The sequence below is a fragment of the Aplidium turbinatum genome, chromosome 16, assembly GCF_918807975.1.
Source record: "Aplidium turbinatum chromosome 16, kaAplTurb1.1, whole genome shotgun sequence".
NCBI lineage: Eukaryota > Metazoa > Chordata > Ascidiacea > Aplousobranchia > Polyclinidae > Aplidium > Aplidium turbinatum.
Window position 1 is genome coordinate 18,919,307 of NC_137487.1, and position 72,089 is coordinate 18,991,395.

The 72,089-nt window shown below is 38.2% G+C and overlaps 1 protein-coding gene and 1 long non-coding RNA gene across 2 annotated transcripts; both read left to right on the forward strand.

Annotated features, from left to right (window-relative positions):
- Positions 1-27,829: 27,829 nt before the first annotated feature.
- On the forward strand, positions 27,830-31,560 carry LOC145785360 (uncharacterized). The gene is made up of 2 exons (XR_014291162.1): positions 27,830-27,951; positions 31,297-31,560. It is a non-coding gene; the product is annotated as an uncharacterized LOC145785360 (long non-coding RNA).
- Positions 31,561-32,966: 1,406 nt separating this feature from the next.
- On the forward strand, positions 32,967-58,114 carry LOC145785288 (uncharacterized). Its single transcript, XM_082596960.1, has 13 exons — positions 32,967-33,051; positions 34,351-34,505; positions 34,830-34,923; positions 35,848-36,025; positions 36,579-36,700; positions 43,646-43,936; positions 44,864-45,094; positions 45,803-46,003; positions 46,721-46,899; positions 48,073-48,187; positions 51,815-53,392; positions 56,282-56,403; positions 57,036-58,114. Exons 1-13 carry the CDS (start codon positions 32,967-32,969, stop codon positions 57,084-57,086), a joined length of 3,402 nt encoding a protein of 1,133 aa, XP_082453086.1. The 3' UTR covers positions 57,087-58,114.
- Positions 58,115-72,089: the final 13,975 nt, after the last annotated feature.

The following is a 72,089-nucleotide window of genomic DNA, read 5'->3' on the forward strand; positions in this document are numbered from 1 at the left end:
CGATGATAATTGTACCATCAACTCTCTTTGCAACAACACAATAGGCGGATTCAATTGCATTTGTAATGAAGGATTTCAAGAAAATGGAGTTTTCTGTTTTGATGTGGATGAATGTGCCACCAGCGATGATAATTGTACGAGCAACTCTACTTGCAACAACACAATAGGCAGTTTCAATTGCATTTGTAATGAAGGATTTCAAGAAAATGGATTTTTTTGTGTTGATATGGATGAATGTGCCACCAGCGATGATAATTGTACGAGCAACTCTACTTGCAACAACACAATAGGCAGTTTCAATTGCATTTGTAATGAAGGATTTCAAGAAAATGGAGTTCTCTGTGTTGATATTGATGAATGTGCCACCAGCGATGATAATTGTACGAGCAACTCTACTTGCAACAACACAATAGGCAGTTTCAATTGCATTTGTAATGAAGGATTTCAAAAAAATGGAGTTCTATGTGTTGATATTGATGAATGTGGCACCAGCGATGATAATTGTACGAGCAACTCTACTTGCAACAACACAATAGGCGGTTTCAATTGCATTTGTAATGAAGGATTTCAAAACAATGGAGTTCTCTGTGTTGATATAGATGAATGTGACACCAGCGAGGATATTTGCACGAGCAACTCCACTTGCAACAACACAATAGGCAATTTCAATTGCATTTGTAATGAAGGATTTCAAAACAATGGAGTTCTCTGTGTTGATATGGATGAATGTGCCATCAGCGAGGGCGTTTGCCCGAGCAATTCCACTTGCAACAATACAATAGGCAGTTTCAATTGCATTTGTAATGAAGGATTTCAAAACAATGGAGTTCTCTGTGTTGATATGGATGAATGTGCCACCAGCGAGGGCGTTTGCCCGAGCAATTCCACTTGCAACAATACAATAGGCAGTTTCAATTGCATTTGTATTGAAGGATTTCAAAACAATGGAGTTCTATGTGTTGATATGGATGAATGTGCCACCAGCGAGGATATTTGCACGAGCAATTCCACTTGCAACAACACAATAGGCAGTTTCAATTGCATTTGTAGTGAAGGATTTCATAACAATGGAGTTCTCTGTGTTGATATGGATGAATGTGCCACCAGCGAGGATATTTGCACCAGCAATTCCACTTGCAACAACACAATAGGCAGTTTCAATTGCATTTGTAATGAAGGATTTCAAAACAATGGAGTTCTCTGTGTTGATATGGATGAATGTGCCATCAGCGAGGGCGTTTGCCCGAGCAATTCCACTTGCAACAATACAATAGGCAGTTTCAATTGCATTTGTATTAAAGGATTTCAAAAAAATGGAGTTCTATGTGTTGATATGGATGAATGTGCCATCAGCGAGGGCGTTTGCGCGAGCAATTCCACTTGCAACAATACAATAGGCAGTTTCAATTGCATTTGTACTGAAGGATTTCACAAAAATGGAGTTCTATGTGTTGATATGGATGAATGTGCCACCAGCGAGGATATTTGCACGAGCAATTCCACTTGCAACAATACAATAGGCGGTTTCAATTGCATTTGTAATGAAGGATTTCAAAACAATGGAGTTCTCTGTGTTGATATGGATGAATGTGCCACCAGCGAGAGCGTTTGCCCGAGCAATTCCACTTGCAACAATACAATAGGCAGTTTCAATTGCATTTGTACTGAAGGATTTCAAAACAATGGAGTTCTCTGTGTTGACATGGATGAATGTGACACCAGTGCTGATAATTGCACGAGCAATTCCACTTGCAACAACACAATAGGAAGTTTCAATTGCATTTGTAATAAAGGATTTCAAAAAAATGGAATTCTATGTGTTGATATGGATGAATGTGCCACCAGCGAGGATATTTGCACGAGCAATTCCACTTGCAACAATACAATAGGCGGTTTCAATTGCATTTGTAATGAAGGATTTCAAAACAATGGAGTTCTCTGTATTGATATGGATGAATGTGGCACCAGCGAGGATATTTGCACGAGCAATTCCACTTGCAACAATACAATAGGCGGTTTCAATTGCATTTGTAATGAAGGATTTCAAAACAATGGAGTTCTCTGTGTTGATATGGATGAATGTGCCACCAGCGAGGATATTTGCATGAGCAATTCCACTTGCAACAATACAATAGGCAGTTTCAATTGCATTTGTAATGAAGGATTTCAAAACAATGGAGTTCTCTGTGTTGATATGGATGAATGTGCCATCAGCGAGGGCGTTTGCCCGAGCAATTCCACTTGCAACAATACAATAGGCAGTTTCAATTGCATTTGTGATAAAGGATTTCAACCAGATGGAACTTTATGTAAAGATATCGATGAGTGTGCTATGAACATCGCTAACTGCAGTAGCAATTCCACATGTTATAATACTATGGGGAGTTTTATATGTCGTCCAGCAGTGGTAGGTAAGTGGTTTGTACTTTTTCTGAACATTCTGCGTAATTGCCACTATGTCTTCGGTTTGTTACTGTAGAAAAAATTAGTCAATACAGGTTCACATGTAACTAATGAAAGCAGCGGCCAAGAACTTTGTGGCATAAAAGTAGTGGTGCCATACTGATGAGCCCAGCTTCATGGGCGAAGCACATTCTTGTTGCACCTGACTACGGAGAAACAGAAAATTGAAGTACGCTAGATTGAGTTTCGCTTTTAGCAGTATGTTTGTTGCTTATTCTTCAATGTAGATACTTCTTCTTTTCTACTTCTTCTTCTATACTTTAATACTACTAATACTTCTTACTCTTACTTCTTCTTTCATTGTCGTGCTTGATTCCAAGCGAAAAGTTGCCAAGATTTTCGTTCTTTTGCTGTGTCTATTAGGTGCATGTTGGTGTTGGTTTTATTGGTTTAAGTAGGTTAATCTTTATCTGCCTTGGGCACGTTTCCTTTCAATTTTGCCTGTGAGAGAGAGATGTTCTAAGCAGCTGTGTTCTGAAAGTTATGTGCTATGACGAGGAAATACCATCACAGCACATGACTAGTGAAGTGTGTTCCGAGAGCTAGTGCTATTCGCTATTACCACAGCGAACTCGCAGCATCAGGCTAAAACAGGTCGTTAATATCTACATAGTGAATTAAGCACAAAGTTATTAGCACGTCCCTAGACAATTAATTGAGTGTATCACAGGAAAAAAAAACTTTAAAACTACATGGTCTAGTCACATCTTCAGCTTCACAGCAGCAGAACAGTTCATGCCTTGACCAACTTTCGAATTAATTTCATCAATAAAACAGCTTCATTCGTATGTTGCTTTCCAGACAGCAAATCAGTTGCTTTTTTTGCTGTCTGAGTTTTAGCCTTTCTTGTAAACTGCGGTTTTGTTAATTGGAATGTTTTCTCTTCTGCACAAACTTCTTTCAGCGAGCAATCAAGATTATGAAGCAATGGGAGGCACTTGATTTAAAATACAACAGTGGTTTAAATTTACTCGATCTCGCGACTAATAACTTTTGTTCACACAACACTGCTCAACAACTTTTAGTAGACTTTGTGGGGCTTGGTGTTTGGCACTAAAATGGTTTCATTTCCATGTTTTATGTTAATCTTCGTTAGTGCTGAAGGCTTAGTATAATGAGAGAGAGAGAGAGATGTTTGTTTATTTGCCTTTCTGATACGAGTCGAGAAAAAGAAACACAATTACATACAAATCAAAATATAGCAATAGAAAGGTCTGGCAGCACCGAACAACCTTGCAGACATCATACATTGCAGCATTAGACATTACAAGTCATACATTAGCTAAATCAATAAACAGCATGATTGAACAGTAACTTCGAAATCGAAAAGAAAAATATGAGGTTTTGTAGGAAAATGAATCAAGACCAGCTAGGAAAACAAAAGCATAATAATGAATCATATCGGGTAATAACACAAAGTACACAAATACGAGGTTACATGTAGATAAAATAATTAAACTGAACAATTTTAACTATTTAATAAGAATTTAACAAGGTAATTTTATAAAGTTTTTTAAACAAAGCAAGGTGTTTGCTTTTCATACATTCATCCAATTCACTCTACAATTTAGTACCCCGATGTGCTAAAAGATTGTGTACCACGGATTTGTTTATTTGTGGAAGAAAATACTTCATTTTATTTAATTGTCGAGTGTTGAGCGAGTGAATATTATCAAGTTTTATAAAACGATCTTGCAATACAGGTGGTAGATTATTATTGGAAACTTTATGCATAAATTTGGAAATTTCGAGTTTGTAAATATCTTCACGTTGTAAAAACTCAAAGATTTGTATAAGTTAGTGACGTGACTGAATTTTGTACTTCTAGTGATTGCGCGAATAATATTATTGTGTCTGACGTCTACTTCCTTGATTAGCGTTTTACTTGCAGTACCCCATATAGTAATACCGTATTGAACACGACTATATACTAAACTATAATATAACATGAGCAATGTTTCTTCTGATACATAGTTACGAAGGCGATAATTGAATCTAAGCATCGTGGGATGAGAAGATAAGGTTCTCATCCCACCATGCTTAGATTCAAGTATGGGACTCACTTTACCTTTATAGAAGGTGGGACTTTCTCAAAGGTTAGAAATAAGGAAGCCATTGGCGCACGCAAGGGAAGATGTGGAAGTTAAAACCTCCCCTATTGAGCTTGAAAATTGAAATTGATTTTTATTATTGTTTTTGGCTTTATTTAATTGCGTCATCTGGTTTTTTCACCAACACAACGTATTACTAGTTATTATGAAATCGAGTTATGTATGTGTCATGTTACAGCAATTATAATCTTCAACGAAACTAAAAAGTGAAGAATTGAGTATAACTGGTATCAAAACTTCTCAGTTTTTCGCTTGATTTTGTTTAAGTTCAGTGAGGCTGCTTGAACAAAATAGGCTAGTGTGGACTCAGGTGATAACTACCTGCTTAAATAACCGGCCTATTTTTGTTGGCAACAGTTTCTTTCCACCATTTGATGGAACAGCTCCAAGCATGAGCAACTTTAATGTCACGTTGAAACGTTTTCAAAATAAAGTTTTGTCTTATTTTGACGGAAAATTCTTTTATCTTCATGATTTCGAGATTTCAGCAATTTGGTTTTGTTATGCGCTGAAAAAAAAACATGAAATACCCATGCATGAGAATTTTAGGCTTCTTCTTCTTCCTGTTTTACGTCTCATTTCCTAGAATCAGGGTAGGACGGGGACTGACAAGGCACATCCACAGTCTCCATTCATGTCAGGCACATCCTCAGCCTCAAGCTTAAAATAGAAAGCGTCAAGACAAAAATGCGTAGAATTGCGTAAAAAGTGTTTATTTTAAGATAAGCTGACTGCTTTCACTCATGGCTGTTTCAAACAAGAAAAGGTTTTTCATAAGTTGGTTCAGTTTGATAAATAAATATTAATTAATCACAGAATTTGTAGAGATGTTCATCCTTGAATCTCCCTTATTTTATCGCAAAGTAAAAGCACAGCACTGCAACGAGTATTTAAAATACCTTTTGCTACAAATGCAATCTTAACGTAAAATGCGAAACGTTTTCGTACTTCACAAGAAATTCTGGATGAACATTGGATTACATTCATGATTTGCATTGCATTGCCCACTCAACCAACAAATTTTTAACAAAACACGTATAGCAATGTTAGGGAAGCTTGCTCGACCATCTCGTAGCCCTCATTATCAGCAAAATTACAAGCTTACGTTCTCTGATCTGTCAGTCCTACATTCATTTTGCCGTGAAGTAAGCATTAGTAAAAATTTGATTCTATTTGAATAAGGCACCAATGATGCTCTACAGTTAGAGCGAAATGCATATGCCAATAGGGCTCTGCTAATTTTCCATGTATTTAGGTAATAAAGAATGATTAATTGATACCTGATGGAGAATCGCTGGCCTGCTGCTTCTTAGTCAGGAGATCCCCTAGCCTATCCTTAATGGAAATCAATATATGCATTAGTAAAAAGGGTCTCATGCAATTATTTGTCAAAACCACACCCATAAAAATTTTCTGCGTATACGCCACTGAAAGAAGCACCGCAGGCCAACAGACTTAACTTTCTAAACATCTTCAAGATTATCTCGTATCTTTTGATAGATATGTTTTCAGATGTGCCGGTCTATCCACCTTCACTCGCGTGGATCGTTGGTCCAATTTTTTTGCTGGTTGTCATTTTAGTTGCAATTGGAATTTTATGCATTCGATGGAGAAACCGACAAGTAAGATCATTCATGCGTATCGTCACCATTGCAAATGTTACTGGCAACTTAATAGGCTGGCTTAAAACCAAGGCCGTGAAATCTGCAATTTTTACATTGATTCAACTTCTGCATACGTTAAATCAATGTAAAAATGAAGAATTGTTGTCTGGGATTGTTTAAACAGTTTTCTTAAGTATCTTACGTTTTAAGTGGATCTAATCGTTCTAATCTATCATAGAGACAGAAAGATTTCATAATTAGGCTGTAATGTAAAAGTATGTAGGTCCAATCCAAATTTGGGCCAATAAACCGAAACTGGGCCCAAAATTGAGCCATTGATTTAGTATTTGCTTACTTTTTAACAACATTTCGATTTGATTTGACTGTGCTATTAAGTGCCGTACTTTATTAAATTACTGAAACTTTTTTTAAAAGGAGAGGCAAAACCCAATTCTTAACCCTAACCCAATGCCTCCCTGTGTACGTCACTCTAAGAATGAGATAGGAAATCTGGTGAACGGATACTGTTCAACCAAAACGCAGTTGGTAAATAAGTTTACTTATTTACCAACAAACGTTTACAAAACGCAGTTGGTAAATAAGTTCAAATCCCAGTCAAAAGGTATAAAAGAGAGAAACATCTAATTTTTTAAAGCTATAGTTAACCAATGATTATGTTTTGTTACTTTCACAAGGGGAATTATAATCTCGAAGAAGCTCGACTACGTTCCTTGACCACACCGAACAAGCCAGAAAATGTCATGGAAGAGGAATCTTTTTGTTCTCCAACCGCGGTAACAATTGACATACGTTTACCAGTGTTTGTTAGTGTTGAAACAGTAACATAATTATGTGGTCGGCTACTTTACAAAGTGGTAAGAGACTAAGAACGACGTTCGAAAGGGCGCTGGTTCGACACCGCTCAAGCGCATGCGGCTGTGTCTTTGGCAGGGCACTTAAAGGCATGCCTGAAGGTGGACACGAAGATTGGATTTCTCATCTTTTCGTCCACTTAATCTAAATCTTCAACTACGACAAACCACAATACACGATATTTCTTATCGTAGCCTATCAGCCACGATACCAGGCCCGTAGCCAGCCGGGGGCCAGGGGGGGCTCGCCCCCCTGAAAAAAATTTTGCCCCCCCTCTGGCAAAATTCCAACATTCTCGAGCAACAGCTACAATTGTAATGATTTTGCCCATCTTTCCCGTTGCAGAGCTCCAACCTAGGCCCAATTAACTACAATTGTTTTGTTTAGTTAACAGCTAAGATGATTAAACAATTTCGCCCCCCCCCCCCACCCCCTCCTTTGGCAACCTCAACATGTTCATTTCAACCAAGGCCAACACGTGTTAGGTTGGTAGAAAAATTGTCAGAAACTGTGCAAAATAAAAATGTTTTGAGAAAGAATGATAACCTAACAAAGAGGGAATGGTTTTCCAGCAGGCCTACAAACCGGTACAAATTAGGCTATTTGATATCAGCTGTCGCTATTCTCGGTACCATATTCTAAGGGTCAGTGATAACCAATTTGTGCACTGATAAACCAAATTTGTGCAGAGATAAATCGCAAAATGTGCAGTGGTAAAGCAAGTGGTTTTTGAAGACAACGCATACAAAATATAAACCGTAATCTTTTAAGCAGTGTTTATTTTTTCTCTTCAATTAGTGTAAATAAATTTTGTTTCTAGTTTTTTAATCTGTAAAGTGTTCAACCTTGCAGCAGATATTGCTACATTTGGATCTAGCACTGCCGTTTGTGAGTGTGGATTCTCAGTGTTCGTCGTCGTCGTCGTCGTCGTCGTCTGAGCTTCTGGGGCCGAGGGTCTATCCTTTTACCACCCCAGATTCACGATGTTCCCGGACTACACTGGAAGGCTGCTAGAGAGCAGCCAGTCTTTAGTTTCATCATCCATGACGCGCAGACCTTCCACTCCGTTAGGTGGCTTGAAGATGGTACAGTCATTGATGATGTGGTCTGCGGTCTGTTCCTCGGCACCACATTCACAGGAGGAGGAAGACTCAGTGTTAACAACGGTTGACGCTCCCACTAGACGGAGCATGTTACAACCAAAACAGGCAAACTTGGTGCTTATGGCCTTTGAACATTCTGTATCGAAATCTATCGATTTAGACTTGTTTGTGAGACGGTTTGCATCCAAACTACCGCGACTGCAATAGACTAGCTCACGGGTGTATAGGCGGAATGTAATCATATCTATCAAAATTCTCGGCACTAGCTTCTTCGAGCCAGTTAAAGTTTTTGCTCATAACCAGTGGCGTAGCCAAAGGGGGTGGTCTCTTTATGTCTCTAAAACAAAGTTTGCCTAACTTTAAACGAAACTGCAAAGAGCGAGTTTTGCCATTACCAAACATTCAAATATCTTAGCCTGGAATTAGCAACAAGAAAACATAGAGACTTGTAGCTTTATTTCCGAAAAATGCCGAAGAAAACATGATCTTATCCTTTTGCTATGCCACCGGAAAGCACCATTTTACAGGAATATTCATACCCACATTTTTGTTGAAAATACTCTCAGAATGCACCAAATTCAAAGTAATTTTTCAAAATTTTCTGGGGGAGGCCCCCCAGACCCTCCGCCGCTGGGTGTCGCGATAAGCGAAACTCGCCGTCAACCCCACCCCCTTTCAAAATTCCTGGCTACGCTACTGCTCATAACAAGTAGCCTAACGCTATTTATACAACAAGTCAACAATTGCTGTGTTATGTTGGTCATTGTAATATGGTTGCCGTGATTTAACTAGCGGATAAAATAAGAGACCAGTGTTGGGCTTAACACTAATCTGATATATTGCAATTTTTGTGGATACCGGTATTTAAGAGGTTAAAATGCCAAAATCATTTAAATTTTTTTGGCCCCCCTAACAAAAAGTTGGCCCCCCCTGGCTCTGCGGTCTGGCTACGGCCCTGCACGATACAACAAAAAAGTAACAGATAAGCTTACGATGTATGCAGTAGCGGATTCAAAATGGACACTTGATCACGTAGCCCCAAAATCGAGAAAAAATATGCAATTTTTCTCTTATTTTGCCAATATTGTTGGTTTGTTTTGCTTGCTCAATCCCATTTTATTACCATAACCGGCAGCATTGGGCACACAGTAGTTCGGCAGTGGATTTAAGAGATCAATTTCTAACGTGCCCGGCTGTGGAAAAATGCAACATTTTAAAGGGAGTACGTTGGTCACTCATGTAGTTAAGAATTAAATTGGATTATTTCAATAATGTTTAAAGAGGCATGAGGAGAAATCTTGTATGCTATGTATGCTGCCTTGTATGCTATGCGGAAGGAAAGGTCTGAACAGCGGACATCTCAGACGAATTTTCGAAAATTTACTGAGACCATACAACACTACAACAGTATAGGCTCTTAGTATAAACCGTCAAGGAGGAGGGTATTGAAATCCTCCTTTGGTCGTTAAAATAAAACGTTTAAAATGTAACATTTAAATTTTACAACAAACCTTGTACGGTACTCAAATTTTTAGCGAGATCCAGCAGTTTTCTTTGATGGATTTGGTCAAATACAAGGCGTGTGTGTCTGGATCAGAAAATTATCATTCGTCTTGAAAACGCACAAAAAGCGCTTAAAACAAAATCAAGTTTATCAAAACGTTTGGAAAAAAAATCCTTCCAGACGGCTAATCAACCCAGACAACAAAATACGTCATTTTTACATTGATTCTACGTTTGCAGACAATGTAAAAATGATGGATTATTGCTCTTTTGTTTGAACATTTTTCGCCACTCCTGGAGTCGAGGAGCTTTGCCTTTTACCACCCTTGGGCAGTGGCGGCGACGTGGTCTAGATGTTTGGGCAGGTATCGAGCAGCCATTGAATTGATTCGTCATCCAGTTTACGCAAACCACGCAAAACATTTGACGCATGGATTTTACTGTCTGGGGATCCAGGTGTTTAGTTTTCGGACATCAAGTTTTACCTTGACATTCAGTTTTTCAAAAAATTTGTTGAAACTCTAATGCACCACAACAATTTTTTAAAAATCCGTTACTGGTGGTCACAGCGGTAAACCATAATCTCTTCGTGGGAAAATTGTAACATAAAATTCCCGGATCCGTTCGTCTGCATGTAATGACCGAAAAAGAAACACTCTTTCGAAACGTCTATTCAAAAAGTGTATTCCTGTAAAATTAGCCCGCGGCTATCGAAATCGGGATGCAACACCGTACACCACTAAAATTGTCACTACAGAACAGATTACTTGGATAAAAGACGGAAAATTTGTCCAGCTGGTAAGCACCAAGCAAACAGTTAAATGTGCGATTAACTTCCAACAAACAATTTTACGAATGACTAGAATAATTTGCGATATCTCAAATGCACGTAGACAGTAACTGTGACGCAATAATGAAAGACAATTATGAAGTCATTCAAACAGGTTTTCAAGCGGCTAATGCAATATTTCATCAGGTCTTACGACCGATGGTGCAATATTTGGACATTTTCTAGCAATTTCCATGACGTAAGAGGCCAGCTAGGTTAAGTAGACCATAACGGTTTTTATATGACGTTTGATTTGGTGAAAATTGTCGGGAACAACTGGACTTCTGACAAATGCATCAAACGTAACTTTTGCTTGTTTTGTAACAATACTGAAGATCATACTGGACATTATGACGTCCATGCGGCTGAAGTGAGGGCTGGTACGAGAACTGATGAAGGTGTGAACCATGCAAACAATTCCAACGCCAACGAAGCTGATCGAACAAGAGCTACGAACGAGTACGTCAATACAGCGTTCCTGGCTGAAGACAAAATTGAAGCTGACAATGATGGTAGATCCAGTTTAGGTTACTCAAGCGCATCACCTAGCGAAGATAAGTCATGAACAAAACGAACTCTTTATACCAAAGCTTTATCATACGTCATGAAATGCTTTATCATACGTCATAAAATGCTTGAAAAGAAGTAACCCAGCGAAAATAGTCGATGACAGACATGTTTATGTGATATGAATTGCAAAATATCAAACTATTAACTATTGTCCTTATAAAAATTTTACTATCTTTTTTATTATCTAAAGTTGCCATGTCTCCTGGCATGCACAGAGAGCCTGTATGGCCGAATAGTGAGACTACTTAAAAGCAGCCAGTGTTTTAGTCGCATCAGCCTAAACACGCAGACCTTCTCTATTTAGTGGATTTAAGATGACGCTAAGCTTGGTTGAAAACACAATTCAAAGTTCGTTATGAATCGCTGCGAATGTCTCTCTTGCGCCATAATTGCTTTTTTGTTTGTTTTATTAATTGTGTCGCGTTTCATAGATGTGAAACAATTGGCTGCTCTATGACTGACAAATGTGGATTATCTTCAATATTTTAATCTATTTGACATTTCAATTGATTTTTATTTTACTTGGAATATGATTTTATGGTGATGAGTGGAGGTATCGTTTTGACCAGCTCTATCTGTGCTTACATCTTAGGGTTCGCCAACTTCAGGAATCTAGAAGTTTGTTTGTCAGGGCATGCTTTTTTGTGAATCGCAGTTCTAGAATCGCTGCTCTGAACATTTTCGCTTTCACAAATGGAAGATATAGAACAACAAATCCTTGTCTAGCTATAAATTTTGATTGTTACTTTGATTTAACGTTTGCTAAATTATAAGCAATGCGTTTAGATTTTTCAGCAATTTTTTTTTGTTACGCAAAACTAAACTACATTGATAAGTTTTCGTTTAAACTCTTTGTTACCTAACATAACCAGTGCCGGATTAACCAGTAGGCAAAGTAGGCACGTGCCTACAGGCCAGTCAAAAATCCAGGCCGTTTTAAAATCAGTAGAAATTTAGTCATTTTTTCAAAATAATCATTTTCTAAACTAATAAGTATTTATCTTAATAGCTCTGTTTTTCCAGATGAATTAAAGGTTGCAAAAATCGTTAAAAAAGACAAATTCAAACATGTTGCCACTTCCTTTTTATTGTTTTTAAAAATTCGGATTTCCGTTGGGTGACGCAACGAAGCAAACGTGGCGTTGTGTTAAGAAATTAGAAATAACTTGTAGTCACGAATTAAAGACGTTAAACGATCAACAATGTGTCAACAACGTCTTGGTACACTGGAAATTTTGTGTATTGAAAGCGATCTACTCCGTAAAATTGACCTCCAAAAACTAGTTAACGCGTTTTCAATCGCAAAAACCCGCAAAGTTGTTATTTAGTTGGGCATATGACCAAGTTTTTGCACGGTACCCTGTGTTATAGTTGCAACAACGATCTTTGTAACCATGATTTGGCAACACTGATAATTCTAATTTTTTTAGTTGGCAACCCTAATTTTCGGGCCACTTATAAAATGTGCCTACGGGCCAGCAGACCCTTAATCCGACACTGAACATAACTGCTTATGATTCTCTGTATGTTCCTTATGTGGCCTAAGGCTGATGTCGTGGAACTTCTTTGTTTATGCTTATGAAAACAATACAACCAAAAAGAGATAAATGTTAACACAATTTTAGCATTTAAAAAAAAAAAACTGTATTATGGATTAAAACCAATTTATTTGGAACCACAAGAACATTTTTGCTAATTTGTTTTGTCACTGGTTTCCTTTTCGAGTTTGTTGAAAACAAAATGTATAAAATAGTTATAGATATCTATAAACTAAAAAAGCTTAAGCTTCATACTTTGAATATAGTCTAGGCTACAGATATTTTACCTACAAGTACTCCAATTTAAACTTTAAAAAAAAAGCCGGATGACGATATGTTATGCAACAATGTAGGCTAAGTGTGTGAATGGCCACGTTTCGTAACACCTGTTTTTATGCAAAATCATTTTTTTTATTTTGTGTTCTTTCCAGGAGTAAACCAGCAATGCATTTTCTTCACAGCTACGCCTGCACTGAGACTATTTTAATACAATTGTTTTTTATGTCCTCATGTACGAGAAATGTTTTTTATTTTTTTAAGACGCTTTTTACTTTTTTAAACTTGATAGAACCAAATTTGTGTGTTTATTTTTTAGCCTACAAGGTTTTATCGCAAGTGCATATTTGCCTGTTGTCAGTTGACAGTTTTCGAAAAAATGCAAGAAGGAAATCAACACTTTTGTTAAGAACCTGTGTCAGTTCATCTCAAAGCTTAGCCTATTATGCAAAATCTTGTCAAGGCAAAAGTGCGTGTTCTTGTTGATCAACTTGAGCAACGTACGTTAAGAACTGCTCTCCATTCAGCGGCATCTAATGGATCGAATAATTCCCCGGCAACATGACTTCAACAATCGGAAACTTCACTCTGTCAATCTCGATGACCGGGCCTGCGTCAGTGATTTAAAGCCTCTACAATGCGAAACTGGCAGGATTAAGCTCTGCAGGAAGCTTTCCCAGTCCGAGGATAAAGATTCAATCAATCAACTGCCTTTTCTTAACTTTAGCGGTCCACTCAACATCTGTGAAGTTGAAAAGAAAGCAACCCATATACGCAAGGCCTCCAATAACCCTTTCGGGCCCCGGTGCAGATGTTGCTGCCGGCCCTCCCAGCGCGACATGTCGCGTGATATCTCACAAATCACAAGCAAAATTGCGGTGCGCGTTAATCCACAAGGCCAATGCATACATGGTGTTCCGCACAGTTTTTATTTTAAAACCAGACCTGTTTAAATAACAATACAAAGAATACATTAGGTTAAAGTATTAACACTCCATTATTTCACAAAGAATGCAGTATTGTAGTGGTGTTTATGACTTTAAATTCACAGATACACACTAGTTATACACAAAGATAAAAGGCTGTGGCTATATTTACACTATGTAGTGTAAATATAGCGTTGCCATAAAGAATTCTGCCCTAATTTGAGGAAACGTTTATAGCTGTTGAAAACAAAAACTTGTACTTTGGAAACTTTTTTTAGTCCTGGGCAAAGATCAAAACCCTAACCTTATTCCTAAGTCTAACCCTTACCTTATCCTTCCTAACTTTAATGCTAACTCTAGCAACACCTGATTGTAACCATGGCAAAAAGTGGGTAAAAATAGCCACTTTGAAGATAAAAATGGCAATACTATCCGGCATGGCTGAAATAGCATTGCATATGACTTGTGTGCATGCAGCTTTACAAATACAATACCATTGTGAAGAAAGAGGCGTTCTTCCCGGCTATCAGCACAAGGCTGAGCACTCACTAGTACAGCGAGCAGTTGCGATTCGCTAACCATAACGGTGTAGCTTCCACGCTAGCCATTCAGACCATCCAATCAACAATATGTTTCTCGGCAGCCGATTTGTAGCAAGAATTGTCGGCAGCAATGGCGGGTGGTTAGTCGGCAGCAAGAATTGTCGGCAGCAAGAATTGTCGGCAGCAATGGCGAGTGGTTAGCGCGTTGGGCTCACAGTCGAAAGCCTGCATGTTCGACTCCAGCCACCCGCACTTGCTGTTGTTTCTCTAGGCAAGAAACTTTACGATAATTGCCTCTACCCAGTGATCGATTTCGAGTAATGGGTAGTACCAAATTTAAGTCATAAGTAGAGTAGACAACCGGAAACAGACATTGCAGTCGGCTGCAGCGTGGGTCAGGTGTATGTCGGAAGGCGTACACCGATGCATAGCGCTCAAGTCCGCTTTCCCGCAATGCAGGATAAAGATAAACAAACTAACTAACTAAACTAAACTAATTGACAGCGATAGACACCGTGTTTCGCCCATGAGGCTGGGCTCGTTAGTATCGCACCACTAATTCTGCCACAAAGGTATTCGACCACCGTTTTACCAGTCAGTTTAACTCTTATCTGTGTGGAAAGAAAAGATAAGAGTTAAACTGACTGGTAAAACTTGACTGGTAAAACTTGCTACAAGGACAAAATTATTTTCCAGCACTACCTCCAGGAAACTTGCTTGCATTCCAATACAGCAAAATATACACTACTACTTGCAACAGCTACAACCTCTACTTTTAGTAGCGGATTCAGAACATAATTTATAGGTGGGCCTAGGAAATATCTTGGTGGGCCTTCACCAATAATGCCACGGCGGGCCGCAAATTTGTTTTATATTATAGTTTCGGGAAAGAGTTTGCTTTCTTGTACCAAAGACAGGCAAGACACAACAATACCACAGGGTTGAGCATTACAACAATATATTTTACATATTTACAAATAGTTTTAACATTCGAACGTTTTCGGCTTAACCTAAGCCCTCATCAGGAATCTGAAAATATTTATAAAATGCAATAAATTTCAACTTCTTGAAGGTAACTAGCTAACTGATTGTAAGCAACAAGAAATACGCAACGGTTAAAAGCAATAGTGTGGAAAACAGTCTACATCAAATTTACTTTTCATAAACTGTCCGATTTTACGAGCAAACGTTTTAGAATCTTTTCCCACAAACGGAATGGACAAACAATGCTTATTATTTAACTCATTTTCAGCCTTTTTTGTTGGTCGGAATTCGTGGAGATAAAGCGATTCAATATTCTCTCAAAGTATAATTTTGGATAACCATTATTGTAGAACATTTGTTTTAATTTTTCTGTTTTAATATTATAAAGAACATCATTACAGTGAATCATTTTAGCCCGAGCTAATAGGCACAGGATCAGACCAGATTTCCATTTCGATGGGCATAAGGCATCAAAATTCAAAAACAAACCAGTATGGGTTGGTTTACGCCAGACCCAAGTATCAAATTCAGTGGCATTAATTTTAATTTCAACGTCAAAAAAAAGGCAAGGTTTCACGTGCTTTTTCAATTGTAAATTTGATATTTTTATGTTGAGAGTTCAGCATCAGCAATTCTAAAAAGGCCTCACAAGAGGTCTCCTACTAAATAGGAGGTCTCCTTATCAATACAACCCAAATTTAAACGAACAATTATTTGCGGGCGGCGCGCGTCCATTTTACTAAACATTTACTAAGTTAGATTGATCGCGTACTTTGTGGCAGGGTTGCCAGATATTTTCAAAATTTCCAGCCCAAAAGCAATTTCAAACCAGCCCAAAACAGCCCAATATTGTTGCTTGTACAAACTAGCCCAAAATGAGAAGAATTCGTTCACAAAATCAGTCCAAATTGACGAAACACGATCAATCATTGAAGATCTTATTAACTTACTAAGCGTTCTACCTGGTTTGATGATGATGATGATGATGATGTTCGCCCTTCGTTTCCGAAGATGGCCAATGAGACTGAGATCAAGTTTCTTTTTTCTTTTTTTAGTGTTGACTTTGGTCAGTGTAGGCTACATGAGTGCGGAGATGGCTGATGAGGCCTATCTGTGCGGTGAAACTTCTGCTGCAGGATGGACATTGGAAGGATGGTTGGCTAGGGCCAGGGTTGTTTGAGGCTCGGGCCTTGCGATGTTCTCGTTTTCTGACAGCAGATAGCGTACGGTGTTTCTCAGCTGATTCTGCGCCTTTATAAATAAGACTGCGCCATGTTGGTCGTTCGGCTAAGTCTTCCCACGAATCTACGTCGATGGCGAATTCTTTTATGGAAGCTTTTAAAGTGTCCTTAAAGCGTTTTCTTTGACCACCTACATGACGTTTGCCGTTAGTCAGTTCTCCGTAGAGCAGTTGTTTAGGAATGCGATGGTTCGGCATCCGGTGGACGTGGACATTAACTTACTAAGCGTTCTACCTGGTTTACAGCATTAATCTATACCGTGGTAGGGCAGAAAATCGCTAGCCATAGTGGGGAGCCAGTGAACAATATGAGTATGACCCCTACGCAGGGCCGGATTTACCAATAGGCTAGGCAGGCTGAAGCCTAGGGCCTCAACATCCAGGGGCCTCGAAATTCGGTTTCGAAGTTTGTAATTGTTTTCAAAACTTGACAAGTTTAAACTAAACCTTACCTAAAGTATATATCAAGCTTTTCAAAGTAGAAAATTCTATACACAACTGGTTTCAGCCACGTTGTAAACAGTCATTATTACGTCATTATCGTAATAAAGGCAATTGTTATGCGCATTCTGCTGGAAGTTTCTATGTTAAAGTACCGTAGAGTGGCGTAGCCAAGGGGTTTTGGGGTTTGCAACCGCCCCCTTTGGCACGCGTGTGACGTCACGATATTATCATAATATTGAGAATGATGCTTTCAGTCTCTAAAACAAAGTTTGCCTAACTTTAAACGAAACTGCAAAGAGCGAGTTTTGCCATTACCAAACATTCAAATATGTCAGCCAGGAATTAGCAACAAGAAAACATAGAGACTTGTAGCTTTCTTTCCAAAAAATGCCGAAGAAAACATGATCTTTTCCTTTTGTTATGCCACCGGACAGAACCATTTTACAGGAATATTCATACCCACCATTTTGTTGAAAATACTCTCAGAATGCACCAAATTCAAAGTAATTATTCAAAATTTTCTGGGGGAGGTCCCCCACACCCCCCGCCGCTGGCTCTCGCCATAAGCGAAGCACGATCGTGAACCCCCCCCCCTTTTCAATTTTCTGCCTGCGCCACTGACCGTAGTCTTTTCCGCAAAAAAAAAACAATATCGGTACTTGACATCAGGGTCAGGGCTGCCACTCCTATAGTGGTTTTCCACTAGATCTAGTGGTTTTTGAAATAACCTGGTGGTCTAGTGGTTTTCTTGGAGAATCTAGTGGTTTTTTTTTAATTTTGAGAGTGGCAGCATCAACTTTCCTTCTGTTGTTAACAAAGAAGATTTAGATGAATGCTCTCCATGATAGTGATAACCTTAGCCCACCAGAGTTTTGGCTAAAAGCGAAAATGGACAACCAAGGTTTAAAACTTTGGCAGAAATGATGTGCTGCCTGTTAGCACTACCACATTCTAAAATTTAAACTTTACAATTATTGTAACGGTTGTTTATTCAAAGCAATTACAAGCAAAACTTAATTAACTAAATTTTTATTCCTTTAATTAAAAATTTGCACCCATGAATGTGGAAAATGAAAACAACGAAGAGTTCAATGCACTCATATTTTTTAACATTAAGGAATGACATGTGATATTGTTTAGAGAGAAACTCTGAGCTCAAAAATAGGGAAGGGCCTCACAAATGGAATAGCCTAGGGCCTCTCATGGTCTAAATCCGGCCCTGCCCCTACGGTATATAACTCTACTAGACACTTTAGTAGACAGTAAGACAGAGCACTGGGAGCAGGGGCGCCGGAACGATTTTTGACTGGAGGGGGGGCAGGATTATGAAAAAGGGCACTTTTATTGCTGAAATGCCATTTTTTTAAGTTTTAAGATAAGATATAGCGATAATGCTCATCTATCGAGTAATGATAGAAGTGTCCGGTATACAAAGAACAATGGCACGGAAGGGCATCATGCTATGTTATAATGATGTGGACCTAATTTACTGTGATACCGAATTTTGTGTCGTGAATATTATTTCGAAGCAAAAATGAAAGATTATAATTAGGCTGAAAGCGAATAGCAGAAATTGTTATATTGCAAATCGTGCAGTAGCTTACATGACCTTAAAAGGGCACAATTTCTCCCCTGCCCCCCTATCTACAGAAAAATTGAGGGCAGGAAGGCATTTGCATCTCCCTCCCCCCCCCCCCCCCCGCTTCCAGCGCCCCTGACCGGGAGCAGGTAATAATTAATAGATCATACAAGCAGCCATACCATTCCTCCTTCACGTGACGTTTCCATCACTTTTCCGCTAAGGCGCTAAATGCGCTTATCCAGTTTAACAGAAAAAAAGTTCACTTAAAATTCACTCTGATTCATTCACTGTAAAGCGAAGTTTATAGAATTTCAATGAAAACTGTTGTGATTTTTTGCTATTTTATGCTTAATATTGCTCCAAAAACAAGCCCAAAAACCCGCAGTAAAAAACGAAAACAAGCCCAAAAACCCTCAACCCGCGACTGCTCTATTTTTCCCGCAACTCTTCAACCAAACTAGCCCAATTCCGCGGAAAACCGCGGGCCTGGCAACCTTTCTTTGTGGTGCTAATTCTTTTGTAGTCATGTGGTTGCCTTTTTCTAATGTAATTCCAATGTAATTTTGTTTTCCGTTCCTCTGTTTGTTTTCCACACTATTGCTTTTAACCGTTGCGTATTTCTTGTTGCTTACAATCAGTTAGCTAGTTACCGTCAAGAAGTTGAAATTTATTGCATTTTATAAATATTTTCAGATTCTTGATGAGGGCTTAGGTTAAGCCGAAAACGTTCGAATGTTAAAACTATTTGTAAATATGTAAAATATATTGTTGTAATGCTCAACCCTGTGGTATTGTTGTGTCTTGCCTGTCTTTGGTACAAAAATTTTTTTTCCACGAACTTTCTGTCTCATTTGCATATTTCTGTAAGCGTAGCCATTAGGCTACTGGTTACCGCGCGGCGCGCGTAACTGTTTTTTACCGATTTTCGCCCTTACAGCAGGCGATTTTCGCCACCCAGCAGGTCCAAATGTAAACATTGAACTTGAAAAAATACGTAGCCTGGAGATACACCTAGTCTAGTCAACTTTCAAAAAGTTGAGAAAAGAAATTGATTCTGGTCACTGGTCTAAAAGTAAGATTTTCCGAAATGATTAAAAATTAACCCTAACCCATTAGCCCTAACCTTACTTTTTTTGACAAGCTTTTGTGCACCGCAAAAATTAATGTAGGCCTATGATTTTAGGCTGCATAAGCGAGTGGGTCTGGTAGCCATTAATGTAAATCGTTAATTTGTAGTAGGCTAGAATGTAATTATACTGGACATTGTGTAAGTGTGTCATAAAATATCAACAGCGTTACAAAATCAACTTTTATTTTTACCGTGTTAGCATATTCAAAATATCGCAAGAAGTTTTATATCATATTCATAGGGTCAAATTTGATCAAGAAAAAGCACCAATAGGTCTCAGTTCAATTTAATTTGCAGAAATGAGAATGCTCCTAATGATGTGTAAAAAAACCCTTCAAGGATAAACCAGTTTCAGAGTTTTCATCATAATCGGTTAGTCCCTTATTTATTTGGTGAGGGCTAGCGTTTGCTCTGCTGGCAGGAATTCCCAAGGAGTTGCTCCCTTCTGTCAGTCTTTGGCCTCTTGATGTTTTTTCTCAAATTGTAAGCTATAATCAGGAAATAAAACTTCTCAAGATATTTTGAATAGGCCAACACGATAGAAGCAGAAGTTGATTTTGTAGTGTTGTTGGTATTTCACAACACACTTAGACAATGTCCACTTACAAACTCCAGTCCACTGAAAATTACTGATATTTTCCATTCGGGATATTTTCTATTCGGGATTTTTTCCAGTTGGAATTTTTTTCCATTCGGGATTTTTCCATTCGGGATATTTTCTTTCTGGATTATTACCGATTACCGTTTACCATTCTGCTATAACTTGATTTAGCTCGTGAAGAAGTCAGTCTTGTCTGATTAACGATACGCAGATTGACATATACGCAGATTGACATACGCAGATTATCACCTGAAACGCCATGTGATAGCGAAGCTTATTGTTCACCAGAAGAGTGCATCACGTTTTAGTGTGATGTCACAATAGATGGCGTGACTGAAAAGAGAATACACACCAAGTCAAAAAAATTCTCGTCTGCAGACGTTTAATCAACGTAAATTGAACTGATTAGCAGCAATATAAAGCTTCAAGTGTAAATCGCAACAGGCAGTCAGTAACCCCAAAGCTTTTGCCAAAATACAGAGTTGTTGATTTGCGACTTTGTAGATCTAAATGAAACTTATCTTATTTTAAAAAATTTAGCCTTCAGAAAGTAACATTTAACGCTGGAAACAACCCAGACAACGAATCAACCGTTTTTAACATTGATTTAAAGTCTGCAGACGTTGAATCAATGCTAAAAACGGTTGATTTGCTGCCTGGAAAGAAACAAACCGTAATAGAATATCCTCTCCAAAAAACTATTTATTTTTTACATTAATTCAACATCTACAGACGTTGAACTCGTGTAAAAAGGTTTAATTAGCTGGATAGGTTACTCACACATACCGCAAGTCGCCAGCGAGATAAGCCAATAAGTTTATGACGTATTTTTTCATCATATCATTCTCATAAAATACCCATTTGCTGTCAAAATTTAAAAGAATCTTTTGGACAACAGTTATTTAGCTGCGCATTAAATAGTTCACCAAAGCCAAGTGAGGAAAATTGCCACTTTAGTGTATATGTGTTTTTGTTGTATTTAGATCTTTGTCGTTTCTGGTCAATAGGCAACTGCGTAAAATTAATATCACAAGAATGGAATTTTGTAATTACTTGACTGAATTGAGACTCGAATAGAAAGGTATAGATAAACCCATACTCGATTCCAAGTGTCTGGAATAAGAAGACGAAGTTCTCGTTGTACTAAGCCACTAATAGTAAGGAGCGTAGAGTGGCCAGTTCCTTTCTCTCGGCCACCCTTCCTTCGGTAAGTCCGCCCACTTAATTCATTACAACCTAGTTAGGGGTGAGCAGTGTTTTCAACAACCAGCTTAACCGGGAGTCAAACCAGGATTGCATTATTGGAAAGTAAGCGCTTCATATATCTTCAAAAAAAATTTTAGTACTGCATTGGAAGTAGTGAGGAAGGAAGATCTTCATTGTTTTCATATCGATAGTGATGTGCTGTTATTCACAGTTGATATCGAGAAGCTTGCGTCAAATTGCTTATTAGCGCAAATACATTTGATTGACGACAAAACTAGTTCGAAACAGTATGGTCTATTTTATGGTTCTCGTTTATTGCGGATATCAAAATTCACCAAAGTGTGGTGGAAAGATGAAATGTAGAATAAATGGTTTTTAATATAGAATACAGTAAATTGAGAAATTCTGCAGAATAGACTTTGAAAAACAAAATATGAAAAATTTCAGTTCAACATAGTCTCTCACTCCTGGTTTTCAGATGACGGAGTTTAAAATCTATTAGCATGATATTGAGCATGAGATACAACGTATCTTGGTCATATCATAGTAGGTTACAAATTAAAACACTGATCTAAAGCATCACTTGTGGGCTTCTTTGTACGTGCGTAAAAATTTCTACTGTAAGACCTATTTTTGCTCGCAGTGGGATATTAAACTTATTTCAAATTAACTTCTAACAAGATATTCGAGCGCTATGGTATGCATGGCCACAGGTTTGGGAATTGGTTCAAGTTTCATTTTGTTGCGTTGTTCATTGCCCTCGAACAAGCAGTTGCATACATGACACTGGCAGTTATCTCTGTTTAGATCAGGGGTTCTTAACCAGGGGTTAACGTAGTTCTTGCACCCCTTCCTAGAATTGGCTGAAAAGTAATAGACGCCTACAGTTCGAAATTTTTGTTGAAACCTGGTAAAACAACTTTTCTTCTTACGTCATATTATAACAAACCTTGATAATTCAGCACCCTCGCACCGCCTAGGCACAGGTCTCGCACTGATTGGCAATTTCAAGGTGGTGCAGACAAGGCAAAAGGTTAAGAACCGCTGCTTTAGTGGCTTCGAACAGGCAGTTAGTTTTCACAAAGGATTAGTACTATAGATGTTACATCGAAAGAATTCATTAATGCAGTAAAAAGAGTCAGGCATGGCCACCTAATGATGCGGCCTGATTTGTCACATTTTGCAGAAATTTCCAGATTTTGCTAACTTTTTACGAAAGTTTAAATAAATTTTTCTAAAAATTAGATTTTTACGCTTTCTGTACTGTTTTCCCCAGATGACACAATAAATAGGTTTAACATCCTCACATGTTGAAAAACAAAGAAAATTTGATTTTGAAGATTTTAGTCAGACTGTTAATTTTTCAATAACAGTCTGATTCAGCGTTTTTCAACTTACTTTTTCTCATTTTCTACTGCTTCCCCAAGGCAACAAAAAGCTTTTATATCATTAGGAGACAGCAAAAAGTAAAAAAATCTCAGAAAATGTCAGACAAACGCTAGCAGTAGCTGTAATCAAAATGTGCAAAATGGGATAAACCAAGCCGCATCTCCAGGTGGCCATGGGCCAGAAATTAACGATTCATATTACTCGCATACATAAGAATTACAACCTATAAAAATTTCAAGACGGCTACCTTTCTCGCTTTTGCAGTTAAAAATTCGTGAATATATCGTGAAATATTAAACCATTTTTGCATGAGTAATTTCAGTTTTATGGATAATCCGGCACTGATTGTGGCACAAAACCTGTTTCTATTCAAGTTTAGCGCAAAAAAGAATTTCTTTGCTTTGCCTAGTAGACACACAAGAAACCAAAAACTCAACTTCTTTGACTATTTGAGTTAGATTGCCTGTAACAAATTGCTCTGAGAGCCAAATGAACTTGTAAATTAATCCGAGGACCGCGATACACAGTAAAAAGTCAATAAACAAAACAGCGCAGTTAAAACGCAATGAAAAAAAGAGTAGTAAGAGCACACAAAGAACTTTAGATCCAAAAATAGTAAGAACAAAAAGATGGAAAAACATTGTAGCCTACGATCGCAAAAAAAAACGAAACGACGAACCTGGAGAATAAAAATCTAGCAATTAACTTTCAAAAGCGCCGAAAAAACTAAACCTTTTAAAGCAGGGCTTCCCAAACTGGGGGTCGCGACCCCCCAAGGGGTCGCGTAACGAACTTCAGGGGTCGCAGAAACTATACCAATTTGCACAAGGCACTGCATATTAACACTTCTGTGCGAGATGCTGTGATAGTTATTAACTTTATTTAGAGTCGTGCACTCAATAGGTTGCCCGTATTTTTGAAAATTTGTGAGGTGAAATTGAATCGGAGTTATAAACTCCTTTACCGCATCGTGAAGTGAGGTGGCGTTCAAAAGTTAAAGCTTTAAAATGGCTAGCCAATTAACGTAGAGAATCGAAATCGTGACTTTTCCAACAGAATAAAATTCCGTCTTGGTCCACCATTTTCGCAATAACATCTAGCTCAGTGGTTCTCAAGCTGGGGTCCGCGGTCCTTTTGTGGTCTGCGAGGCAATTTTCTGGGACCGCGAAGCACCTTCCAAAAAAACTAACACGATCCCGAAGAAAAAAAATTGTGGAAAGTAAAAATTTTCAGGCAACTTATTTTCTAAACCAAACATAAAAGATATATTAGCTGGAGGAGAAGTTGGAGAAGAAAAGCCACAGTGCGTGCTATGCTGTAAAGTTTTCTAGATTCTAACTTTTTGAAATTATGTCAAACGTCAGATTTGCTTGAAAAACTAAACGAATTTAATTTGTCCCTCCTAGGAGAAAACATTAATAGGCTATTTTGTGTTGAAATCTAAAATTGAACATCTGGAAACCAAAATTTCAAAATTATTTATCTGAAATGTTCTCACTTCGCCTACCGTTCCAACTTAAGCAACATTGAAACCCTTTTGAGACCAGCTTTAATTAAAATTGAGCCACGGGTGGACTTGCTTTGTAGCAAAAGGCAGTCACACCCGTCACACTGAATAAATGTGTCTGCTTTTTTTTCCAGTAGGCTACCCAGTACCCATAGGCTTTGTTGTGATAGTCAGAAATAAATAAAAACAAAGTGAATTGAGTGCCGGTAAAATGATTTTGGTTTGATCTAAGCCTTTCAATAAATATCACAAATGTATATTTTGCACTGTTCGTCGTTTTAATCGTAAGGGGTCGCGAAAATTTTTGGAGACTAAAAGGGGTCGCAAACAAAAAAGTTTGGGAAGCCCTGTTTTAAAGAACTGACTTCAGCAAATACCAAGGTTACTATTGCGATAACGAAACAGCAAGTGAATAGACAATGTGATTGTGATGTAACGATAGCCCGAGCTTTTCGCAAGAAGTAAAATGGCGCCACAGTAGTGCTGAAAAGTCGTGTGAAGTTTAATGGGAATTTTCAGATTTTTTGAGCAATTTTGAGAATTTTAACTTTCTAAATCTATAGCAAAATTATGTCCTGCATTTGTTAATTATTTAAAAATTGCAAAATGTATCACGGGCCACACCAAAAGTACTCGCGAGCTGCGTGTGTGAGGCCCTTTTTGTAAATGATCGTTGTAACAACGCGCAGCATTCTCAAAGGTTAATTTGCTAGTTCCCATTTGTTTCGTTAGGCAATGAATGATTGAAGTGCTTTTTCAATCTGAAGCACAATGATAACATTTCAAATGCAAAAGTAACCGAGTGAATCAACAAATGTTTAAAAATTTGGACTATTTTCATCTTCAGTACAAAACTCAATATGGCTGCTTTTGAAATTCCATCTGACGATTACGCAAGGAAAACACCTTTCAGGTGTTAAGCAATTTTGTTTTGCTTGAAAACAAAACACCATTGCTACTATTCTCATTTATTGTCACCAACCGTTTACAACTGATACAAATTTAAGAGACTTTGCTTTTTCAATTTTGCATCACTTAAAGATGTTGCCATATCACAGATATATTTCAGCTCTACGGACGAAAGAACACAAATTGTTACGGTTTTAAGCTTTCTAGCACGTGCAGATTTGAAATCGAACTCAGACATGCCATAAAATTGGTAGAAGCAAAAATCACTGCTTCATTGAGTTGGTGGCACCAACAAAAACAGAGTAACATGACGGAAAATCAAAAAGTAACATTTCTATTTTTAAAAACAGAGTGAAACTGCTCACCAGGCATTTGATAGTTAAAGTGACTTGCGTTTTTCTGGTAACTATAGGCTACTAGGTTACCTCCTGATGCTAAAGATGAGGCCTAGCTTTTATTACCGACGTTTCGTCAGTCAGCACGACTGACTTTATCAAGGGGGCTGAAACAGGTAAACACAACCTGTTCAGTAACAAATGGCACAACACAGAAACATACTGACAAAATGAATAAATTTCTATTGTTAGCCGTAACAAGGCCAACTTGCTAGTCGTATTTTCGTACGTAATCGAATTCTTCTATTTGACACTGACAATGTTCTCAACCGAAGCTTGTCACGTGATCGTCAAGTGAACCCAGTGAAAAAATAATCTTTTACATTGACTCAACATCTGCGGATGTTGAATTAATGTAAAAAAATAATTTTACCAGCTTGAACAAAAACAGAAGAGTGTTTTTGCTGAAATAAATCAGCAAAACTCAACGTTGTTTTTTTGCAAGTTGTATTTCGTTTGTTCGATATGAAGCACTTGGCGTGATAATGACTTCATCAAAACAGCTGGTGCAATAATGTTCGAAAACTAGAAATATAGAACAATAGAACATGTCGTTCAGTTAAGGTTAGATATGAGTAAAGCGGAAGCTTGCCACATCACTATAAGTTGCCTGCACAAAGTTGTGAGCAGTTCTTTCAGTTCAGCTTTTTCGCTCAACCATAAACCAATGGGGAATGGTTTGGTATCTTCCTCTTCTTGTAAATGTGTGGCTGAGGCAGCACCTTGACTGGTTAATCGCAAGGTTGTTCGGTGCTGCCAGACCTTTCTATTGATATATATTAATTTTTATGTAATTGTGTTTCTTTTTCTCGATTCGTATTAGGAAGACAAATAAAACGAACATCTTTCCCTCTCTCTCTTACTCTGAGGAACAGGTCGCAGACCACATCGTCAACGATTGCACCATCTTCAATGCAATTAATGAAGTGCAAGGTCTGCGCTTCTTGGATGATGAAGCCAAAGACTGGCTGCTCTCTAGTATCTTTCCAATTCAGTGCGAGAACATAATATAATAATAGTTATATAATAATATAATAACAACATAATATATAATAATAACATAATATAATAATAGTAAATAAACATCTGTGTGATTGACGCGTGCTGTAATGATGCCATCTGCATGTAACACAGAATGCAAAAAAAAAAGTTTTTACTTAACATTGTAAAAGCAATCGGTAGGAAAAACTTCATTTTCTCAAAGCATGAATTTCCACACGTTTGCTATATGCATGGAACTGCAAAAGCAGGGCTCTCACTTTTGAGGAAACTTCCTTAGTTTAAGGAAATTTAGTTCTATTTTCAATTTTTTTCAACAACAGTAGATATAAACAGTCCATACTTGGATTACATTATCGAGCTTCAAGAAAGCAAGATGCAAAAAAAACCTCAACACAACAAATTTTCAAACGTTTTGGTGCCAACAAATGGAAAGTTTTCTTCTTATTACAAAAGCTGCCCTTGAAGTTCTCATGCCATTCGTAACCACTTATTTATGCAAGCATGCGTTTTCTATTCTAGTGAATGTTAAAGCAAAAAAAACGATACCGGCTTGTATGCGAAGATGACATGAGGATTGCTGTTTCCGAAACAAAGCCTCGAATCTCACTATTGGTCTCAGACAAACGACAACAGAATTAATCTCATTGATTCAGTAGTGTATAGCCTAACTATTAAATGTGGTAGATTTTTGTTTTTATGACTCAGCGAAAATTTGGGGTTCAACGAAAGCTTGCAGATTAGCGTAAGGGTTCGGCAGGTTAGTAAAGGTTAAGAACCACTGCACTATGCGGAGAGAAAAGGTTTTTAAAGCTGTCAGGGTCAGCAAAGAAAGATTTTGCCGAGAACTTACGTAATAGTCACTGTAGAAAGGAAATTGCATTTAAAAGAAGTCGCGGTCTTTTTTAATTATTGCGTAAAAGCTGGTTTGGTATGACGGTGCAGTTGGTTTTATTTGGTTGCAGAATGACTTGTAATTTGAACAGATGTAGTTGGCATTGGAATTTGTGTTGGTGAGTTGTATGATACATGTTAGACACATAACAGTGCAATTTGTTTTCAGAATATTTGTAAAAATTTATTAAAACGACGTTGATTAAAAACACAGATGATCTACAGCTGAACTGACACACAATGGTGGCTCAACAATCTAAAGGGATTACTTGCTGCATATTTTTGGTAGTTGTTTTCAGTTTCATGTTTTCGTCAATATTTGCCCAATTACCAGGTAAGTTGGTTTCATTGTACTGTCGTTATGAATGTATAATTGTTTCAACAATAGAAGATGTTACAAATATCATGAAATCAGTTTTTATCCCAAATACAAAATCCAACGAGCGGCGGATTTAGCAAAGTGAATCGGGCTGGAAATGTACCAGCTTCACTTTTATGAAACCAATTTTTAATACAGATTACAAGACAAACGTTTTCAAGTCTTTTAAGATTTGGAAATTCTATTTGCATGTTTAAAAAACTCTCCAACTCTTGCTAGCGCATGACAATGGCCATCTGACAGGCCCAAAGTCGAGTAAACTACTAGAAAATTCCCGAAAGCGACTTTCACTGCCACATGCTCTAAAACTAGGGACAGTGGAATACCGGGACGACTCACTTTATTGAATTTTCTTGCAAAATGGACAGCTGGAGGGTTACTAAAAAGTTCAAAAATTAGCAGAACTACACAACATTTTCTTTGATTTTATGTAAATTCATTCTCACCAAACGAGTTGCTATATTTGGTTAAAATTTTGGGTGCTAGAAAATCTGCAAAACCTTACTGCAGCAGTGTGAGGCTACCTACCGTTATCGGTGTTGCGTGAAGTCTATCACTGCACTATCATGACTTGAATACTATTGAATAAAAATAATATCGCATATTTCCTACATTTGTTTTGGCAATACACACTTTGTACACACGTGGGCAGGTCATATAAACTGCACCTGAGTATGCGACATATGGCAGTAGACCTCAAGCTGTAGTTGCATCAAATTTTGTCATAACATTGTGACCCTCCAGTTGTCCACCTTAATTTTGAGTGAGCAATCCCCTACTTCTACCATCCCTATCTAAAACCAACAGAAATCTTTTAAAACTTTACAAAACTTATTTGAAGAACGATTTCCAAAGTGAAAGAAGAATCAATAAAGTTTCCAAAATTGTTCTTCATTCCATAGCACCATGCACCTGTCAAACTATTTCACAGATTGGCTCTGATTTCTAGGATTTTCAAGCTGAACAAATTTGTTTTGAGTGCTTGCTTACTGCTGGGTTTACGCTCATGCTGATTTAACAAACTTATTGGTGTGATTAAATAAAATTCTTATCGTAGTGTAGGTTAGATAGTTGTTGTCATTAGTTATTATGTGCCAACAGTACTGTAATTGAAAAAAGACTTGTCGACAAATAAAATAATTTTTAAGTCTGATTCAATATTAATCACCCTGTTTACTTCCTGGAAAAATTAGATATTAGCCTGAGTGCGCAGCTAGGCTTCACATAACAAGAATGTAGCCTACAACAAATGTGATGTTGATTGCTTCTGAGAAAGATCATGGTCGAAGAAACCAACCAAACCAACCGAAGTCTGCAAAGTAGCATCTCGGCCAGAAAAATTAGTTGTAGCATGGCCATGGTTGTAGCCTATTTACATTGATCTGACGTAAGTAGATAAATTGCTCTGTTAGTTCTAGTTGAGCAATTTTGTCAGTATTGCAACGCTGGTGTGTAATTGTGGTGTCGTAATTTCCATCGCGTGCAAATCTTCCAATAATTTTCCCTTTTGAGTTTTTTTCTTATCTCATGATAGTTTTGTTTCTATCTATTGTCAACATTTGTTATTCTTGTGCCAAATATGGAGTTGTTGTGCGTTTCGATTGCGAAACTCAAAACTTATTGTCCCAAGTTAATCAACAATTTCATTCACATAGTTTCGGGAGAGAATTTGCTTTTTTATACCAAAGACAGGCAAGACACAACAATACCACAGGTTTGAGCATTACAACAGCAATTACATACCGTTGTAAGCTCAACCCTGTGGTATTGTTGTATCTTGCCTGTCTTTGGTATAAAATTTCATTCATGTACTTGTCACATTTACTGTATGTCAAAATTTCTTAATTAGGTTTACGTGGGATTCAAAAATTTCGCTTTGTTTGTATTCCTTTTGATATGAAGAAGTAATATCAAATCTCGTGGTACTGCATCATCATCATCATCATTTTCAGCCTGTGAGAGCCCACTGCAGAGCGTAAGCCTTCCCCTTTTCATGCCAATTTACATGATTATGTGCTAGTTGGTACCAATTGGTTGTATTGCATTGTTTGTCAATGTCGTCCCTCCATCTCACTTTTGGGTTTCCTTTCTTTCTTTTGGTTTCTCGTGGTGTCCATGTTGTTAAGTTTTTAGTCCATTTATTGTCCTGATATCTTGCTATATGACCTGCCCAGGTACTGCAAACAGTACACTGCGATCACAGATGCGATACAACAGATGACAGGAAGCAGCGAAGTGACATATAGTCTTCGAGTCAGCTGCTCCCCTTATTTTGGCTTGCCGTTAAGTGTCTTTGCCGAGACACACCCACGTGCTCTGGAGCGGTGTCGATCCCACGTCCTTTCGACTCACCACTCGGCTACGCAGCCGACAATGTTTAAAAAGTTTGTGGTACCGTTAGGTGAGCGCTCAATCAAAACTCCATCACACGTGACAATCAATAATAGTTAAATTGATACAAAAAATGATTGTAGACTTCTGCAACGTTAACGTGTATTGTTTTTCTGGAAATTTCGTTTTTTTCGCGCTTTTTGAGAGTTGGTTGGAAGACTTTTGAGTGTTTTCTATCTTTTTGTTCTTACTACTATTTCCTTTTTAGGGACCTTACGTTTTTGATGCGTTCTCAGTACCTCTTCTATTGCGTCCTTACTATCTTATTTTGTTCATTGAACTGTGATGAACTGTTTTATCAGCATGGACAACGCACGAGTACAAACGAATTGACACGTCGAGAAGAACACAATAAACATGGCCAACTCAGAGACTTTAAAAAGCCGGCCTGCTACACCTGCGGTAGAGGAGAGGGGTGTTATTTTGGGGTGGCGATGCACCCTAGAAAGGTTCACCAGCTTAAGTTGGAGGAGCAGGTTGTGAAATCGAGGTGCTTGTGGAAGAAGTGTATGGATTGAAAATTCGTGGACTGTAGCACCCGTCTGCGAAAAATAGAATGGCGGAACCGGCCAGGGAGGCAGGCTTAACTTTCCATCAAGCAAAAAGTATTGCGGCCCTCGAGTAAATTCACAGGTATTCATTTAGCCTTCAGAGCAATTTGAGTTTGAGACCCTTGCAATAGACAACGTCATTTGAAAAGGAACCACTTTAACAAGTCACCTTATTTACATCTTTTCAACGTTTGGCGATTTGGTAGAAACGTAAAAGCAAAAAAAAACAACTTTATCTAGATAACAAATTCGTTTTTGTTTACATTGATCTGTCTGTAGATGTTGAATTGATGTAAAAATGACGGATTTTGCTTTCTGGGCAGGTGATGTTCTTTCTCAAGTTGATGTTCTTTCTCAGGTGATGTTCATAATCAATCAGCCAACCAAGAACACTTTGGGACACTGTGCGACAAAGGGAACACTGGAAAAATTTACGAACTAAGCATCTAGTTCATCAAAGGCCGCATCGGCTATGATACTGTTGATGATGTTCTTTCTATCCCAAACCGAAATTGTTGCGAGTGCAAAAACTAGCTGGTATTTTTTAACATCCACAAATTAAGACTTTTGAACATGATATGTTCTTCGTTTTCCAAACCAAAATCGTCTTGAAAATGTGATATATCGGTAATTGAGTGATGTAATGAAAGTGAAATGGAGAATCATAGCTCTCTGGTATGTTAAACAAAATAAATTGACTTGACTTGACTTGACTTGAACTGGAAATGTTGACTGAATTAATATTTTTGTACAAATGAAGTGTTTCTTTCTGCTTCTTTAAAATTCAGAGCAAATTCTTCTGTGCCAAAGTGGGAACGCAATCATGCGTGACATATGACATCACAGTCATGTGACTCAGCACGTGACTGCTTCTTTACAATTCAAAGCAAGTGATGAAAAGCAAAACCAAGGCAATCTCATCGAGTGCTGCCCCAGACAGAGAATCAATCGTATTTTACATTGATTCAAGGTCTGCAGACGTCAATTATATTCCCTTTAATACTTGAATGCGCCACTCCAGATAAGACTTAGTCTTAGAGTCTTGATTCTAAAATAACGTTGTCAGCACTTTGTACATATTTACAAATTGGGCGCTCTGCGTATATCACCATATGAAAATTCAAGTCTATGACGTAGGGCTCCATTGTTTCGACTCAATCACATGATCGCGATACGCGGCGACTGATATTGTGCGGTTGATTGATCGATTATTGCGCTACTTTAGACGTCAATCGACCTTTCATCGAAGAGGAAAGTTCCTCACAAGGGGCTGTGTTGTAATGGTGTAGCTTCTGTTACTGTGTTGCATCACACAAAACAACATGCCTCTGGGCTTCGTCACGCGATAAACATTCTGTTGAAAGAGAATATGATTTAAAATTGAAATTACAAGCATGGTAACATCACTAACATGACATAACTACAAAAATATATAAAGTGTTACAGTGGTAAGAAAGGGTTCTTTCTGGCTTTTTAGTTCTTTTTTTCACACATTAAATTAATTTGTCCAAATTGCAGAAAGATGATGTGGTTTTAGACTGTCCATACTAGGCTGCAATACCTGATGGTTTCAACACAGTTTACAAATGCGGAAATATCTCGAAAAACTGGTTAAAAGACAACAAGCTTCAACTGTGAAAATGCCATATGAAACTACTAGTTGTAGTTCTTACCTAGCATTCAGTAGAACAGCAAGACTTTTGCCAACCATAGTCCGCCCCGATAGCTCAGTTGGTTAGCGCTTGACTTCTGGAATGAAGAAGCTTTAAGATCAAGCGGCGCTGGTTCGACACTCGGACTGAGCGCTTGAGCAACGCACGTTAAGGGCTGCTTTCCATTCAGCAGCACCCAATGGATGGAATAATTTCTGGCAACAAGACTTCAACAATAGGAAACTTCACTCTGTCAATCTCGGTAACAATGTCTGCGTCAGTTATTGAAAGCCTCTACAAGTATGCGAAACTGGCAGGATTAAGCTCTACAAGAAGCTTTCCCAGTCCGAGGATAAAGATTCAATCAATCAATAACATGATACGATCTTCTGGTGTAAACTATGCTATAAACAACCACATGGTGTTTATTGTGGACATACCACCTGGAACACCTTGTGATAGTTAGGAAGAGTACCAGTACATCAGAAGAGCGTCTCATAAGATCAGACCATATCGATAGATGCAGGCCCCTGTCAAAAGCAAGGAAGTCGCCCTCTAGCGAACACATTTCAAGCTATTTCAACATTTTTTTACTGAGTTTTTGAATTTATTTCGACGTTATATTAAAGTTATTGTTTGTTGCTTTGCAACAACTGAAACTTCTTTCACACTCACACGTCACACTTACAAGTTATTAAAAGCATGCAGTGTAACATTTTTCTTTAAATTATAAGATTATTTAAATAAGCTGAAAATGTGTTTCTCGGCAGTCGAGTGTAGCAAGAATTGACAGCGATAGACACGTGTTTCGCCCATGAGGCTGGGCTCATTAGTATCGCACCACTAATTCATGCCACATAGTTCTCAACCGCTGCTTTTTGTCAGTCAATTGAATCGTTACTTTTGTGGAATGACTAAGCTGAAAATGCCATTGTTTTCGCGAGATTTATTCTTGAGCATTTTTTCTAAATGAGCAATGTCAAGATATTGGGTCTTGCTTAAATGTCAGTATTTAAAGCATTCCCGATTAATGAAATTTAGCAGCTGTGGTGAATGAGAAACTGCACACTATGAGCGGGTAGTCTGCATTATTGCGATAAATTTCATTTTCAAACAATATTTCGCCTTTTTGACAATAAACACGCTCTACATAAAAAACCAAAATCAAAATTGTCGTGATGCAATGTATTTGAGAGTATAACCTAGCATACCGTATATCAAAATAACACAATCACTGAGAATAAGTTGCATTAGGCATTACCAGTGTAATGATTTGTTGCTTTCAAACGTTTTATATTATATTTAGAATGTGAAATAGACTGTAGAACAACCACAAGTTTTCGTTTTTTATTTTATTGAAATTTAATTGTTAGATAAAACGAAAAAAGGGCTTGCAGCCAAGCTGAAATAATCCGGTTATTAAATCCGCTTTTTCTACATTGATTCAACGTTTACAGACGTTAAATATTTAATTAATAAAGGAGAGATTTGCCCATGCACGAACCGGTATAGTGTTGAAATCCGATAGGAAGTTACTTTTTTTCAAGATACGAGATCTCGTGATACTACGAAAACATTTTTCAAAAAATGCTAAAAATAAACTCCACAAATTTTGTATGTCGTCTATTTTCCAGACATAAGATTTTTTACAAGACATTTAAATTAAATAGGCGTTTAGACACACAAGACGTGCGTACTGCGTTTACAAATAATAATTTTGAGTCGATTTTTTATCACTAAACTTGTTCTTTTCGTTTCAGCCCCCTCTTCCATAAACATCAGCGATGAAACATCCACCGGATTCAACGTGTCGTTCTCACGCGTTGAAGATGCAGATTTCTACCAGATCACTGTCTTTGCAGTTTATAACGCCTCAGATGCCACAACGTATAATGCAACATCAACTAACGTTGCTGTAAGTTGTTTTTGCCAAAGCAATAGAAATACTTGATACAGTCAAAAGTGGAAAAAAATAACTAGAAAAGACGACCTGGTATTGAGACACTTCCTCAAATGGGCGACCAACCTAATACAGAAGCAAACACTAAGAAAACGAACCAATAGCTTCTTTTATCTAGAATATAAAACTTAAATCATGATTTAAGGTTTATACTCTTGATGAAAAAAACTATTGGTTTGTTTATTTGAAACAGTAAATAGTTGTGCACCTACAGTTATTCGATTTGCAGGTAATGAAATTGTATAAAATGTCCACATTAATCGTTATGTTTGAATGAAGGTTACAGAAAGAAGAAGCAACATCATCTATAAAGTAGTTGTGAGAGCTACCAATGGTACGCTCGGAAATCCAGCTGAAGCAACAGCAAGAACTGGTCAGTATCCTGAGAGTGAAATTTCGTATTTTTGTTGATTTACCATAGTTACAATTTTGGTAGAGAGGTGACTTTCTTTAACCATAAACAGATAAAACCAAGCAACCACACGGCACTTAACATAATACATTAGAGTGAACATAAAACTATAAACTACAAACTACGAACGTTATCGGCATTACTCAAGTGCTTTGCAGTTCATTCTTGTGCATTTCGTTTTTCAATTCATTGTGTAGATCAGTTATTTTCAATGTAGATACAATTGTAAAATCAGTTATTTTCGTTACTTGAGAAGGGCTAACGAGTATGGCCGAAAACGTTCGTAGTTTATAGTTTTATGTTCACTCTAATGTATGATGTTAAATGCCGTGTGGTTGCTTGGTTTTATCTGTTTACCTTAGTTACGTTTCGAAGCTTTTGCTAACTAAAAGTTTTCTGGGTTAAATCTCCCTAAGTGGGTTTACCAGTGCGGATTTTGATTTCTGAACTAGGTTACTATGTGCATCTTCCTTTTTAAACCATATTCTTCTTCTTTGAATCTTTTTCTTAACAACTGCCATATCCTATCAAACGCAGCCTATTTATCGTTGTTTAGATTTCTTCTCTTTTTCTTTCCTACTACTATTAGCTATATGCAGTCTTATATATTAGTAAGTAGGCTACAAGGTTGTATTGCACTGTTATTGTAAACAACGCTATCATCATCCATTTGAGCGCACCTGAACACTATTAACACAGTTCCTCTAAACACCCCTGTTCCAAATCAAATTCGACAGTTAGTGTTACTGTACTCCAGTGTCCTGCTCTATTTGATAGAGAAACATTTTTGGTTGCCGTTCTCTTGTTTTAATGCCATAAGTCAGGTTGTATTTCAGTTGTGATATTGCAATTTTAATAATGGTAACTTCATTTTTTGTGTTTTAGCACCTGCTGGCGTTTCCATACTTTACCTGATTCGCAAGCCAACTTTCGCCACTGTCTTCCTGGAAGAAATACCTGGCGCCACCGGGTGGCAGATTCAATACAGCAACAGCGCAACTAATGAAACATCAACACTGGATGTGCCAAAAGACACACCTTCAAATACACACTACGTGGCTATGTGAGGCAATCGTCGAATTTTTACTTTTATCATTAATCTATCAATTACCTGTAGGCCTAGCTCTAGTCGAATGATAACTTTTTGGCCTTATTTTATTGCTTTAATTTTATTTATAGTGAAAGTGTTTACCACACAACCTGCTTGGGAATTTATTAGATAAAACAACCGTTTTGTGGATAATACGATAAGATGATCGGTAGGCGAATAATAACTTTGGCCTTATTTACTTGCTTTAATTTTTTTTATAGTGCAAGTCCGTGTCATATTGTAAGTCTTAAAATTTAAAGTTTAAAAACGTTATTTACCACACAACCAGCTTAATAGATAAAATAATCGTTTTGTGGGCTGGTAGATACGTGTTCAAAACCCTGCCCGGTTATACCAAATCTTGCCAAGTAGTGGATCAAATTTAATGATTGTCGCGGCCCAACCTCGCCACGGATGGACGATTCCAAACGATAATGACAAAAGCATAAGCAAAATATTTCATTTTTTATGATCAAATTCCAGTCAAGCTGAATGTCTTTGTTTAAAATTATATTTTTCTCCTTAGAATCTCCTCTCTTAATCCAAACACACGTTATTTGGTACGAGCAAGAGTTGCCCAATTTGACGCCGTTGTACACTATACAGAATCACAGAGCCCGTATGGAAGAAGCACAAGCTTTGATACTGGTGAGCCAATAAACTATCGCAATCATGCGTTGATGCAGTAGCGTAGCCAAAAGGGTAGGAATGCTGCATGCATGCATCTTCTTTTGATGCATGTATGACATCACGGTAATTGAATAAATAATAATGATAAACTTAAGTACAGCGTCGTTGTTTCAATTGTCGTGACGTCACATACCCTTCAAAGAGTTGTTTTATTGTAAATCCCTTTGGCAGCGCTACCAAGTATCTGAAAGACTAGATGCGTTATATTTAAAGAAACTTTTCAAAAGAAAACTGATGTTCTGATGATTTTGGGCAATCCCTTCTTACAAATTTGCTTTTGGCGGAATCATAATAATGTGCTAACTATGTCATTAGTGATGACCTCATTCATCGAATCTTTATCTCTTAAACCTTGTGCAACTTCCAGCTCAGTGGCCGAGTCGTTACCGGCTTCGGTTCTTGTACCGGTAGATTTGAGATCGATTCCAGGTCGGATCAAACCGAAGACTTTAACCGATTGTGTTCTTTCTTGCATAACGCAGTGAGAATTAGTCGGGTAATAATGCGATGACATTGTAAATATGATACAAAAGTAAAATGACCTCTTGCGTTAAAAGTCCAAAGCAGTTGTAAGCGACAATAAATGAACCATATCATTATAATTCTTGGTGAAGAGCTTGCATGGGCGCCGATCCCTATAATAGGACAACGGGGACATGTCCTTGCCATTTTTTTACGTTATGTTTTATAACGCAAAACGAAAATATAAACCAAAAGGCACAATTATATTAATCAGACGTTTAAAATCTATTGAAAGGAGGGGACAACATTTTTGTTTTATGCAAGGAAACCCCGACCGCAGCCTAAGTTTCCCCGCATAATCGTTTCCCTTTCTCAAATTCACGCACCAGAGACGAAATATCGGCGGGTCAGAGTATTTTGCAGTCATTGACAGCGCGTAGCAAAATCTTACTGACCACTTCAAGGTGAGCGATTTTGAGCACTACAAAATTCTGGAAGAATCACTTTTTAGTGGAAAGCTACAATCGCACGTGGTAGACGATTATCCTGAGTTCTCGGACACAGAGTCCCTTGCAGAAGAACTATGCTTCTTTCGAGAGCAGTACAATGAAAATTCGGTGGAACATTTTCGAATGATATTCAAAAAGATGCCATCCGTTGTTCGGCAAATGTTTCGAGAAGTGTAAATTTTGTGCGACTTCTGCTTATTTCACCAGCCAGCTCGTGTTGAGCTGAAAGTTCATTTTCAACTTTGCGACATGTCAAAACTTGGTTACGATCTACCACATGGCCACCTGGAGATGCGGCCTGATTTGTCACATTTTGCAGATTTTGATTACAGCTACTGCTAGTGCTTGACTGACATGTTTTTAAATATTTTTTCTTTTTGCGGTTTCCTAATGACAGAAAACTTTTTTGTTGCCTTGGGGAAGCAATAGCAAATGAGAAAAAGTAAGTTGAAAAACGCTAAATCAGACGGTTATTGAAAAATTAACAGTCTGACTAAAATCTTCGAAATCAAAGTTCCTTTGTTTTTTAACATGTGAGGATGTTAAAACCTATTGTTTCATCTGGGGAAAACAGTAAAGAAAGCGTAAAAATCTAATTTTTAGAAAATTTTATTTAAACGTTCGCCCAAAGTTAGAAAAACCTGGAAATTCCTGCAAAATGTACCAAATCAGGCCGTATCTTTAGGTGGCCATGTCTACCATGACACAGAAACTGTTATATCATGCAATGTTCTGCCAAGTACACAACAAAGTTTTGAATTCGATCAACCTCCATGACTTCTCCGAGGACTTTGTTTTTTAACACTTTGCTCCTCAAAGGGAGGCCAGGTTTGGCCCCCCCCTCATATTTCCTTTAATTATTTGAAGCACAGTAACGCCATGCACTTGGTTTTTCTTGACTTTTCCTAAAATTGCCAGGCGGATCTGATGATATTAAATTTAATGCTAAAAGTTGTGTAGTTTTCTTGTAAATTCAAGATTTTGGTGAATTTTTGCTATTTCTAGCTCACTTCCAGCAAAGCGTGAAATGGATTACATTGCGATAACAAGCCATAAGCTCATAATTGCTTCGTGCATCGATATGCGCGAGCAGAGAGAAGCATCCTCTTGCTTTCCTTTGTTTGGTTTGACCTCAATAATACAAAGCGCGTTATTTCTTATGCTACAAAGAAAAGTCAGTGATCGTAAAGCTGTTAATTAGAAACAATAATAGCAAACGTTTTTTGCGTTATCAGCTCTACAAAGAAGAATAGCAATCCACGATCAAAATAGTAGGCTATGGAGGCCACAAACTATTCAAAACAGTTGTTTCAAGCAGATAATATTCATTGACGAATAAAAAACGTTACAATAAGAAATCTTCTCTTGGATAAAGACACGAAAACCTGGTTTCGAAATAAACGTTCTATGGAAATGCTCTCATTGACAAAACTTGCAATTGAGGAAATGTATCACTGCAAATGCTTTTGGGAGAAGCCGGAGAAATAGCGTTTTTGCAAACAGTAATTGTGAGATACACTCAAAATTATGAAATAGGCTCCATTTACACGTATCAGCTAACTCGATGGCGTCCCTTCAATGCTTTATGTCGCCTACTTGTTGTTATGTCCTGTATTTTTGTTTCACAGTGCACTGTATTTTGTTCCAAAGAGCGCAAAATAAAAATGATAATGCCTCATCTACATTACAAAATATTTTGTAATGTAGGCCTACAAACAAAATGTACAATGTACACAATGTACATTACAAAATATTTTGTACTGTAGACGAGGCATAAAGTTAGGCGTCACATAAGACAAACAACAAATCAGCTTTCTTCATCATTGATTCAACATCTGAATACGTTGCGCCAATGTATAAGAGGCCGGCTATTGTGAAAACTCGCCATTTATAAACGATCCGATTATACCAAAGGTGGGACAAACTAGTGGATCAAAGAATGAATAAACAATGCTGAGAAAAGTAAATCTAAGTGACGAACAATACCGATGTCTTCATTTATCTTGGAAAAATGCTGCCTAAACTTATCAACAAAAAATACCGTAAATAACGGCATGGATCCCGAAAGCAGAATTTGCTCGACTTTGGCATGAATTTAGTCAGACATCTACAGTAATAATTCCACACATACAATAATGGGCTCTCAACTGCTGTAAAATACATAATAATCAACCTGGTTCTGGGCGATTTGTGTAACAGTTTAGGGGAAGACACTACTTGAAATGATGCACCACACAAAAGATTTTCAATGAAGACTGAGTCTAAAAACCGATGTGGATTGTGCTGCACAATAACTTCAAGTTTAGGACAGAAGAGGCACAAAATATCACGATAAAAATAAAGACCTTGTGGGAAATTTTCGAGAATCATAACACGATGCAAATACCATAAACGCTTAGTTTGCATGCTGCTCTAAGCTGGCCGGCAACTACAAAGGTAGACAATAGCCTACAGGCAGTTTATAATTCGATAACAGCGCAATAAACATTATAAATACGTAAACCGACAATTTTCTTTTACAAACGTTTTACGTCTAATAGTAAATTTTCCCCCAACAATTTTTTGTGAAGCACTTGCAAACCACGGTTTTGTAAAATAATTCATCATTATTATTTTTTACTTCTCGGATATTGTAAAACGTCATCAGCAAAATCACAAAAAAAATTTCATTACTTCAATGTAGTAGGCCTAAGAATTTTTTATAAAATTGTAGCCACGTTGTTTCAACAAAGAAGCCATTTTTTAGCAATATAAAGTTATGGAAAATAATTTGCAATCATGCAAATGGTTGGAAAGAATCTAGGAAATCTTCTCACAATCTGGCACAAAATGATTATGTTTATTGTATCTCTGTAAAAATTTTTACGACAAACTTTGAAGCTTTGTTATAATCATTTTTATCTTTGAAGTCAAAAGTTATTTTTTTTTGGCCAGAAACATAATCACTGCCTTGCTGATGTTGTCGCTTTTACGCGTATTTTTAGTGCTTCAAACAATAAGGACCCAGTCAGCAATCCAGTCCTTTTACATTGATTCAACATTTGTAAACGTTAAATTTATGTAGATTTGCTGACTGTGGGTTATTTCACATTTCCTTTGTTTACGCATGTTCCTCAATTCGCTGTTGCATTATTACGACGCTGGCGGACTAAAAATGTATTTTCAAATTGATTGACACAATCTTCAATAAAAAGTGAGCTTCCAGCTTAGCTTTGTTGATGTAAATGCTGTATTTTTGTGAATGTAATTTATGAGTCATGTTTATAAACACCCGTAAGCGAAATGACTTATGATGTGGCCTGCATGATATTTGTGATGCGACTTGACACAAATCCACAATTTCAAAAGCACCTAATTTGGACTTGGAAATTTCAGATAATTTCAACAACATGTTCAATTGTCTCTCTACTAAAAATATTCATACTACGAACTCAATTGTAGACCTAAAATACACAAACGAAGATGTAAACAGCTATTCAAGCAGGCTAAGCTGTTACTTATGAAAAATTTGGTTCCATAAAACTAGAAGCTAGCCATGAGTTTCGGAATGCATTAGTTTAGGATAAAAATGTAAGACAACAAACGCAGTTTTGATTTTTTTTCAAATTCGTGTAACAATGTTACTCTGATTGTAACTATTTTAGAATCAGTGAGTAGCTTACAATAAGATTTGCTCGCAAGTCGTAAATTCTAATCAATGCAATGATTCGGCACACCGCACACACACTTCGTGCGTTCGATCGAGCTCTTTGTTATTTAGAAGTTTGCATGAAATCGGATTAGCACGGTAATTAAATAGCGGCAAGTTAAATCAAAATTGTCGTTTTTGGGTACCTTTGCAAAAATAGAAATATCAAGTTTAACATATAAAATTTTAAAATAATGACTTTTCAAACTTATAGACAAATGATTTGCTTTCACACCAGTGCAACTTCTGTTGAAATAGCATCAGCGGATAACACGTAACAGCTGATTAAATTTGATCCAAAAAAGGCCCCCCCTTGAGCAGTTAACTTCCAAAAAAACGTTGAAAAGCAAAGGGTTAAATTGACTCGTGGCCAAGTGTTTGGACGTCTGCTGTCCAATGTTGACACTGACAATTAAATACATCGCAGTAGACTTTTAGGCTACCTACTGTATTTTTTTGTTTGTCAGAACAGACCCCCGATCTTTTTAGCCCGCTTCGCTCGTCGTCAGTGGCGTAGCTAGGGGGGGGGGGGGGGCGGACCGCCCCGGGCGGCACGTCTGGGGGGCGGCACTATCAGACAGGACTATTTTTTTTGTTGATAATGCAAAAGTACACGGAAAATAAAAGCAAACAGAATGGCAAAGTTCAAAAGAGTGGCGTAGCCAAAGGAGAGGAGGGGTTTAGGGGTTACAACCCCCCCTTTGGCACGCATGTGACGTCACGATATTGAGAATAATGCTTTTAGTTTCTATGTCTCTAAAACAAAGTTTGCCTAATTTTAAACGAAACTGCATTAAAAGAGCGAGTTTTGCCAATAACAAACATTCAAATATCTCAGCCAGGAATTAGCAACAAGAAAACATAGAGACTTAGCTTTATTAAGTTACCGAAAAATTCCCAAGAAAACATGATCTTATCCTTTTGCTATGCCACCGGACAGCACCATTTTACAGGAATATTTATACTAGGGGATTTATACCCACATTTTTGTTGAAAATGCTCGCAGAATGCACCAAATCCAAAGTAATTTTCCACCAATTTTAGAGAGCGATCGGCTCCCATGAGAGCTTGTACAAAGAGCTTTGATAGGTAGTACTAGGCATTCCACAACACAGTATGTACAACGTTAATGCTTGACGTTTATGTTATTCTTAGGCGCTCCTAAATGTACCAGAGCATGCAGTGGAATCGAATAGATGGGAAGTTTATAGTTTTCATACTATGTTTTCATACTGATCCATCAATAACAAAACAGTAGCATTGTTCCCAACAAAAACCATGCCAATCGAAGCAAAATTTGTTGTTTTGGATTTGTTTGAAAGTATATTCTTCAGAAAGAATTCTGTTTTGTTTCATTTCGGCCGAAAGAGCTGCATTCGAAAAACTCGTAAACAATAATTATAATTGACTTATGTTGCTTCCACATCAGACAACTGCATAGCATTATATGTAACTCCACAATAATACCTTGCGTAAATTGTGCACCTGGCAACCTTACTTCAAGCTCAAACATCACTCTTTCTCGGAGAAATTTTCTCCTCCTGGGAGAAGTGTGAATCACTTGCTGCTTTCTGATTGGTCAATTTTCTTATGGTGCCCTTCAACAGTAGGTTTTACAAATGCGCCGGTCGCTCAAACAGACATTTGATATTTACAATTGGTTTGGTTTGTGTCATGTTGTAACACCAAGTTCTTTTTTCTTCTTCATGTACCAGGCCTGTTCCAGGCTTAGGCGTTAATGCATAGTTCTTTTCATTTATCCCGATATTTAAATGTATTAAAAATTGTTGTGGTTGGAACGCGAAAATGATTCTTGAAGTTTTTGAGAAAAGTGAGGCGCTGTTTTCCACGTGCTCGCTTTCCTTTGATCATTTTATTCCATCTTTTAAGTTGTTTATGGAGTTTTAAAAACAAAATTTCTCTAAATTAGTCAGTGAAGGATAGCTTAATATCGTCAATCAATATGTTCAAGTGCAACTTTTTATCAGCCTGTGAAAATATTAAAACGTTTTTGTTATCCCAGCACAACATTGCGTACTGGTTAAGCCAAATGTTTCAACTACTGTATTTTTTTCAATTAGCCTACCAATTACTTTCTGCAATTTGTGTCTGCGGTGGAATGGTGCTATTTATTCGTATTGTTTATAATTCTACCGTACTGCTCTCGCAACAGACAAAATAGAAGTTTGTCTCTTTTTCTCTTATTACTTACTTTTTTATCAATTTTAAAACTGTATTCTGCAGAAAAACTGTCCGCATTTGCCCGTGTTGACCTTTTGACCCGAATATACACGTCATCAGACAATACCAATGACACCCTGCGGGAAACTATTGCCAACGAGTTAGAGTTAGCTTATCAAGCGAATTCCGACGAAGTTTCCAGTGTTTCCGTCGTTGAATTGGAAAAGACGCAATCCGAAAACATTCTTTGTCACCATGAAATTGTATTGAACGTTCAGTCTTTATCGCCAAACGTTTCTGCTTTGGTTTTAAGTGACCGCACACTTTACAACAATACTTTGGTCATGTTTAAAGGTAAGTTTGTAAGATAAAGATGAAATTGATAGGAATGGTCGTACTCGTACATGGTGGCAACTATAAAAGTCATTGGTTGAAGTTTGCCGAACATGTTATTTTGCCCAATATACAGAAGTAAGATCCAGTGTGTCGTTCATTTTTCAATCACTCTGCGTTTTCAATAGCAACTATGTTAAAAAAGAGCAAAGTGTTTCTGAATGGCTTTACTTCATGACGTATTATTCTGACATAATATTCTTCTTTGCTCAAAGTCTCTAAAGCTTAAACCAAACTGTCACTCACGAGCGCATATCATTCACATGAGTTGGGTTTGCGTATGAAATATGTTTAAAGATTATTTCGCAAATGTAAATTGAACGTTCTCTTTCTGCCGCCCATACTTCTGGTTCGCTGTGGTAAAAGCGGTTTGTCGCGAGATTTCAGAACACAGTTTTCTAGCCAGTTCAAACGACGAGTGGTTGCTGTTGCACATGACTAGGAGACTGTGTTCCGAAAATTTGGAAGAAAAACAAATACAAAGTATTAAACAGCTTTCACCACAGCGAACCCGCAGCATTATGATAAAAAAAACGCTTAATCTACACTTGTGAAATATTAAACGACATAAAACTCTAAAGTTTTTGCTCGAAGTCAATCTTTATACCATCGACGACTAGCTATCTCCCTCACAGCATTACAAATTTATTTTGCAATTTATTTGTTGCAGAACCGGTTTTCGTTCAGAAAGAACTCATCAGTAGGCCTACAAAAATTAATAAATTATAATAAACGTTTAGTCAAAAGTGAAAATATTACTTGTGAAATATTAATTTAACGATCATACTGCAAAAAGCGAAACTCGATCTGTTGCATATTTAAACACATCGAGGTTTTACAGTATACCTGCAAAGGATGAGTTTATTCAAAAATTGCTTTCACTTTCAGCTTCAAATAGGTCACTTGGGTTCGAGTTTTCAGTCAGTTCCAGGGACAACAACATATACGATCTATCATTCCGAGATCCAGATTCAGAAGAGATTTGCAAACCTCCAACTAAAGCTAAAAACACAAAATTGTGGACATTACATGACGAAAGTGGACGCTTGAACATGCAAGATGTGACTGGATCGACTCCAAGTCCCACTTCTCCGATACAATATATCTTTACTAACAAAGGTAATAAAACAACATCTCAGCATGAATGCATCTTTATAAATTTACCATACTATACCAAAGATTTCTAGAAGTATGGGATGTCAAATTGTCTACCAAGGAAATGGTGTGGTAAATTTGAGATCTTGTTCAAAGTTTCCGACGTAATTGTCACTTTACAGTAATTATATCCAAGTGGTCTATTCAAAATTAATCCAAAGCGATTTGTATCATAGGCAGGCAAGACACAACGCCACAATAGGATTGAGCATTATAAAAATACATTAGACATATTAACAAATAATAATTTAAATAGCCGAACGTTTTCGGTTTAGTCTAAACCCTCATCAAGAAACTGAAAATATTTGTTTCAATAAAAATAATAATTTCAACTTCTTAAACATAACCACCTAACTGAGTAAAACAACGAGAAATAAGCACCGATCGAATGTTGGCACAGAATTATTCCTGTACAAGTGTCGTTCAATTTATTTATTTTTTTACAAAACTCAATTTCATCTGTTGTTCATCTTTGCTCCAAATGTCTTGAGAGTGGATTAGTTAATTCTATTTTGATATAGTTTTAACTTGACCACGGCCTACTAGGTCGTCACTTGACATTTAAATAGGCTATGTTTAGTTTCATCAAAAAAGATATGACTATGAAAGATATGGAAAGATACTACATTGATTATTGTACTTAGTAAAATTTTGCACATTTTTGATTTCCAGAAATCCAACTCGATTCATTTCCTAATCCAGAAACTCTTTTCAGTTTGTCTTCCAATGCCATATATGGAATTGAACAAACCTATTTGTTGAAGACGTGCACGTCGAACGATAATGACGTCACAATTTATGACAGAGTACATGGCGCTTTTGCCCCAGACACGTCACCCGATTCAAGCCGATACACAATATTTCATAACACAGGTGTGAAGAGATGGGTACAGACAAATTAAGATTCTATGACTACGTGATGCATAATTTGCTTCCAGCAGTTTATGCTGTCACAGAAGAAAATTAGGTTCTGCTTTTGGTAACGTTCTTTTTTTGATTCTCCGACTGATACATATACTTTGGTAACTGGATTTTATAGGTACAAATTGTACCGTAAAAAAGCTGTAAACTGTAAAATATTGTAAAAAGTTTAATATATTGAGCTATCGTTAACAATCTCCACTGGTTGATTTTTGGTTTAATTAATCGAGTTAAATGTAAGCTAAATTCTAACTATTGAATGGTTTAATCATTTAATTTTAAATCATTTCAACTTTTTTTATTAAGTTAAACATTTTCAGGGCACCTTAACCAATTTTTTGATTTGGAAAATATTTTCCTGGTTATGGAAAAATGTCTCTCATAAATTTTCGACTTTTCAAAGAAGATTGAAATACATAAGATTGAACTTGAGTCTCTAGAAGTATGCGAAACTGCCAGGATTAAGCTCTGCAGGAAAGTTTCCCAGTCCGAGGATAAAAATTCAATCAATCAATCAAGATTGAACTTCTCTTTTTCTACTTTTAGATGGTTCTGATTTGCATCTACCTTTTATCAATCTTAAGTAAATCCTATTCATTTGTCTTTCTCTCTTTTTTACTATTCAATTAAACTTTTTTTCTTTTTATCACAACAGTATTTTATGAATAGGTGGATCGATGCTAAACACATCAGTCATCCAGTATACTACAAATGACGATGGTGTTGGTGTTACCTTGCTGCTTCCATCATCTCTTCTGCCACGTGCAATCGAGTTCACCTTCAACTTCAATGAAACAACTGTTGCAACTTTAAATAGAAATCAATTGGACAGTTCCTCGACTTACATGGTAACTAAAAGAAACGTGGCAAAATAGTTTTGAAAATGCCAACAAAGGCTGTGAACAATGGTCAGCCGCATTGACAGGAGGCCGGGAACTTGAAGAAGGCGGGAACTTGAAGAGGGCGGAAACTTAAAGCCATCACGTATTCTATAGATATGGAACGTTTTTCTTAATGTCCTAATTTAAAGCCCGAGGATCTCTTTGGTACCGGGCCAAAATGATCTTTATCACGGCCCTGGCAATGGTTTTAAAAAATAGCTTGCAAAGTAAAACTTATTGTTCCATGACCTCTGGTTTGTTTTCCCAATGTTGCAAATAAATGATAAATATTATGTAAAGATCCATAAACAATGAATATTATTAATACTACAAAAAGTGCTCAATGAAAAGCTAAAAGCCAAGCAGAGCGAATTACATCAAATATAGGTACTATTCACTAAAAACTTCTACAGCTTGTTTCACCCTAAAAGGGAGATCATCAGAAGGTCCTTATTTAAATAGAATCTATAATAATCTATACAATAATCTATTCTATTTGAATAAAGACCTTCTGATGATCCCCGGTTTGGGGTGAATCAGGCTGTAGGCTAGAGGTTTTAGAGAATAGTAACTATATTTGATGTAGGCTAAAAATCCATCCTATATATTTAGGATGATAAATGACTGGTTATACAAGCAAATAAACTTTTCTACTCTTAGATACTTCCATTTTCATTTTAACATTCAAAACATTTATAATCATGGCTGTAACATTTATGAATGGTCTCAACAAAGTCAAACTCGTAACTATTAAATGGTTTGGTTGGTTTTGAATCTTCATCCTCGGACTGACAAAACCTTGATTGGTTATTTCTGATAGTTTCGCATACTTGTAGAGGCTCTTGTCACAGGGCCGGTTACCGAGATTGGTAGAGTGAAGTTTCCGATTGTTGAATTGTTGTTGCCGGTGAATTATTCCATCCACTAGGTGCCGCTGAATAGAGAGCAGTCCTGAAATGAGTTGCTCAACCACACACTCAGAGAGTCGAACCAGCGCCGCGTGATCTTGAGCCGAGCGCATAACCACTGAGCTAACGGGACGGACAACTATTAGTTCAAATTGGAAGTCATATGCACATTTATTCACATAAATTTATTCTTTTATTTGTATTATAGCTACAGTATTCATTTTGTTGGTAGGTGCAAATAAATGGACTACCCTTTGAAACTGGAGGCAATATCTCCGTGATAGCAAGGCGTATGGCTAGTGATGGGACTACTGTAGCGTTGTCAGGGTCTTTGATGGTCATCACAGGTTTGCAGTAACAGCAATTAACTTATTTTTAGTGGCCTATTTACAAACACTTTTGCATACACATGTTCGTATACAAAGCAAAGTTGTTCTGCTTCTTTTTCGTCGTTTGAGCTGTCTTCTTCCGGACTATATGTTTGGGCATGAGGTCATCAGCCACTCGACAGTCTCATCATCCAGGGCCTTCAGTCCAAGCGTTCCATGTGGTGGTTGATGGATTGGGCAGTCATGGACGACATGATCTACTGTCTGGTCTGTGGCACCACACTCGCATCCCGGTGAGAGAGCCAGGCCCCATCTGCACATGTCTGAACGAAAGCGACCGACGCCGTTTCGTAGGCGGTTAAGCCGGACCCACGCAAGTTTTGCAAGGGACATTCCCGGAGGGTGGGAATCGACGTCGGGTAGGCAATCACGGAGTCGGGAGGTGTTGTTTTGCCACTCCGTGTTCCATGTGTAGTTCGTCCAGTGTGCCGCACTTATTCCAAAATCTTCAACGTTGTTCAGAAGCTGTCGTGCGGCGGGCGCAAATGGGCGTCTTGATTTCAGTCGCTGGTGTTCTCCATGTAGGCGCTGGAATGTACTGTGGAGGAGGTGGTTGGGGTCCAGTGCGCGACGAGCAAGGGAGATCATGGTTCCTTTACGGCGAAGCTCAGCAGGTTGGGTGCCTGCAAGGATAGGAAGGCATTCCGTTGGAGTTGGACGCAGGCATCCAGTCACAGTGCGTAGTGCGTCGGTGATGGCGGTGTCAATGTGGCGGGTGTGAGAGCTGCGGCACCACACTGGTGCGCAGTACTCAGCGGTAGAATGGACGAGGGCCAAGGTAGCTGTGCGAAGAGTTTTCGCGTCAGCTCCCCAGCCGGAACCCACCAGCCGCCTCAAAAGTGCAACGCGCGCAGATAGTTTTTTGCGCAGTGACTCCAGGTGTCGTCGGTACGTGAGTGACCTGTCCAGGGTTACGCCGAGGTAGGTGGGTTCGGCGCAGTATGGCAGGCGTTCGTCATCGGTGGTAATTGGTAAAGTTGATCTCACGTTTTGCTCCCTTGTTGTTTAGATGGAAGGCCGCCGACATTGTCTTTGCCTTGCTGAGCTGTAACTTCCATTTCTGGAGATATGTTAATATAGTTGACATGTCCTGGCTTAGGTTCCTCTCCATTGACTGCCAATCTCCGGCTGGATGTAGGAGAGCCAGGTCGTCTGCGTAAGCATACTTCCTGGAGATGGTGTCAGGCAGGTCATAGATGTAAGTGTTAAAGAGGAGGGGGGCCAGGACAGAGCCCTGTGGGACGCCGTTCCTGAGTCGACGTAGTCTACTTCGTTGGCCGCTACCGGTGGAAAGGGTAAAGCTGCGGTTTTGCACAAGTTCCATAATCATATGAACCATGTGCTTGTCAGGAAGGGGACGGAGTAGTTTGCAGGTAAGGCCGCTGTGCCATACAGTGTCGTAGGCAGCCGTGAGATCGACAAACATGGCGCCAGCCTTCTTTTTTGCTGAGAAGCTGTCCTCGATGTCTTGGGTCATCAGAGTGACCTGGTCTACGGTTGGTTTTCCGTGGCGAAAGCCGGCTTGTTCCCGAGGGAGCTGAAGGTCTATTATCGGTTCGACACGGGCGTAGATAAGTCTTTCGAGTATCTTGAAGGGGATACAGAGCAGAGAGATGGGACGGTAGCTCTTCGGATCCCCTGGGGGCTTCTTCGGCTTTGGGACTGCAACCACTAGGGCTCTTCTCCAGATTCTTGGGATGCGCAGGTGACGCAAGCAGCAGGAAAAGAAGTCTTTTAACCAGGACCTCATAGTGGGGGAAGCTTGGAGTATTAGTTCCGGGCATAGGTGGTCAAGGCCCGGGGATTTGCCTGGCTTTAGGTGCTGGAGGGCGGAGGCAAATTCCTCTGGGGTAAACTCACCAGAGATGTTGCCCTCGACAGGTGTTGGGACCTTCCAGAGGTCCGTCATTTCCTTGAGGATGGACTTGTCTGATTTACGGTCTCTCGTTCTGTGCACTCCATTTTTCACAAGTTGTGAGGCGATGGCATTTGCTGAAATGGGGCATTGGCGACGAGAGGCAGGTGATCTGCCAGTGAGGTTGTTGAGTGTACTCCATGCTGTGCGGCTGGAGTGCGTGAAGTCGATTGAGTCGATGGCTTCTGTCCAGCGCTTCTTCCTCTTTGAATCCAATCTTGTCAGCAGGGCTGTTGCTGAGTTGGAGGTGGCGGTGCGCCCTGGGGGGAACAGAGGAAGTCGCGGTAGAGCCTGTCGCACTCCACATCCCAGCAAGGTATGTAGTTTTTTCGTCGACCTCGCGGGATGGAGTCTTTTGCCGCAGATATGATTGCATCACAGAAGTCCTGGTAGGCTTCGTTCACTTTGATGGTGTGTGGGGATGGGAGGTACTGCGTAGCTTCGTTTGTGAGGAAGCTGTAGTATTCCAAATTGGCCTTTCTGGAGTTCCATCGCTTGACTGGAGTTCCATCGACCCTCGCTTATCACGTCCCCCTGGCTCGGAACAGGTGTGGCGAGTAAGGGGGACGTGATAAGCGAGGGTCGATGTTGAGACCTTGGGAACTTCTCTAGCACACGTCTGTCCGGCTGGCGATCATTGGGGTCATCACTTGCGAAAGCCAGGTCTGGGTTTGTGCCAGTGTTCCAGCGATCGGAGTGGAAGCTCGGTGCGCCCTTAGGATCGTATAAGAGGGCGAGGTTGTTGTTGGTTGCCCAAGCGGCCAGACTTTCTCCGTCGTTGTTGATGGAGTTGTAGCCCCAGTCAGTGTGGTGACAGTTAAAGTCGCCAGCGTAGAGGCTGGGATGGGGGAACACTGGGATGGCTGTTGATGTTATCCGCGAAGGTGGGGGCTTGTAGACATTGACGATGTTGTAGCCTGCTACATCTATACAAAGCCATTCGATCTCCGATTGAGCTTGGGATTGATCAACCAAGGACCAGCTCAGCTGGTCATGGACAAACGTGGCGAGGCCGTGCTTCCTGCTGCAGGTTGCGCCTGCGAGTGTGAAGTTGGTTAGTACCAACTTATCTACAGATGTGCAGTGGGTCTCCTGGAGGAGGATGATGAGGGCTTGATGCTTGGTGGCCAGGTGCTCGATGATGCTGAGCTTGCTGGCCGTGATGCCCTCAGTGTTCAGCTGCAGTACGGTGGGTCGTCGGTATTTTTCGACAGTGCAAGCACTGCCGTGCCCTGAAAAGGGCATTCCCCTATCCACCCTGCGCTGAACAGTCTCGTTAGCTCTTGTTTGACAAGCTTCGTTTCGCATACGTTTCATTTATGTTTCGTATGTTACTGACGGGGGGAGGGGGACCACGTGAAGGTGCTTGTCTTCCTCCGCTGGTCTCATCAATTGTTCTGCTAAAAATCCTTAATTGGATTACTTAAAACAAATTAGTATATTCATAAATTTCTTGATGAGAATGAATTTCAACCACAGGTTTGAATTTTTTATCCGTACCAACTATTTTTAACATCGTTTGTTATGGTTATGTTTGTTATGGTTATCGTTTGTCATGGTTATGGTTTTTAACATCAGCTGTTTATGGTTAACATCACACGACTTAGATTTGTGTTCGTTTGCTGTCCAGTGTTCGAAACTATTGCTTAATTTTTCCATCCAATGTTTAGATGTCAACGAGTGTGCAAATACCAACAGACCACACGATTGCCACCCGAACGCCTCATGCGAGAACACGGTTGGAGGCTTCAATTGTACTTGTAATGAAGGATTCAGTGGAAATGGAACGTCTTGCAGCGACATCAATGAATGCATTACCAACGAGGGCGTTTGCGCGAGCAATTATACTTGTAACAACACAATAGGCAGTTTCAATTGCATTTGTAATGAAGGATTTCAGGAAAATGGAGTTCTCTGTGTTGATATGGATGAATGTGCCACCAGCGATGATATTTGCACGAGCAATTCCACTTGCAACAACACAATAGGCGGTTTCAATTGCCTTTGTAATGAAGGATTTCAAAACAATGGAGTTCTCTGTATTGATATGGATGAATGTGCCACCAGCGATGGCGTTTGCGCAAGCAATTCCACTTGCAACAACACAATAGGCAGTTTCAATTGCATTTGTAATGAAGGATTTCAAAACAATGGAGTTCTCTGTGTTGATATTGATGAATGTGCCACCAGCGATGATATTTGTACGAGCAATTCCACTTGCAACAACACAATAGGCAGTTTCAATTGCATTTGTGATGAAGGATTTCAAAACAGTGGAGTTTTCTGTGTTGATATAGATGAATGTGCCACCAGCGATGATAATTGTACGAGCAATTCCACTTGCAACAACACAATAGGCAGTTTCAATTGCCTTTGTAATAAAGGATTTCAAAAAATAGAAGTTCTCTGTGTTGATATGGATGAATGTGCCACCAGCGATGATATTTGCACGAGCAATTCCACTTGCAACAACACAATAGGCAGTTTCAATTGCATGTGTAATGAAGGATTTCAAGAAATAGGAGTTCTCTGTGTTGATATGGATGAATGTGCCACCAGCGATGATATTTGCACGAGCAATTCCACTTGCAGCAACACAATAGGCAGTTTCAATTGCATTTGTAATGAAGGATTTCAAGAAAATGGAGTTCTCTGTGTTGATATAGATGAATGTGCCACCAGCGAGGATATTTGCACGAGCAATTCCACTTGCAACAACACAATAGGCAGTTTCAATTGCCTTTGTAATAAAGGATTTCAAAAAATAGAAGTTCTCTGTGTTGATATGGATGAATGTGCCACCAGCGATGATATTTGCATGAGCAATTCCACTTGCAGCAACACAATGGGCAGTTTCAATTGCATTTGTAATGAAGGATTTCAAGAAATAGGAGTTCTCTGTGTTGATATGGATGAATGTGCCACCAGCGAGGATATTTGCACGAGCAATTTCACTTGCAGCAACACAATAGGCAGTTTCAATTGCATTTGTAATGAAGGATTTCAAGAAATAGGAGTTCTTTGTATTGATATGGATGAATGTGCCACCAACGAGGATATTTGCACGAGCAATTCCACTTGCAACAATACAATGGGCAGTTTCAATTGCATTTGTAATGAAGGATTTCATCCAGATGGAACTTTATGCAAAGATATCGATGAGTGTGCTATGAACATCGCTAACTGCAGTAGCAATTTCACATGTTATAATACTATGGGAAGTTTTATATGTCGTCCAACAGTGATAGGTAAGTGGCATGTACTTTTCTGAACATTCTGCGTAATTGCCACTATGTCTTCGGTTTGTTACTGTAGAAAAAATTAGTCAATACAGGTTCATATGTAACTAGCGAAAGCAGCGGCCGAGAACTTTTTGGCATAAAGTAGTGGTGCCATACTGATGAGCCCAGCTTCATGGGCGAAACACCGTGTCTATCGCTGTCGATTCTTATTACACCTGACTACGGTAAACAGAAATTTGAAATAAGCTAGATTTAGTTTCGCTTTTAGCAGTAGGCCTATGTTCGTTGCTTACTTCTCGACGTAGATACTTCTTCTTTACTATAATACTACTAATACTTCTTACTTCTACTTTTATTGTCGTACTTGATTCCAAGCATTGGCTGCCTCTTGTATAATAAGTTTCCAGATTTTCGTTCTTTTGCTGTGTGTATTAGGTACATGTTGTTATTGGTTTAAGTAGGTTAATCTTTGTTGCCTTGGGCACGCATCCCTTCCATTTTTCCTGTGAGAGAGAGAGATGTTCTAATTTTCCTTTTCGCAGCACGTGTCCTAAAAATTGAAATTATTTTTCGTCGATATTTTTTAGGAGATTCTTTGTTTGTGAACTTGATTTAAAAAAACACTTTGACTTAAAACGCATATACCTCGATAAAATGTATGCATGTAGATACTAACGACTTGTTTTAGCCTGATGCTTCCAGTTCGCTGTGATAATAGCAGTTTGCACTAGCTTTCGGAACACAAATCCCTACCCATGTGCTATGACGAAGGAACATGATCATAGCACATGATTAGGGAACTGTGTTCCGAAAGCTAGTGCTATTCGCTATTACCACAGCGAACTCGCAGCATCAGGCTTAAACAGGTCGTTAATACCTACATTGTGAAGTAAACACAAATTTATTAGCACGTCTCAAGACAATTTTTTGAGCGCATCACAGGCAAAAAAAAAACTTGAGAACTATCCGCTCAACTACATCTTCAGTTTCACAGCAGCAAAACAGTTCAAACACCTTTATGAATTGCTCACTAATTTCATCAATAAAACACCTTTATTCATATGTTGCTTTCCAGACAGCAAATCAGTGACTTTTTTTGCTGTCTGAGTTTTAGCCTTCCTTGTAAACCACGGTTTTGTTAATTGGAATGTTTTCTCTTCTGCTCAAACTTCTTTTACCGAGCAATCAAGATTATGAAGCCATAAAAGGCACTTGATTTAAAATATAACAGTGGTTTAAATTTACTCGATCTCGCGACTAACAGCTTTTGTTGACACAACACTGCTCAACAACTTTTAGTACACTTTGTGGGGGCTTGGTGTTTGGCACTAAAATGGTTTCATTTCCATCTTTTATGTTAATCTTCGTTAGTGCCGAAGGTTTAGTATAATGAGAACATTATCTTCTCATCCCACGATGCTTAGATTCAAGTATGGGACTCACCTTTACAGTTATAGGAGGTGGGACTTTTTCAAAGGTTAGAAATAAGGAAGCCGTTGGCGCACGCAAGGGGATGTGGGGGTTAAAACCTCTCCTATTGAGCTTGAAAATTGAAATTGATTTTTCTTATTGTTTTTGGCGTTATTTAAATGCGTCATCTAGTTTCTTCACCAACACAACGTGTTACTAGTTATTATGAAATCGAGTTACGTATGTGTCATGTTACAGCAATTATAATCTTCAACGAAACTAAAAAATGAAAAATTAAGTATAGCTGGTATCCAAACTTTTAAATTTTTCGCTTGTTTTTGTTTAAGTTCAGTGAGGCTACTTGAACAAAATAGGCTAGTGTGGACTCAGGTGATAAGTACCTGCTTAAATAACCGGCCTATTTTTGTTGGCAACAGTTTCTTTCCGCCATTTGATGGAACAGCTCCAAGCATGAGCAACTTTAATGTTATGTTGAAACGTTTTCAAAATAATGTTTTGTTTGATTTTGACGGAAAATTATTTTATCTTCATTGATTTCGAGATCTCAGCAATTTGGTTTCGTTATGCGCTGACAAGAAATATGAAATGCCCATGCATGAGAATCGTAGGCTTCTTCTTTTTCTTCCTATTTTACGTCTCATTTTCTAGAATCAGGGTGGGACAGGGTCTAGCAAGGCACATCCTCAGCCTCAGGCTCAAGGTAGAAAGCGTCAAGACAAAAATGCCTAGGATTGCGTAAAAAGTGTTTATTTTAAGATAAACTGATTGCTTTCACTCAGGGGTGTTTCAAACAAGACAACGGTTTTCAAAGTTTGGTTTTGTTTGATAAACAAATAATCACGGAATTTGTAGAAATTTTCATCTTTGAACCTCCCTTTTTTCTATAGCTGGCAACAAAATGGACAGCTTTGTCTGACGCGAATAAATATCTATCGCAAAGTAAAAGCATAGCACTGCAACGAGTATTTAAAATTCCACTTGTTACAAATGCAATCTTAACGTAAAATGCGAAACGTTTTCGCACTTCACAGGGAATTCTGGATGGACATTGGATTACATTTATGATTTGCATTGCCCACTCAACCAAGAATATTCTAACAAAAAACGTATAGCAATGTTAGGGAAGCTTGCTCGACCATCTCGTAGCCGTAATTATATCAGCAAAATTACAAGCCTACGTTCTGTGATCTGTCAGTCTTACTGTCCTTTTGTCGTAATGTAGCCTAAGCATTGGTAAAAATGGTCTCAAGCAATTATTTGTCAAAACCACCCCCATAAAAATTATCTGTGTACGCCACTGAAAGAAGCAACGCACCACAACAGACTTAACTTTGTAAACATCTTCAAGATTATTTCGTATCTTTTCATAGATATGTTTTCAGATGTGCCGGTCTATCCACCTTCACTCGCGTGGATCGTTGGTCCGATTCTTTTGCTGGTTGTCATATGATGTTATTTTTTCAGATGTGCCCGCCTCTCCACATTTTCCCACGTGGCTCATTATTCTGATTGTTTTACTGACAATTGCAATTGTAATTGTAGCTGCAATTGTACTTGTTTCCAAATATCGAAGGAGCAACCGACAAGTAAGATCATTCATGCGTATCGTCACTATTGCAAATGTTACTGTGAACTAGGCTGGCTTAAAACCAAGACATTAAAATCTGCAATTTTTGCATTGATTCAACCTCTGCAGATGTTCAGTCAATGTAAAAACGAAGGATTTTGCTGCCTGGGAATGTTTAAAAAGTTTTCGCAAGTATCTTACGTTTAAAGTTCTAATCGTTGTAATTTTTCATTGAACAGAAAGATTTCATAACTAGGCGGTAAGTGTACAATAATGTAAAACTATTGTAGGTCCAATCAAATTTGGGCCAACATAAACCGAAACTGGGCCCAAAATTGAGTCATTGATTTAGTATTTGCTTACTTAACAACATTTCTATTTGATTTGACAGTGCTATGAAGTGCCGTACTTTTTTAAATTATTGAAACTTTTTTTTAAAAGGAGAGGCAAAACCTAATTCCTAACCCTAACCCAATGCCTTCCTGCCTACGTCACTATGAGAATGAGATAGGAAATATGTTGAACGGATAGTGTTCAATCTAAACGCAGTTGGTAAATAAATTTACTTTTCAAACCTCAGTCACAAGACAAAAAAAATAAAATAATTTATATTAAGCTATAGTCAAGCAATGATTACGTTGTTACTTTTAGACTGGGAGTTCTAGTCCTAAAGAAGAAATTCGACTACCCGAACTTCCTTGACCACACCGAACGAGCCAGAAAATGTCATGGAAGAGGAATCTTTTTTTCCCCAACAGCGGTAGCAATTGATATACATTTACCAGTGTTTATTACCATTGAAACAGTATCATATCTGATCGGCTACTTTACCAAGTGGTGAGAGACTATACGTACGACAATCGAAAGGGCGCTGGTTCGACACCGCTCAAGAGGCTTTGTGTCTGATAGGGCACTTAAAGGCATGCCTGAAGATAGACACGAATATTGGATTAATTTTCTTTTCGTCCGCTTAATCTAAATCTTCAACCAACCACGATACACGATATTTTTTATCGTATCAGCCACGATACGACAAAAAAAGTAACAGATAAGCTTGGGACGTATGCAGTAGCGGATTCAAAAGGGTCACTTGATCACGCAGCCCAAAATCGAGAAAAAAACATGTAATTTTTCTCTTATTTTGCCAATATTTCTGGCTTGTTTTGCTTGCTCAATCCCATTTTATTACCGTAACCGGCGGCATTGGGCGCGCAGTAGTTCGGTAGTGGATTTAAGAGATAAATTTCTAACAAGCCCGGCTGTGGAAAAAATGCAACATTTTAAAGGGAGTACATTGGTCACCCGTGTAATTAAGAATTAAATTGAATTGTTTCATTAATGTTAAAAGTGATATGAGGTGAAATCTGCCTTGTATGCTATGCGGAAGGAAAGGTCAGAACATTTCAGACGATTTTGAAATTTTACTGAGACCATACTGTACAACATTTAGGCTATAAACCTTCAAGTTGAAGGGTATTGAAATCCTTCTTTGGTCGTTAAAGAAAAAATGTTCAAAATGTAACACTTAAATTTTACAACAAAACTTGAACTCAAATTTTTACCGAAATTCAGTTTTTATTTGATGATTTTGGTCAAATACAAGGCGTGTGTCTGGGCTAGAAAACTATCATTGGTCTTGTAGCTTTTTGTGCGTTTTCAACAAAATCAAGTTTGTCAAAACGTTTTGAGAAAAAATCCTTCCAGACTGCTAATCGACCAAGACAGCAAAATCCGTCATTTTTACATTGATTCCACGTTTGCAGACAATGTAAAAGCGATAGATTTTGCTTCTTCTTCGTTTGAACCTTCTTCATCACTCCAGGGGTCGGGGGGCTCTGCCTTTTACCACCCTTGGGCAGTGGCGGCGACGCGGACTAGATGTTTGGGCAGGTGTTGAGCACTTGAGCAGCAATTGAATTGATTCGTCATCCAGTTCACGCAAACCACGCACACCATTTGGCGCATGGATATTGCTGTCTGGGGATCTGGTTTATTTTTCGGACATAAAATTTTACTTTGACTATTCAATTTTGCAAAAAAAGTTGTTGAAACTCTTGTGCACCTCCAAAATTTTTAAAGATTCGCTACTGGACTTCTGACCAATGCATCAAACGTAACTTTTACTTGTTTTGTAACAATACTGAGGATCATACCGGACATTATGACGTCCATGCGGTTGAAGTGAGGTCTGGTATGAGAGCTGAGGAAGGTGTGAAGCATACAAACAATTCCAACGCCAACGAAGCTGTTCCAACAAGATTTAAGCTGACAATGAAGCTGACAATTGAAACTGACAATGATGGCAGATCCAGTTTAGGTTACTCAAGCGCATCGCCTAGCGAAGATAAGTCATGAACAAAGCGAACTCTTTATACCAAAGCTTTATCATACGTCATAAAATGCTTGAAAAGAAGTAACCCAGCGAAAAAAGTCTATGACAGACCTGTTTATGTGATATGAATTGCAAAATATTAAATTATTAACTATTGTCTTTATTAAAATTTAACTATCACTTTTACCATCTAAAGTTGCGATGTCTCCTGGCATGCGCAGAGAGCCTGCATGGACGAGTAGTTAGAGCCTTGGAACGACGTTCGAATGGTCGTCGGTTCGACACCGCTCAAGAGCATGTGGTTGTGTTATTGGCAGGACACTTAATCCTATCTCTAGCGACACGGGGTTTTATGAGGACGCCCCATACCACTCTAGCAGTGAAATATTTCACAGAAGGAAATATGCTAGAAATGTGAAATTTCTTGACTTTTAGTTTTTATTCTTTGCGATTTTTCCAAACCTGCACTGGTCATTTTTCTACCTTCCTGTCCTTCGCAATAAGCATTTCGTCTCAGGTGGCTGGACATTTTCGTGCAATACTAGTTATATATAATTATGTTAATGTTAGTGCAATTACTTTAAAATATAAAAACGCCCAAAAATGCCTTATATTTATAACCAAAAGTAATTTTTTGTTTAGTTTAGCATTACTCTATTTTATAATTCAAAAATTTCAATTTTGAAGCTATTTTCGGAAAATTAGAATAATAATCATTTTCATCTCAAACACTTAATTTCAATAAATTTGCTGAGTAAAAGTTTAATTTCTATACGCACAATACACATGGCTACTATCTCATAAAATATTTTGGCTCTGTGATTTTCATAGCTTCCGCTATTAGCCATTAATCAGCACGGGGCTAAGATAGCCGTGACGTGCTTTCCGCGTACGAAAACAGCTCGTACTAAGGTAGGGTTAAAGGCATGCCCGAAGGTGAACACAACGACTGGCTTTCTTGCTTTTCCGTCCACTAAACCTTCATTGGTCACATCAACCAAGGCACGTAGACCTGTTTATGTGAAATGACTCAAAGGTTGGTTGAAAAAACAATTCAAATTAAGTGATGTTTGTTATGAATCGCTGCGAATGTCTTTCTCGCGTCATAATTGCTTTTTTGTTTGTTTTATTAATTGTGTCGCGTTTCATAGATGTGAAACAATTGGCTGCTCTATGACTGACAAATGTGGATTATCTTCAATATTTTAATACAAAAGTATGTGCTTTAGGGTGGATCAAAAAAAACGAATTTTTGAGTTCAGCTTAGTGCATCTGCCAAAAGATGCAGTTTGGGCTATCTTTTACATTGGTACTTGAAAAAACATTTTTTGACCCCTATCCAAGAGCTCTCTAGTGACCGAGGCAAAATTCCTTAAATTGACTATAATTTTTTTTCCAGTGGGTGCAGGCTAGTGGTTTTGGTGTCTATCCCCACTAAATCATGTTTTGGGAAGTCATTTCTGCAGTCTAAAATCATCTATGGGCTAGCAAAATGACATCAGAGCCTTTATTCAGCAAACATGCTTGAAAAAGTTGGAAATTTATTGTTTTTTTTTAAAAAGGGCAAAGAAAAACAAATTCATAATGCTTCTAAAGGTATTGCTGTTAATGCACTGAAGCAAACATATAAAAGCAAACAATTACCGTATGAAGTTAATTGCAAAAATATTGCCTTTAATTTGTGCATCCAATTATCCATAGCATTACAGTAATGGACACAAAATGCATGACAACGGGTTCAGGCGAAATCAGTATGTTAGTGTTTTGTTGAGGAGCTTATATCAAATCCTGCAGACATATCATTCTTAAAAGGAATGATGACAGACAGGACAGCCACAATAGCCGGATTTGACTCTATTTTATTCGCACGAGTCAGAAGGAAAGAAAGTAGGATTCTTAGTGCAGAAAAACGACAAAAACACTCTAAAAAAAGAAACGCAAAAACTGCTTCTACTGTAGCTCTTAAGATAAGGAACTACTCTGGTCAGGTTGCTTACATCACTTTGGTGAAATCGTTGTGTCATGTATCTTTGAAGATTTGAAGCTAGAGGTTTTAAAATAACCAGAAATGAGCATCTTCATAAGACTCCGCAATAACTGGGGTTCTATTCCACAGTGGCTAACTGCTAAGTACACTAGATATCAACAGCTTTCCAGTAACAACACACGATCTCATTCAGAACCTCAAAGATGACGTTGTTCAACTTGCACAAAGCAAATACAAGTTAATTTGAGGCGACTATAAATAACTTATGAACTTGTGCAATGTGCATTGCTTATATCAGTCCTGGTCTACAAAATGTGAAATTCTACCGTTCTGGGGCCACACACAAGGCCAGATGGATGGCCAAATTGATTCATTCCTATTAATTGGTGCTACTGGAAAATCAAATAGCTAAGTTACCTAAGGGAACTATCACATCAGGTTCACAAGTGGCTAAACTGAAAGATCTCATAAATTTTATTTCCCTCGTCTACTGTATATATTGGTTTCGGTGTAGTGTTGCTGTAGATGCTCCTTGGAACCGTTTGACTATGTACAAGAACATTCTCAGATATGGAGCAGTGCATAAGTTGATATCAGATGCTGCTGAACGTAGCTTCAAACGTCAATTTTGGTATCTCTCTGCTGAGATGGTACCACTGGACTGGCACTGTTCAGCTCTGAAGTTCAGAAAGAGGTAAACATCAGATGGCTGATGAACTTATACATGTAAAAACTACAGATCCTGTTTTTACACCAGCAGATCGGTTTGGCACTGGCCAGCTAAGGACTACGTTTTTCATCAGAAATCAATCTGGAATCAAAACTGACAGATTTTATCACAAAGGACTTTCGGTTCTTTTTCTCTGTTTTAGAGATAAATGATGATTTTCTTCCTTTATCAGTAGAGAAATGGTCTGAATCAGAGTCGTACCAGAAAGCTGTTTACAATGTGGCTGAACATGGAGTTAAACTGAGCACCGATTACCTACATTGTGCCAGAAACGAGGAACACTATCAAAACACTTTACAAATAGTGGAAGCTAACAGAAAAGACACACCTAATTTGAGAAAGGAAAAAAACTAATATCCTCTTGCACAGATTAGACAAGTCGATCACATTGCCTTCTGTGACAAAATGTGTTAGTAAAAGTTTACAGTTACTGTATACATACAGATTCAATACCAGGCTTTCATGTAGCAAACTTACTAGCCTATATTGGTAACTTTCTATGGTATTTGATCTATTTCCAGTGTGAAATTAGAATTTTAGACCACTTCCGCTCACTGGAGTTGTAGTTTTAGCTATTCCAACGCGTAAAAAATGTGAATTCATAGACAACTCGTATAGACAAGCATGTTCTTTTAATTCCCTGTACGATAGATAGTCGAACAGGCAAAAGTTTTATGCATATTATTTTGTTGAAACATACAAATTCTGTTGAGAAGCGTGAAAATACCGGTAATTCAATATTTACTTAATGGCAAACCTAAAAATTTGAATGGGATGGTGGCCCACATAAACGTGCCCCAATTCTACTGATTTTTGGACCAGCAAAGATTCTTGGCTAGTGGAACAATCTCACAAATCTACAAGTCAATAGTACAAAAAAAAGTAAAAAACAAGGGGGTTGAGTGCACACTACCCAGGATGTGTTCAATGGGATGCTTATTCAGAAGCCAAATGCAAGTTTTGCCTCTATTAAACATTATATAAACTCAATTAAGTTAAGTGTGATCAGATACTTACAAACATTGAAATAAACAATATCTAAAGCTGTAATAAATGCAATAGTTAAGTTTACATTATCAAATAAATATATATGCGGCATGCAGCTGCACTATCGTATGCTTCTGTAGTCTATTGGACCTCATATCACCTCAACCACCTCATTGGACTAGAGGCCAGTTTGCACACAAATGGTCACATCCTCGTGTGTTTTACCTAGGTTACACTTTTTTTAGTATTTCATCCATAAAACTGCCCAAATATCTAAAAATGCCATTTCTTTCCCATAAAATGCCTTTTTTAGAGCAAAAATGTCATTATGCAATTTTGGCTGCCCATGCATCATTTTAGACTGCAGAAGTGACTTCCTAAGACTTGATTTAGTGGGGTTAGACACCAAAATCATTAGCCTGCACCCACTAGAAAAAGTATTATGGCTAATTTAAGGAATTTTGCCTTGGCGGCCACTAGAGCGCTCTTGGATAGGGGTCAAACGGGATCAAAAAATGTTTTTTCAAGTACCAATGTAAAAGATAGCCCAAACTGCATCTTTTGGCAGATGCACTAAGCTGAACTCAAAAATTCGTTTTTTTTTTATCCACCCTAGATAATGCTGTATCTATTTCAGCTTTCAATTAATTTTTATTTTGCTTAAATATTATTATATGATGAGTGAAGGTATCGTTTTGACCAGCTTTATCTTTGCTTACATCTTAGGGTTTACCAACTTCAGAAAACTAGAAGTTGTTTGCCACATGAGGGCATGCTTTTTTGTGAAATGCAGTTCTAGAATCGCCACTCTGGATATTACGCTATCACAAATGAAGCTATGGAACAACAAATCCTTGTCTAGCTATAAATTTTGATTGTTGTTACATTGATTTAATGTTTGCTGAATTATAAGCAATGCGTTTAAGTTTTTCATCACATTTTTTTGTTGTTGCTCAAAACTAATCTATATTGATAAGTTTTCGTTTAACCTCAAAGGCTTTTTGTTACCAAACATAGCTGCTTATGATTCTCTGTATGTTCCTTATGTGGCCTAAGCCTGATGTCGTCGAACTTCTTTGTTTATGCTTATGAAAACAATACAAGCAAAAACAGATAAATTTTTCCAGAAGTTTAGCATTAAAAAAAAACAACTTTATTATGGATTAAAGCCAATTCAGTTGGAAGCACAAGAACATTTTTGCTAAGTTGTTTTATCACTGGTTTCCTTTGAGTTTGTTGAAAAAAAATGCAAAAAAGTTATCTATAAACTAAAAAAACTTCATACTTTGAATAAAGTGTACAGATATCTTACCTACAAGTACTCCAATTTAAACTTTTTTTAAAAAGACGGATGACGATTTGTTATGCAACAATGCACGTGTGTGACGTGTTGGTCACGTTTTTATGCAAAATCACATGTTTTCATTTTGTGTTCCATCCAGGAGTGAACTTGTAATGCATTTTCTTCACAGCTACGCCTGCACTGAGACTATTTTAATACAATTGTTCTTTGTGTCCTAATGTCCGAGAAATGTTTATAGTTTTTTAAGGCGCTTTTTACTTTTTTAAACATGAAAGAATCAAATTTGTGTGTTTACTGTTTAGCCTACAAGGTTTTATCGCATGTGCATATTTGCCTGTTGTCAGTTGACAGTTTTCGAAAAAATGCAAGAAGGAAATGAACACTTATGTTATGAACCTGTGCCAGTCTACCCGAAAGCTCATTATACCACACCTTGTCAGGACAACAGTACGTGTTCTTGTTGATCAATGGATGGAATCATTCCCCTGCAACAAGACTTCAACAATCGGAAACTTCACTCTGTCAATCTCGGTGACCGGGCCGCGAAATTTTTTTCCCATGAGATTTCTGTCTCATTGATTCTAGTCTCTCTAAAAGTAAGATTTTCCGAAAGTTTTTTGAGAGATTGGTTGATTCAGATTGCGAAATAACTATTTGCCAATGAAATTCTGCAATGATAATAAAATATAAGCTTTCCCTAACCCTACTTTTTTTGAAAAGCTCTTGTGCACCGCAAAAATTAATTTAATGAAAAAAAAAGTTTGACTTCGACGGGCGTCGAACCCTCGTTCTCACGATCACATGGCAGAGGATGAAACCATTGAACCAACCGTGTTTTAATACAAACTTTTACCAAAATATGTAAATGAGACAGAAATTTCGTGGGAAAAAAAATAATTTCGCAACCGGGCCTGCGTCAGTGATTCAAAGCCTCTACAAGTATGTGAAACTGCCAGGATTAAGCTCTGCAAGAAGCTTTCCTAGTTCGAGGATAAAGATTCAATCAATCAACTGCCTTTTCTCAACTTTAGCGATCCACTCAACATCTGTGAAGTTGAAAAGAAAGCGGCCCATATTATTATTATTGTAACTGTCTCCGCCGCCAGTGTAGCCAAATCGTTTGGCATCCGCTGGCTTCGATCAGTCTTTCAACAAGGTTGATAGGATCTCCATTCTGTTTTGTCCTTTGCGATGTTTTGCAATCGATGGAGATGTGGTGTGCTGAGCAAGGATCCCAGGCCAGCTTTTCTGATGTCAGATCTCAGCAGTTGTAATAAATTGGTACGGTGACGTCCGGTTCGGCCTTGGTACTTTTTGCTGCCAATTATTGCAAATTCAAGGGCTTTCTGAGGAGGTGAGTCCTGGTGAAGTCTCAGAATGTGTCCAAACATGTTCCATCTCATGGTGGAGATCTTGCAAGACAATGGTTCACTGTTGCATATTTTGTAGAGATTTTTGTTCGAGATAAGACTGTTTGGCCAAGTATGACCAGTTATGACACGTAAATGTCTTCGATGACAGGCATCCAATCTTTCAAGACTTGCTTTGGTAACAGACCAGCTATTACAGTTGTAGATCATAATTGGGATGCAGTACGCGTTGTACAATCTTAGTCGCAACTGTAATGGGATTCTCGATCTCTTGCTCCATAGTTTCCAGTGTGATCTGAAAGCGACATTGCCTAAATTGCAGCGGGATTTGACATCGGCAGTGCTGCACAATAATGATCCCAAAAGTTTGTGTGTACGCCATTTTTTGTTTCCTCGAATCGGTAGGCTATCAGTATCAGTTTCATTTGTGTCTGCAAGAAATATGTGGGTGAATTCAGTTTTAGTCTCATTCATGAAAAGATTGTAGTTTTTCAGGTTCTTTGTAGCAATAGATTGTAGCATATCAAGTGGCTGTCTTTCCTCATCCAGAAACTCAACATCGTCTGCATACTCCATTTCCAAAGGCATGCATGTGTCAGATATAGGGGGGTTTGGTCTGGAGGACTGCTCTCGCACTGAGCTCAATGCTGCAGATAGGTAGCAGGTGAAGAGTATTGGGGAGAGGCTGTCTCCTTGAGGGGAACCGATGGTAGTCTCAAAGTTTGCGGATATTTCGTTGTTAATGCGCACATACAGTTTCGTGCCAGCTAGCAGGGCGCGGGTTAGTCGCAGTTCATCTTCATCACAGCCAGCTTGGTCTAAAATTTGAAGGATTTTTTTGCGTTTGATGGTGTCAAAGGCTTTGGACATATCTATTCCCATTTTGTGGAAGTCCCATTTTCTAGCCATTACCACTGAAACGAGCATACGTTGTGCCCAGACAATGTCAGCACAGCTTCTGCCACGTTTGAAACCGCTTTGGAAGGGTCCAGTGAAGCTGTCAATTTTGTCTCTAATCCGATGCAAAATGATGATGGAGAGGATTTTTCTGATGCTATTGAGGAGCACAATGGGTCGAAGATTAGCTGGTGGTCCTTTTGGTTTCTTGGGTTTTGGTATAGCAATTAGTATGCCTTCGCCGATGGTGTCTACTGGTTTGTGTTGTTTGAAAGATTCATTAATAGTCTGTGATATTAAACCGGAGGTTATGTCTTTGGAGAATTTGAAGAGTTCGTTGTTGACGTTATCAGGGCCAGCAGCACGACGGTTTTTCAAAGAAGAAATTGCTGCAGACACTTCCTCAGTGGTTATTGGTGTTTGCAAGGGTCTTGCTTCTCCGGTGAATGGTTGTATTGGTTCATCATCTGAATCTGTAAATTGTTGCTGAAACCATTTTCTTACAATCTCTACTTTGCTTTTGTCTTATCTCTCTCTACTTTTGCTTTGTCTTTGCTTAGCGGCCCATATACGAACTCTACAGTAGCAGCTCAAGGAAAAGCAAAGTTAGTCAAGTGAAAAAATATTTTGAGTAAGAAAAACTGAATTGAAAAATTGAAAACCTTTTGCCAGACAATTTTAGTTTTGTCACCACATCATTTTTATTTCAATTATAGATGAACATATTTAAAGGTTTGTAGCGGACGCTGCTTTTCAGCATATCCACCCATACACAGCCATCAGTGGGATGGCAACATTCCTGGGCGAAGTCGGCAAGGAATGATAGGACACGAGGTCGACTACGCTGCTGTAGTGTTTGCTAACTCAAACTCAGACGGTCAATGCTTGCTCACTATGTAATCGTTTATAATTTTTAATCTTCGATCCAGCAACACAAAAAGTAAAGAAAAACACCGGAATGGTTAAAGCTCCACCACCAAAAACTGGATACACAAATGTTGTCGCCTTTACATTATTAACAGTCTTGATTCAGAAGTTATAGCTGCTGCACCAGAAATCATAATATACAGACTCTGAACATAACACTAAACTGATTCAAACGTCATACTGGCAGCGGCAGAAAATAGAAGCAGTAGCAACAACGAAACTGATATATTGATTTAGAATTACCAAGACTAATTTCTATATTGAGAAAGAATCATGATTTAAACTTCTTTAAGAAGGTTCTAGTGTGGAATGGCGAGTTTTACATACGATCACACAACGCAACACGACTGCAAATCTACATAACGATGAACCAAGGTAGGAATTCGGCATAGCGCCTTAGAAACGGTTGATTACTGAAGTTGAATTCCCAATTACTGAATTGCAGAACCTTCTGGACAAATCTAGTGACGTATACGTGTGACATCAGAAACGACAGAGATCTCTAGCGCTACAGGTTAAAGCACAACTGCAAATTTGGCCAAAACGTTGTCAACTTAAATTTTTCATTTTCAACAAATAAATAAAGTAAGATTCTTGTAGGTTTATTGGGTAGCATGATGTATGGAAGCTTTTCACGTTTTAGCTGCTTATTTATTGTTAAACTGCATAACAATATATATTTGAGATTCGTTCAAGATGTAAGCCTACGCATTAGCAGCAAGCTCATGTATGGCTTTGCAGGAGTAAAGCCACAGATTACAAAACTGTGCATTTCAATTCTAAATGTTTCGTTTCAATTCGGTTTGCAGCAAAACGAGGTGTTGAGTGTTGTAATTACTGTTGTAGAAGTTGACGGTTGTGATCAGATGCTTTTTCTAAGTTTTCAGTTCCTCAACCTTTTTGCAATGACCGCGAGCAAAGTTTTAACCCTTATCTTATGAGGGGGTAAAATAATTTTCCCAAAACTACTTTTTCACAATATTGTAATAAATTTAACCACTCTCAACGCAAACAGTCGATTTGCTAGCGAAGTATGAAAGGCATTGAACGAGACAGAAATCCAGTTCTTTTCCACATCGGTTCAACGTTTGTCGACGTTCAAATGAAGCAAAGAAGACAAATTTTCTGAATCGGAAGTATTTGCACTTCTCAAACCCCACGATATCAAACACTAAGAAGAAATTGTTTTTTATTAGTTTAGAAATTTTTGAGATTTTTAATCTAGTTTAAATTACGTTTGTGGCCGGATTGACGTTATGCAGATGAGAAAACTGAAAATCCAATCTTTGTGTTTCTCCGCCCGTTAGCTCAGTGGTTTAGCGTTTGATACAAAATCACGCGGCACTGGTTAGACTCTCTGGGTGTGCGCTTCAGCAACGCATTTTCAGGACTGCTCTCCATTCAGCGGCACCCAATAGATGGAATAATTTCCCAGCAACAACACTTCAACAATCGAAAACTTCACTCTGCACTTTCGGTAGCCGGCCCTGCGTCAAAAGCTTCTACAAGTATGCGAAACTACCAGGAATAACCTATCAAGGCTTTGTCAGTCCGAGGATAAAGATTCAAAACCAACCAAACTAACAAGTCTTGTCTTGCGCGGTACCTAAAGCCAACCCATGCACTGGCATGCGGGAAGGCCGGAAGGGCATAGATTGATTTGTCGTTTGTTCAGTTCAGTGCCTGGCAAGTTGATGTCCATTGTAGCTACCATTACTTCCAGGAGACAATGGTTCTTGGTAACTTTAGATATGATACCGATTTTGTTATGACTGATTAACTAAAGTAAATAGCTTAAAGTACGGTAGTAAAAGTGAACTTAAGATGACGGATAAAGTAGTTGTCATAATTCTTTCTAGCTCTTACACGTACAAAGATTTTCAAAAGATTGATGACGTAGTTTATTGGGATATCAAACGCTAAACAGTCAAGTAAATGGTCGAACAGCTTTAATTGTGAGATGATACATCAGTGGTGTTCAACTGGCGGATTTTGATCCGGTTCCGGATCTTTTTAACATTTTGTGTGGATCTTCCAATGTCAACAGAAAAGATGGGATACCAGTGAATGACAGTGAAGCATTTTGGTTTGTTGTGCTTCAGCATCCTGCATTCAAAGACTTGTCGATTTACGCCCTCACATGTTTATTACCATGTTTATCAGTTCAGTTATAGAGCTACTCTCTCATTCACTGTCTACTGATGTTGATGGCACTTGGAAAACTCAACTTTCCACTAAATATGCATTGCTGGTGTCTAAAATGCAGATTGAACTGTGTAATCTTAAAGCAGATGAGATTTGTATCGCAGATCCAACAGTGGCGTAGCCAGAAAATTGTTTTGGGGGGAGCCAAATATTTGATGAATTGAAGAGAACGACAAAGTGTTTGATTTAAGCCATCGCCACCTGATGTGCAGTGGTGTATCCTGGTGGGTTGAGCAAGGGAAGCAATAAAACTGGTGGGGTGTTAGAGCGTGCCGAAGGCACGCGTATTGTAGGGGGTCCGGGGGCATGCTTCCCCGGAAAATTTTTGCAAAATTACACTCAAATAATGGATTATAGCGCTTTATGGAAACACTTTTAGAGTAATATTTGTATGAAATTTATTAGCAGATAAACAGCTATTAACTTATTAAAGGTAGCTCTTACACACGAACGGGCAAAACCTGCGGCTAAATTAGAGAACACCAAACACTCAGCTACACAAAAACTCAATAACTACACAAAAACATAACAGAGTGAGCCATTCTGAAATTGCTTCCACAAATTAGTTAAAAGAAGGGTAAATCGCTTAAATTTTGCGCGATTTACAATTTGCAAAATTTATTGGTGTCTTTCTGTGTGTCTAAAACAAGTCCTTGGGGTGTTAATAGCCAGATCTCTTGGAAAACGTTATAAGTTTCTACAAATTTTATTATATTTTCAACAAAGGGCTCAACTTCGGAATCCAAACTTTGAAAATTTTGGGGGGGGCATGGCCCCTTTCGCCCCCCCTGGTTACGCCTATGAGATCCAAATGTGCTTTGGTTATCACTTGTAACCTTAGAAAGGTACCCAGTTATATAACAAGGATGGCTAGAAGGGTCCTTGCTTGCTTCACGTCTACGTAGGTATACCTTTGTGAGTCGTTGTTTTCATCAATAAATTTGTAATAAACAAGCACAGAACGAGACTCACAAATGCTCATCTTCATGAGCTTTGGAGGATATCAGTAAGCGACAGAAAGCCTCGATTCGATACTATTGTGAGATCTAAACCAACTCATCACTTTTCTCACTGAAACAATCTTGCAGCTGTAGCACACTTCAATTTTGACTTTTACAAAGTTATTAATATTTTGTAGGGTACATTTGCATAAATAAAGCACCATAAAAATAAAAACATGTCCAATATGTTTACTATTCGTATTTAGTGGATCATCATGTTGTCTGGTTTGGCTGTGATGGATCATGGTAGAAATCATTTGAACATCCCTGTGATAGATGAAATGCTTGAACTGACGAGTGGTTTACCTTATTACTTCCAATACGTAAAGAAATCAAATTTTGAACAGCAAACGTCTTCGTCGATTTCTAAATAAATATACACTATCTACTTGCAACAATTACTTTCAGTGGCGGATTCAGAACGTAATTTATGGGTGGGCCTAGGAAATAACTTGGTGGGCCTTCACCAATAATGCCACGGCGGGCCAGCATACAAAAACTTAGTGTTACCGGAGCTTCTACACAAGAAGGAGTCTCCTAGGTCAGTGCTTCTTAATCAGGTGAATGGTTCACCCCAGGGTGAATAAAAATTTTGCAGGGGTGAACCAACCAAAAAGGGTGAATAAGGGTGAACCGTCAGAAATGGATGATAGCTTGCGAGCAGGGCGGATATTCCTGGTGTTCAACCTGTTCAGTAAACAGGTGAGAATTTCCAAAAACAAAATCAATTCTAAATTTTTCAGTTTTTAATCAAAACTAATTGTTTTTTATAAATTTCAATATTTTTTTTATAAATATCAAATAAAAATATATAATAAAATATATAGACGAGATAGTTTTATCATATCATAAGACAAGGATGAATGAAATCTGGAGATGCTAGGGGTGAACAAAACCAAAAAAAGTTTAAGAAGCACTGTCCTAGGTTTCGAGTTAAAAATTTTTATTATGTCATCATAATCCGAACTGTCAATGAGTTGTCTTTCAAAAAACAAAAGTGTCAAGTTGTTAAGGTTGCTCTCATTACGTTGCTCTCATTAATCCATACGTTTCGTCTATAAACTGGGTCTTTTCAGAAGCTTTGTTTGGGTGTAGGATTTTACTTTATTGACTTAGCCCAGGGATATCGAGATATCCCTGCGTAGCCAATCAAGTAAACAATTCTATGGAACTTTTTAATATTTAAATGACTTTATATTTACTGTAAACACGTCTGTTGGTAATTGTAAATTTCTATATTGTCTAAGAAAACGTATTTTTTGTGTTGAACTACAAAGCACAACTCAATCAGCAAATCTGCGCTTTTTGAAACTGTTTGACAATGCAAAAAACTTGGTTGCCAGAAAACAGATGAGGTTGCAAATATCTACACAGCAATCGGTTCAAGCGGTAGCGAAATTTCGAACGCCCCACAAAGGTAAACAGTGATGTCACGTAAAGAGCTGAATACATCTGCTCAACAGGCATTTCAAAAACATATCTCGCTGTAATCTAAAACTAAAAGCGAAGCGCCAAACTCATGTTCAGCAAGAGTTTCAAGATTAATATCCATGTCGCCACATTAATTGAAAATCTCCAGACCAATTGCAATAACAGGCCAAATCAAAAGTAGCTCAATCTCTTCATTGCAACGATACTCCAAAGAATCAATATTTGTAAATTTGCATTGCAAAAAAAATGATAGCCTATTTACTTATCATACCAGTAACATTACTTAATTTATGCTACTTCAAACCCTACAGTCTAAAAAGAATTTGACAGTTTATCATGCTGTGAGCATCAAACTTGCACCTTTCAACCAGAGATGTACGTATACGCCGCAAATTCTACGCCGCATACTTGCGGCGTAAACTTTTTGTTTACGCTAACGCTTACGGCCACATTTTATTGGATGGTTTGCGTTTGAGGCTGCGCCGTAAAGTTTTCGCGGTTTTTTAGCGCATAGCGTCAACGCATACTTTTTAAT

Excerpts from the sequence above, each read along its gene's own strand:
- LOC145785288 (XM_082596960.1), top strand. The coding sequence starts at position 32,967 with ATGATACGATCTTCTGGTGTAAACTATGCTATAAACAACCACATGGTG. Across the intron at positions 34,506-34,829 it reads CAACATCAACTAACGTTGCT|GTTACAGAAAGAAGAAGCAA; the intron begins GTAAGTTGTTTT and ends GTTTGAATGAAG. Across the intron at positions 45,095-45,802 it reads ATATATCTTTACTAACAAAG|AAATCCAACTCGATTCATTT; the intron begins GTAATAAAACAA and ends TTTGATTTCCAG.